At 50.2% G+C, this 67,491-nt stretch overlaps 5 protein-coding genes and 2 long non-coding RNA genes across 19 annotated transcripts; 3 read left to right on the top strand and 4 right to left on the bottom strand.

Annotated features, from left to right (window-relative positions):
* Positions 1-15,988: 15,988 nt before the first annotated feature.
* Mymx (myomixer, myoblast fusion factor) lies at positions 15,989-16,288 on the top strand. Its single transcript, XM_035452392.1, has one exon. The coding sequence runs from the start codon at positions 15,989-15,991 to the stop codon at positions 16,241-16,243; it is 255 nt and encodes an 84-aa protein (XP_035308283.1). The 3' UTR covers positions 16,244-16,288.
* Positions 16,289-21,975: 5,687 nt separating this feature from the next.
* Positions 21,976-32,276, top strand: LOC100754792 (heat shock protein HSP 90-beta). Of its 12 annotated transcripts, none has more exons than XM_027387396.2 (15): positions 21,976-22,099; positions 23,678-23,758; positions 24,139-24,239; positions 25,379-25,461; positions 27,229-27,310; positions 27,437-27,639; positions 27,722-27,861; positions 27,993-28,127; positions 28,224-28,321; positions 28,467-28,545; positions 29,141-29,241; positions 29,610-29,718; positions 29,933-30,021; positions 31,120-31,319; positions 31,694-32,276. In XM_027387396.2, exons 4-15 carry the CDS (start codon positions 25,433-25,435, stop codon positions 31,803-31,805), a joined length of 1,377 nt encoding a protein of 458 aa, XP_027243197.1. In that variant the 5' UTR covers positions 21,976-22,099; positions 23,678-23,758; positions 24,139-24,239; positions 25,379-25,432; the 3' UTR covers positions 31,806-32,276. The 12 variants fall into 12 exon arrangements, with proteins under 12 accessions (XP_027243197.1, XP_035308579.1, XP_035308578.1 ...); XM_035452688.1 differs by having other exon boundaries at positions 23,998-24,239; positions 28,467-28,539; positions 29,144-29,241; XM_035452687.1 differs by having other exon boundaries at positions 23,998-24,239; positions 28,467-28,539.
* A 2,181-nt stretch (positions 32,277-34,457) lies between these two features.
* Positions 34,458-39,949, bottom strand: LOC118239674. The gene is made up of 2 exons (XR_004772444.1): positions 36,337-39,949; positions 34,458-36,144 (listed from the first exon to the last, which is right to left on the bottom strand). It is a non-coding gene; the product is annotated as an uncharacterized LOC118239674 (long non-coding RNA).
* A 478-nt stretch (positions 39,950-40,427) lies between these two features.
* On the bottom strand, positions 40,428-48,254 carry LOC103160429. Its single transcript, XR_003479537.2, has 2 exons — positions 47,534-48,254; positions 40,428-40,563 (listed from the first exon to the last, which is right to left on the bottom strand). It is a non-coding gene; the product is annotated as an uncharacterized LOC103160429 (long non-coding RNA).
* Positions 48,255-48,355: 101 nt separating this feature from the next.
* Positions 48,356-54,084, top strand: LOC100754792 (heat shock protein HSP 90-beta). Its single transcript, XM_027387409.2, has 12 exons — positions 48,356-48,494; positions 49,730-49,876; positions 49,993-50,199; positions 50,425-50,584; positions 50,990-51,123; positions 51,206-51,514; positions 51,842-52,007; positions 52,163-52,353; positions 52,446-52,593; positions 52,711-52,979; positions 53,288-53,621; positions 53,729-54,084. The coding sequence occupies exons 2-12, from the start codon at positions 49,730-49,732 to the stop codon at positions 53,836-53,838; spliced, it is 2,175 nt and encodes a 724-aa protein (XP_027243210.1). The 5' UTR covers positions 48,356-48,494; the 3' UTR covers positions 53,839-54,084.
* Positions 54,085-54,162: 78 nt separating this feature from the next.
* On the bottom strand, positions 54,163-58,068 carry Slc35b2 (solute carrier family 35 member B2). Of its 2 annotated transcripts, none has more exons than XM_027387411.2 (4): positions 57,924-58,068; positions 57,217-57,410; positions 56,884-57,038; positions 54,163-55,583 (listed from the first exon to the last, which is right to left on the bottom strand). In XM_027387411.2, exons 1-4 carry the CDS (start codon positions 57,932-57,934, stop codon positions 54,648-54,650), a joined length of 1,296 nt encoding a protein of 431 aa, XP_027243212.1. In that variant the 5' UTR covers positions 57,935-58,068; the 3' UTR covers positions 54,163-54,647. The 2 variants fall into 2 exon arrangements, with proteins under 2 accessions (XP_027243212.1, XP_027243211.1); XM_027387410.2 differs by having other exon boundaries at positions 57,217-57,413; positions 57,924-58,045.
* A 772-nt stretch (positions 58,069-58,840) lies between these two features.
* Nfkbie (NFKB inhibitor epsilon) lies at positions 58,841-67,149 on the bottom strand. The gene is made up of 6 exons (XM_027387412.2): positions 66,538-67,149; positions 64,149-64,251; positions 63,160-63,382; positions 62,112-62,200; positions 61,496-61,735; positions 58,841-60,176 (listed from the first exon to the last, which is right to left on the bottom strand). The coding sequence occupies exons 1-6, from the start codon at positions 66,903-66,905 to the stop codon at positions 60,111-60,113; spliced, it is 1,089 nt and encodes a 362-aa protein (XP_027243213.1). The 5' UTR covers positions 66,906-67,149; the 3' UTR covers positions 58,841-60,110.
* Positions 67,150-67,491: the final 342 nt, after the last annotated feature.

Here is a 67,491-nt window from a genome sequence, read left to right as displayed (position 1 = left end):
ACCATATACCTGCCAACAGTAATTCAATAAACAGTCTGAGGGACTGTCAAGATCCGCCTGCTTCTGCCTCCCAAGTGCTGGTATTAAGGCACATGCCACCACCTCCCGGCAAATGCATATTTTTAATTTATTTTGATTTTACTATTATGGGGCAGCAGGTATGCTCTATGGCGCTTCTGCCACAGCATCTGTCCAAATGTATTAGTTCCATTATAAGAAGACTCCCTCGGGCTTTGCTTCTGGCCCAGGCCTGGAGTCCATTAGGCACTTTTTGAATTCTGTTTGTTCACTACTTGGCTTCCTGTCTTTGTTATGATCCTAGCTGGGTAAGGTGGTGCGCACCTTTAATGCCAGCACTTGAAAAGTAGAGGCAGGCAGATTTCTGTGAGTTTGAGGCCAGACTGGGTATACAGAGCGAGTTCCAGAAGAACCAGGGCTACACAGAGAAACCCTGTCTTGAAAAACCACACACACACACACACACACACACACACACAAATGTTCCTATCTACCTATTTACTGGATAGTTACATTGTTAGGTCCCCCACACACTTTTTTTTTTAGTGTGTGTTTCTCTGTGGTGCCCTGGCTGTCCCTGGAACTCATTCCATAGACCAAGCTGACCTCAGAGATCTCCCTGCCTCTGCCTCTTGAGTGCTGGGATTAAGGGTGTGCACCACCACTGCCTGGCCCCGTTCAGAATATTCTTGATTAATGATTGACTTGGGAGGGGCCAGCCCATGGCAGGCAGGGTTAATGCCATCCTTGGTCAGGTGGCCATGAGCAAGCCATGGGGAGAGAGCCAGCAGGAAGCATTCTTCCATGGCCTCTGTTTCAGCTACTGCCTCCAGGTTCTGGCCTTGAGTTTTTACCTCGGCTTCCTTCAATGACACACTGTGATGTAGAACCATAAGCTGTGATGACCCTCTCATCCCCAAGTTGCTTTTGGTCATGGTGTTTATCACAATAGAAACCTAGCTAAGACAGGAGGGCAGAGGACAACTTGTGGGGCTTGGTTCTCCTACTCAATTCATCAGGCTTGGTGGTGCCTTCACCTGCTGAGCTATGAAGCCAATGACATTCTCCGCATTCTGGAAACGGGGTTTCCTGTAACTGAGTTGTGTGAGTGAGGACGACCTTGAACTCCTGATGCTCCTGCCTCTACCTCCCAAATTCTGGCATAATAAGCATTCCACCATACCCAGACCTCCATAACCCATTTTTATGACCAGCTTACTCAGATCCGGAAAGAAAACACAAGTCACTGTTTGGTACTTGGCTAGCATTGCATCAACTTTTTTTTTTTTTTTAATGTAGCCATTTTTTTTTCTCTTGTGATTTTAATTTGAAAAAATGCCTTCAATAGCCAGATAAATACAGAGGAGAGCAAACATCTTTATATCATTTGTAAAATGGCACTTTCTTGACCATTCCCGGGCACAGATATCCAGATTTTTTTAAGTCCCCTCTTTTGGTCTTTGTAGTAATGTATTTGCATTTTCCGTTAGAGTCTTGCCCAACCATTCTTAAAATTTTTTTCCCCTAAGGCCTTGTGGTTTATGCTGTTTTCTCTCCCTTCATGGAATATGTCCAGTCTTTCCTCACCTCCTCTCACAGGCTCTGGCCTCTCACCTTCTCCCTCCCACTGTCCTAGAAGCAGCTGTCTAGACCGAGCAGCTGATGTAGGGTGTAAGACCCACACCTCATCCTTAGGCTGTCAGCTGAGTATGAGTGGGTGGCAGCTGGGTCTGCGGGCACAATGGCTACATTCTGTACATGACTCCCTGGCCTCGTCCTTCCTCTGACCAGAGCAACTGTTTCCAATGACAGTCCAGCCCCACCTGTCTGCTCTAGTCATCCTTCTGGCAGTCTCTGCCTCCTTTGGTCCTGTTTACTCATGTCCTACAGCACTTCTAGCATGTCTTGCCCAACTGACTGTTGTGAGCTTGTTATTGTCTGAAATGAACTGGTGCGAGACATCTCTCACCATGGAGGAACTGCAGTTTCCTTAGCATCCACTCAGTTGTCCTATTCAGACACAGGCTCCACTTAGGTGGCAGAAATGTTAGTTTGAACAGAAAACTGCTGTGTTAAGGGACAAGGCCAGTACTCTTGTCTTGTGTCTGTCCACACTTCCTAGACTTGGTCATAGTACCCTTTGACAGCCCAGATCTCGATAAGGCTGCCCTGGCTGGTTTTTGGAGCTTTTTCTGTGAAGGTTGGAGATACTGCTCCGTGGGTAAGGTGTTTGCCTGCCATGCACAAAACCCTGTGTCTGATCCCCGCTGTCACATAAGCAAGTGTGGTGGCACATCCTTGCCATCTAGCACTCAAGTAGAGGCAAGGGGGTTGGAAGTCCAAAGCCATCATTCATCTACATGCCGAGTTTGAGACCCTGTCTCAAAAATTAAAATAAAGCTGGGCAGGAGACCTACATTCTAGTGAAGTCTGACCCTGGACCTCAAGGCAGGAAGGATGTTCAGGGTAAGGCAGAGAAGCAAAGCACATGAGTTTGTTTATTTATTCATTACTTTTGTTTTTTGAGATAGGGCCTCTCTACATAGTCCTGGTTGTTCTGGAACTCGTTCTTTAGATCTGGCTGACCTTGAACTCACAGAGATCCCCCTTCTTCTGCCTCCCAAGTGCTGGGACTAATGATATGCAGCACCACTGGCCCGCAGCACATGAGTTCATTATATAGAGATTTAGGTACAGTCATCTGGAGAAAACGACACAGAAAAAGGAGTCTGTGCCCAAGATATGGGTGCAGGAGTCTCAAGAGGGAGAGTCATACTTAGATCTCTTTACAGAGCCTACATTTATGATTTTCAGGTTTCTGTGTGACATTGCTCAATGAATATAATTACAGCAGGGTTTTTTTTTAAGATTTTATTTATTTATTTATTTATTTATTTATTTATTATGTATACAACATTCTGCTTTCATGTATATCTGCACACCAGAAGAGGGCACAAGATCTCATAACGGATGGTTGTGAGCCACCGTGTGGTTGCTGGGAATTGAACTCGGGACTTCTGGAAGAGCAGTCAGTGCTCTTAACCTCTGAGCCATCTCTCCAGCCCCTACAGCAGGTTTAAATATTATTTTTTTTTATTTTGCTTTGTTTGTTTTTTGAGGCCAAGTCTCTCTGTGCAACCCTGGCTGTCCTGGACCTCATTCTGTAGACCAGGCTGGCCTCGAACCACAGAGATCTGCCTGTCTCTGCCTCCCAAGTGCCAGGAGTAAAGATGAGTGCCTCCATTGTTGGCAAGATTAACCAACGTGGTTTTCTTTTTCGAGACAGGGTTTCTCTATTGTTTTGAAGCCTGTCCTGGAACTCGCTTTGTAGACCAGGCTGGCTTCGAACTCACAGAGATCCATCTGCACAGAGCTACACAGAGTAACTCTGTCTCAAAAAAGAAAAGAAAAGAAAAGAAAATATTAGAGATAAACATCATTTATTTGTAGCCTGGCACTCACTTTGTAGACCAGGCTGGCCTCGAACTCACAGAGATTTGCCTGCCTCTGCCTCCCAAGTGCTGGGATTAAGGGCAAGTTATAACCCCTTTGGAGGTTGAAAGGCCCTTTCACAAGAGTTGCATGTCAGATATTTACATTCATAACAGTAGCAAAATTACAATTATGAAGTATCCATGAAAACAATTTTATGGTTGCGGGTCACCACAACATAAGGAACTGTATTAAAAGGTCCCAGCATTAGGAAGGTTGAGAACCACTGTGCTAGAGGGTCAAACCCAAGGCTTTGAACACTTTGCCAGCAGACCCACAACCCAGCCCAGAGACACATTTTGAATTGCAGATCTTAGTAGAAGCAGTATGGTAGAAGCGTAGTAGAAGCGTACTCTGGAGCCCCTGGGTAGAGAGATACAGACAAACTTGATGATGAAGAGACTCAGTGCTCCTAAGAGACTCTGGCTCTGACCAGAATCCCATTAGCTCTGTTAAACTCTCACCAAGGCGTCCTCACTTTGCCTGCATAGTGCCCTTGACCCTCCGTGACCCTTAGTGAGTCTAGCCCCTCTACTATCTGTAGCAGCAACTTGCATGTAACTGGGATGCAATATGCACACAAATGCTTGTTTGCAACACAGTGGCCTGATTAACTTGATGCTTTGCATATGGAAGGCTGTAAGGGTTTCCAGAGTGCTGAGACAGAACATTTTTAAAATATTGACCTTGAGGAAACAGAAGGTCAGATTGATCTGCTCAAAGTAGCCTGCTCTCCCTGCCCCCATCTCCTCGAGAATATGGGAAACACAGGTCAGGGAGTACAGGCTAGACCCACTTGTAAATGTTGTTAGGGTGAGAGCCTGAGCCCTGGGAGCCCCAACAAGCTAGCCTCAGCCACCAGTCTCCAAGAGGCCAAGTAAAGACATGATTGATAAACAATGAAAGGCCGAGTAAAGAAGGGTTGTATTCAGTGTGGTCACATTGCTATAATAAAGCAAGTGGCAGATTCCATGGCAGGCAAGGGACAAACACACCAGGCAGACAGAGCTTAAGTGAGAACTTTTATTAGAAAGGGGAGGGAGGAGGGAAGGGAAGAGAAGAGGGAGGGAAAAGTCCTGTCTGCCCCAGGGGAACAGTGGGGGTGGGGGGTGACACCAGATGGAAATGGGTGAACTTTTTCTTTTAAAGAGCCAGGGTACATACACCTGCAGGTGGGTGAGAGGTGGGGTCAGGTTTGCCTGGATTACAGCACACATATTGAAGGAGAGGAGAGGGCTGCAGAGATCCAGTTAGTTTCCAAATCCCTGGTCTTGGCATGAATTTAGGTTTAAATAGAAAGAGTCCTAGTTTGCTTTCTATTGCTGTGAGAAACACTAGAACCAAAAGTAACTTGCAGAGGAGTTCATTTCATCTTACAGCTTCTAGTCATCATAGAAGGAAGTCAGGGCAGGACCTGGAGGCAGATGTTGAGACCAGAGAGGGACACTGCTTACTGGCTAGTACTTCAGGCTCAACACCATCCATTTTTCTTGCCTGGGAGTGCTATCACCCACGGTGAGCTGGGCCCTCCCATCAATCATTAATCAAGAAAACGCCCACAGACTTGCCCACAGACAGATCAATGTGACAGAGGCATTTTCTTATTCAGGTTCCCTCTTCTCAGATATGTCTACATACGTGTTATTAACAAAAACCAGTCAGACTAGGCACTGGTGGTGCACGCCTTTAATCCCAGCACTCTAGAGGCAGAGGCAGAGGCAGAGGCAGAGGCAGAGGCAGAGGCAGAGGCAGGAGGATCTCTGTGAGTTCGAGGCCAACATGGTCTACAGAGCTAGTTCCAGGACAGCTAAGACTACACAGAGAAACCCTGTCTCTGAAAAACCAAAACAATCAAGAAACCCAAAACCAACCAACCAAACAAAACCCAAACCAGTTAGCACAGAAGAGCAAGAGGTATACACAAGTAAGCGGCCCTGGTTAAGATGCCCCATTGACCTGTCTTTGTCTCAGCTCCATTCTTTCGTTCTGGGTGGTCTGAGGAACTGTCAGAACTGGGTGAAACTTCTTGTGAGGGAGATAAGGTGTGTCTGAAAGGACCAGATCCCCATTTCAGCAGCCATAACAGCCGAACATTGGTCACTAGGAGGTCAGATGCCTGCCTTGTGGCAAGGAACCAATCAGAAGTTAGCTGGTGGTGCTATGCTTCTCGGCTCTGAGTGTGCTGTACAGACAAGTGCACAGCAATGACGCGCAGAGTATAGCAATCACCCTGGGAGGGCCTATGGGCCATAACAACCAGTTGACCAATCAACACAGGGCAAACCCTCCAAGCCTGGAGACACACCAATCCTGAGCCTGTGCGTACCCCTAGACACTCCCCTTACGCTGCCCTATAAGATCTCTATGCAGATGCTTTGAGCTGTCTTTCTTAGCCATCCGCCATGGTGGATGGATGAAAGACCCGAGCTAACATGGGGTTAGCTCGTTAAACAACTGCAATAAAGCCTTGTGCAGTTTGCATCAAGCTTTTGCCTCCGCATGGTGATTGGGGTGGCCGAGGTCCTGGGCTGAGATCCTGGAGGTCTGAGCCTTCAGGGATCTTTCATTTGGGGGCTCGTTCTGGATTTGCGACCACCCCTCACCTGAGTGGAGTCGATCTTGGAGGTAAGATCGATCGAGCTCGCTATTTCAATGTTATGTCTTGCTATGTCCTTTGATGTTCTGATTTGAATCTGGATGTGTGCCTGTGCAGAACCTGTATTCGGTAATTTGGACTATAGGGGAGGTAGATGTACCTTAGGCCCCTTGGTCCCGCCCTGGACGAAAGTCTGAGGGTCGTCTGATTTGGACCACAGGGAAAGCAGACGTGCCCCAGAGGCAGATGTGCCCTGGACGAAAGTCCGAGGGTTGTCTAGGGAAGGAGACAAAGTGTCGCTTCTCCGAGGGGCAGCTGGCCCCCGGACTCCACTGCCCTCCCTCTCTGTAATTTTGGTTCGCCATGTCTGTAATTTGGTCTGCAGAGCGGGTTTGTCCTGTCTGTACTGTTCATCCTTCTGTTTTTACTGTTTGTGTCTGTTTCCATCCTCTCCATGGGGCTAGCCATCTGAAATTCTGCATAGGACCCTAGTCTGTGTTATTGTGCTGTCTGTCCAAGTTTCACAGTTGTGCTGTGTGTTTGTTAAGCATCTCTCTCTATCCTTACTGACCATGCACGTGGCATGCGTGGGTCAGGGATCTTTTCTTGCTGCCCTGCGGGTTAAAGTGTGCTGCGGCGGAGTCCCCTGTCTCCGAGCACATGGTGAAGCTGGCTGCTGCTCTGAACTCCAGCCACTGCTGCAGCCCTCACAGCTGAGCCTGGCCGGTGCAGGTGAGTCTGTTTTTCCATCCTTGCCTGCCTGTCTGTGAGGCATGCGAAGTGGGGCTCTCTCTGCCCCAACTGCCATCCTGCCGTGGATCCTAGCATGCGGCGGGAATTTCCCTGCCCTGAGCACATGGCACAGGGCGAGTGAGCCAAAACAGAATGGCCTTAAAGTTATTAAAAACTATAAAAAAGACTTTGATAAGAGTTTTTATGTTAACTGAGAAATGAGAAAGAATATAGGAGACTAAAGTAATAAAGAGGAAAAGGGAAAGAGAAATTTGTCTAAGAATGTCTAAGGAAATCAGAGGAATAAACTGAAGGTATATAGAAAGTTACAGAGGGTCAAAGCAAGTCGTAGAAGGTCAGAGAAAAGTTGTCAAAGGTCAGAGAAAAGGTTGCTAAAAGTCAGGGAAAAATGTAAACTGTTTGCTATTTGTTATGGTTTCTCATGTCTACGAATAGCAAATTTTAAAAATTGGTAACATAAGTTAAAATTTTAACCATATTAAGTTAATTCTGTTTAAAAAGTTTATTTCTCAAGTAAATTGTGTATGCTTGTTTTAAAATGTTCTGTTTCCTGGCATAACCTAAGTTCTGTTACAAGCATACAGCTAAAACAAATGGTGCAGGTTACCGCCATTTGGTAGCCAGCCACATGGCAAGCTGGTCACATGGCTGACAGGTAGCCATTTTGCTGAAGTTAAATAAAGATACTTAAACCGCCATCTTGATTAAAGGTTACCACATGGAAATTAGAGGTACTATCTTAGAAACAAGTTTTTCAATTAAGATTTAAATGTTGATGCTTCTATATATTACAGAAAGACATTAAGGGAATTTAAATTTCTTTTTAAAACCAGTTTTTTAAATGTTTATGTTTTTTAAAATGTCTTTTTTTAAATTAATGTTTGTACTTAAAGAGCTTCAATTTAGAATCATTTTTTAAGCAAAGCCTGACAATGTAAAGTTCTTGTTTTATAAAAGCCACTAGTCTATTAGAAGATGTTACAGTTTATGTTTTCAGAAGTTAAGCTTAGCGCATCAGTGGCACACGTCTTTAATCCCAGCACTCGGGAGGCAGAGGCAGTCGGTTCTTTGTGAGTTCAAGGCCAGCCTGCTCTACAGAGCGAGTTCCAGGACAGGCTCCAAAGCCACAGAGAAACCCTGTCTCAGAAAGAAGTTAAGTTTAAGCAAGCAGCTAAAATGTGTACATGTAGCTACTGTTTAAGGAATATAAGGTAACCCTATGCAGTTTTAAATTCAGCTGTGCTAAGTTTCAAATATTTTACTAAGTTAAAACCAGTTACAGTCAGACTGAAAATTAACTACAGAAATAAGACCTCACCTAGCCACCTGTGTGCTTAATGTGTGCTTAAGGCAAGTAACTAAAACAGACAGACAGAACTCTAATGCTTCAGAGATCTGCAGAATATGGCATTTAAAATGTTTTAAAAGTTTATAATATCAGACAGACTGCCAGATCCTGACAGTGACCCAAAGTCTCCAAAGAACATTATGAGGCACCCCAGTTCCTGCACCTGGATGATGAGGACGCTGACCAGTGAGCGAGAGGCTCAGATGTGATGCCTGCTGCCTGCCAGGACCTGGCCAAGACTGTGGACAAAGCTGCTGGACACTGGAAAATTGATTGTACCCCTTTGCCTAGACAAAACAAGGTCAGTCTTTTCCATGTCCCTCTTCCACAGAGAGAAAAAAAAAAAAAACCTCTCACCTTATAGGCCTGGTGAAGATTGCTGTTCTTTGATACTTCTGCCTCCAACGCTAATGGAGAGGCTTGGGTATGGCTAACTGTATATGGACTAGCTTCTAACTGGCTTCTGTTGCTTTTTAGTAGATTCGGAAACTGTATAAAATATACCCTTCTCAGATCTCTGAAATATTAATGGTTGTCAGCTTGACATCCATTGCAGTTGTCAGACTGCATCAGGCAGTCAGATCCACTATAGACTATAGTCAGCATGTTAACTGATAAAGTAGTGACTACCTACTGTTCAGGCACAAGCTCAAGGTTTTTAGGTTTATTCTGGTTGTCATTTAAGTACAAACTTAAAGGGCTTTTCATCAGGCCAAAGGCACCTCTGTCCAATCCATACCTGGCTCTCTGGACAGAAGACAAATGTACATGCTTCTAGCCCAAATCTGTAGCTATTGCTAGGACTCAAAATTATAAATATTTTCCTGCTGTTTGAACAGATCCAGATATCTGCTTTTTTCTGCACTGTGAGCTTCAATAAATAAGTTTTAACTTCTGTTCCTAGTTTAAACATGTCTTAAACAGGTTTCTGCTTCTGGCAGACATCTAAGTATCAGTTGCTGACTACAGGCTGTTCTAAGTAGACTCCGAGCCCTGGACTTGCTGTGGATGTGAACCAGTATAGCATAGTGGACACCCCCTGTCTCTGCAACAGAGTCTGCTAACCAGAAGCTCCTGATGGATTCCCCATTGCCTAAATTCCCTTTTTTTTTTTTTTTTTTTTTTTTTGCTTTTGACTAGCATTTCAGCCTTCTTGGATCCCTAACTTCATCCCGAAGTCAGCAGTAAGTAGCATGGGAAAGAATACATTGCCCATTTTCCCTGGTTGAAATGCTAAGTCAGAAGGAACTCCCTTGCACGGGGATGCCAATATCTCTCACTCCCTGATGGGGATGCTGGAGAGACAGCAATTCCATGATTGGAATCTCCAAAAAAAAGGGGGGGAATAAAAGGACCAGCTCCCCATTTCAGCAGCCATAACAACCTAACACATGCTTGTCTGACTTTGTCTTGGTCACTAGGAGGTCAGATGCCTGCCTCGTGGCAAGGAACCAATCAGAAGTTAGCTGGTGGTGCTATGCTTCACGGCTCTGAGTGTGCTTTGTGGACAAGTGCACAGCAATAATGTGCAGAGCATAGCAACCACCCTGGGAGGGCCTATGGGCCATAACAACCAGTTGACCAATCAACACAGGGCAAACCCTCCAAGCCTGGAGGCACACCAATCCTGAGCCTGTGTGTACCCCTAGACATTCCCCTTACGCTGCCCTATAAGATCTCTTTGCAGTAGCTTTGAAGCTTATTTTCTAGCCATCTGGCATGGTGGATGGATGAAAGACCCGAGCTAACATGGGGTTAGCTGGTTAAACAACTATAATAAAGCCTCGTGCAGTTTGCATCAAGCTTTTGCCTCCGCATGGTGATTGGGGTGGCTGTGGTCCTGGGGGCCTGAGCCTTCAGAGGTCTTTCAGTGTCGTGTGATCATCGTCATGGTGTTCCCCTCCCCCATCCCACCCTCCACCCAGGTTTGGAAAGCATTAGTGATTCCTGGGGAAATTCCAATTGTTTGGGGTCCATTGTCTCAATAGTCTGAGTGTAGAATGCACTCAGGCAGTACCCTGGTCAGCTCAGGGTTCCATGAGTACTAGCCTTCATGCAGGTGCAAAGGACCCCTTTAAAAGATGGACCCTGCCCACTCACGCTCTCTTTCTGCTCTCCTTCTGCTCTATTTTCCAGCTCTTTCCTTCCCTTTCTCTTCCCCGAGGTTCCCCTGGGGCAGACCCGACTTTTCCTGTCTCCCTCTTCTGCTCTGTTCTCTGTGTCTCTCTCTCTCTTTTCTCTTTCCTTCCCCCTCCCTCCCCTTTTTAATAAAACTTCTCACTTAAGCTCTGTCTGCCTGGAGTGTTTGTCCCTCTGCCTCTGTCACCCTCACCTGCCATGGAATCCGCCATGGTCCGCCACACAAGGCCCTCAAGCTTTATTGTAACACTGATGGCTAAAGGGTGGGTCTCTTTAGAATATCTTCTCTCCTGCCAGGAAGATTACACTACTGAATGAGGCTCAGCCAGGAACTGGAAGAAACTGCTCTTTGGCAGCGTTGCTGCCAGCAAGGAAAATACTCGAGGCAGGCAAAGCGGGGTCCAGTGGGTTATTCCAGGACAGCATGGGAAGGAGGTGGACAGAGGATTAATGCCAGGATGGGGTGGAGAGGAACAGAGGATGAAGATTATAGACATTCCTTGGCCACTGCCTTTCCCTCCCAGCTGCTTGATTCCTTCATTGTTAAGACACAATAGCCTGTTTCCTCTCCCAAACTCCCTAGCTCAGGTACTTGAGCTGTGCCCTGGCTGCTTGAGGTGGGAATAGGGAAGGAATCTATCTGAAGCCATCTGGAAAAGATGTAGTGTGACATACTGCGTGTTTGTGGGTAGGTGTGGGTGTAGGGTGGTATCTCAGCATTCATAGATTAAACTAGATTTTTGGTGGGACCTTCAGGGCTCTTCTGCAGTTTGGAGGTTCCCAGAGGGAGCCATCCAAGCCTGCACTCCTTCCCTTGGTGCTGCTGTGGTTATTAACTGACCAGGCAGAAATGAAGGTATTCTAAAGAGACACTTGTGTCTCTCAATCTACCAGACTACTAAAGAAATGAGAATTGATCCCCACAATCTGTGAGCCCCCCCCTGGGGGATCTGAGAGCAGTCCTGGACAAATAACAGCACACACCACAGGATTCACAAAGCTCTCACCAGAGACAATTTGGGAAAAGCACTTTGAGCCTAGCAACCAGAATCTCCTCAACCAATTGTGCCTCCTAGACTTAGAAACTTGCTCACACGGTACTCCAGTTTGGTTTTGGGGGTGGCAGTGGTGTTACTGTTTGGGGACCTTTTTAAATTTTAATTTAAATTTTATTGCCCAGGGTGGTCTTGAACTCATGAACTCACTACATAACCTCAGAAGGCTTTAAGCTCTGTTCCTTCTACCTTCACCTCTGGAATGCAGAAATGACAGGCTTCCATGCCACATCTGGTTCTAGTTTTTCCCATAGACAGAAATGTTTTGTTAATGGGTTACGGCACAATCTCCAGACCCAGTTTCAGGATGTGAAACTTTAAAAAAATTATTTTATAAATTCATACATGTGGGCTGGAGAGATGGCTTGGAGGTTAAGAGCACTAGCTGGTCTTCCAGAGGACCTGAGTTCAATCCCCAGCAACCACATGGTGGCTCACAACCATCTGTAATAAGATCTGGTTCCTTCCTCTGGCCTGGAGATATGTGCAGGCAGAACACTGTCTTACATAATAAATAGATAAATGTAAAATTAAAAAACAAAGCAAATTCATACATGTATACTGTGTATTTTGATCATATATATCTCCAACAATTCTTTCCCACTCTTCCATACACCCTCAATGTACCTGCCTTCATGCCACCCCATTTTTTGTTTTTTTAAATTTTTGGGGTTTTTTTGGTAACCTACAGAAGAGAATAAGTAGTGCTGCCACGCTGCCTGCTGCAGCACTGACGGATCTCATCTGCTTGGATTGGTGCAGGTCTTTCATAACTTATGAGTTCCTGAGTGTAATGCTATCTTATGTCCAGAAGATAGCATCTCATAGCCCTCCTCCACATTCTCAGCTCTAACACTCTTTTGACTCCTCTTCTGTGACAGTCCCTGAGTTTTAAAGGGGGTAAATATAAAAGTCCCATGTAAGGCTGAGCACTGAGCTGTCTCTTATTCTCAACATGTTGATGAGTTATGAGTCTCTGTGTTAACTGTTGGGGGGGGTGTGTGCTTCTTGGACTGATCACTAACCTACGGGTACAAAGATAAGTATTTATAAGGTGGTTTGACAGCATGTCCATTTAGTAAAATAACAGTAGTGAGTTTTCCACTAGGGCCTATGACCTCCAGAACCATGGGCTTTTGACCAAGTTTGAAGTACCAAGCATGAATTCCCCCTTGTGAAGCAATCCTCAAATCCAATGAAAACGTGGTTGGTTGTTCCTGTAATGTTCACACCACTATTGCACCAGCGGGCCGGGCCCAGCCTACCTAGCATGTTAGTATGCAATGTCCACCTCTGAATAAGACCAATGATGACTCCCTTCCTCAGCAGTCCCCATAGTCTTCTATTGCTGTGAAAGCTAGCCAGCAGGGAAGAAGTTGAGGCTCAGGAGACCCAACAACACTACCCCCAAACTTGCCTCTTTGGTATGTTGATTATTTCAACTGGCTGTTCTCAGAAACTAGACACAGAGGTCTCTCTGGAAAGCTGCCATTTTGTGAGGGAAATTTCCACAAAGGAAATGTCTTCCATACCAGGAAGAGAGCTGTTCTAAAATAACTTCTACCACAAAGGTTTCTTTCTTCCCGGTTTTTTTTTTTTTTTTTTGCAGTGAGAGAAGTCCTCCGCAAGGTCAGCAGTCTTCTGCTGAGCTGCATCCCCAGCCTGAGACTTTTATCTGCACAACAAGACAATAAAGCCTTTCTGAGTCTCAGACTCCCTAGTTTGTCACCCCAGAAAGCCTCATGCTGCTATTCCTTTCTGTAACTCGGGATGTACATATGCCTCAGTCCTTGCTTACACACACACACACACACACACACACACACACACACACACACACACACACGGTTTAGAACTCTCATTAGCCCATACATAATTATGTTTATACTGTGGAATATTTGTTTAATGATACAAAGATGTGTTGCATTCTTTTATGTTGCATTTGTTTAACTCTGTGAAGCTGTGTTACTTTGTCTAAAACAACTGAATGGCCAATAGCTAGGCAGGAGAAAGGATAGGCAGGGCGGGCAGGCAGAGAGAATAAATAGAAGGAAAAATCTGAGAGGACAGATCAAGGAACGAGAGAGCAAGGAAAGGAGGACGCCTCCATGGGCATTCCTGTGGTTTACAGACATACTTTCAATATATATATATATCTTTTTGTTGTTGTTGTTTTTAGACAGGGTTTCTCTGTGGCTTTGGAAGCTGTCCTGGAACTAGCTCTTGTAGACCAGGCTAGTTTCGATCTCAGAGATCTGCCTGCCTCTGCCTCCCAAGTCCTGGGTGGTGTGCATCACCACCGCCCGGCAACATAAATTTTTAAAGGAAAAGAAATTATGAACATACTTACAACTCCATAAAATATTTTTTAAAGATTTATTTATGTATAAAGTGTTCTGTCTGCATGTATAGCTCCAGACCAGAAGAGGTGGGCACCACTTCTCATTACGGATGGCTGTGAGCCACCATATGACTGTTCTTCTGGAAGAGCAGTCAGTGCTCTTAACCCCTGAGCCATCTCTCCAGCCCCCTCCATAAAATATTTTTAAAGGGATTTGAAACTAAATCAGGAAGCCAAGGGAGGCTACATTACCCAGCGCCCTTGGGGGTGATAGCTAGACCCTGTGGTGTTTTTTGTTTGTTTGTTTGTTTTTGGTTTTTCAAGACAGGGTTTCTCTGTGTAACAGTTCTAGCTGTCCTGGACCTTGCTTTGTAGACCAGGCTGGTCTTAAACTCACTGAGATCCACTTGCCTCTGCCTCCCAAGTGCTGGGATTAAAGACATGCGCTACAGCCACCACCACACAGGTGGCTTCACTTTGGGTTTTCTGGTGGTATTTGTTTATGTTTCTACTTTGGTTTGCCTGTTTCAGAGCTGGGTGTGAAACATGGGGCCTCAGACTTGCAGGTGAGAGGCTTGTTACTGAACTGCACGCCCTGAAGTCGTGGCCTTAATTGTTAAGGCTTTAACTTGCTTAAAGATGAGGTGGGGGCCATGGGCAGTTGGACAGAAAAAGGGCAAATTCAATTCATGCTTTATAAAGGCTGTTTGGGTCACAAAAGATAAATAGGAAATATCAGTCTAATGGCTACAGCAGTTAGACTTGCTAGAGACAGCCAAGCAGCTCACATGAGAGTAGTTACAGTAGCACCAGGACTGCCACAGGCTAGATAAAGCAATCAGCAAAAGAGGGGTGGAGACACTCACTGTTCATGGTCTGTAGCCATTAAGGAGTTCCCTTAATCCTCTAGGCCCCAGAGTCTAGAGACTTCCCCTCAGGGAAAGCCTTTGACACAGAAGAGTTTCAGGACAAATCAGTATGAAGCAGAGTTGAAGTTTACTAAAGGACATTTTTTAGCAGATTGAAGGACAGAGATTAGTAGAAAGGTATTCAGGGGAAAAGTGAGACATAAGTATGGACATGATTTTCCCAAAGGAGGTCTCTCTCTCTCTCTCTCTCTCTCTCTCTCTCTCACGCACGCACACAGATACACAACACAGAGACACACACACACACTCTCTCACACACAGACACACACACAGACCTGCACACAGATACATACCACACACACACTCACACACAGACATGCACACACCAGATATAGTTGGAAATACATATGGAATCTCGTTTAGTCTAAGGCAGCAGTGGGATGACTGGGGAAGGTCCTTCAGCCACCCAGCTGTACGGAACTGTTGTCAGCTGTGACAGAAGCTGTGCATCCCATCCTTTGCCCCTGAAGATGGCCTACCAGAGAGCCTGCCAACCCTTGCTGGCTTAGCCACTAGAGTAGCATGGACGGGGTTTAGGAAGAGTGTCTGAACAGAGCTTTACTGCATCTGAGGTATCAGCCACATGCTGTCCTCTTCTGTGGTTTCTCCAGTTCTTCCTCCACTAGAGGTGACACATGAAGTGACTGGAGCCCGGAAGAGTCCACCTGCTGACGCTTGTCCTCCCAAGGGGGATTCCTGCATGTGTTCCCTCCTTTATTCTCCTCAGACTAGAAGAGGGAGCAGCTGGACTCACTATGCCAGGTGCTGGAACCCAGCTGTTCCCTCATTGTACCCCTCCACACCCAAGTGAGCTGAGCTGGGTGGAGGCTGAGGGGGGTGGGGCTACCTTGTGCTTTCCAGTGATGCTGTACCCACCGCAGGCGGGCAAATGCATCCTGAAATTGATTCCGACTAGCACTTCTGACTGGTGAGAGCCACCGCGGACCGGTTTAGAGGTGGTGGATGGGAGGGCAAGGAGTGCAGGCCTCGGGTCGGAGTATGCAAGGGGGGTGTGTGTAATGAAAGGAAGTGGGCCCTGGACAAGGAGCAGTGCCAGTGGAGGCCAGAACAGCAAGCTGTAGCTCCCCACCCCCACCCTGGGCTCAGTTCCCATCTGGGCTAACAGGGAGCGAATCCCCTAAGTCAGCTGTCTTGGTAGGAGAAAGGGCTGCCCGAACCAAAGCAAAACTAATTCATGAGTTAAAGGCACAGAGAAATAATCTGAAGGGAGAAGGACCCGTCCACCCCGCGGCCTTTGCCAGGTGAGGCGGGTGTAGTCCAGACCCCCGGGTTCCCTTTGCAGGTCCAGGCTCTGCCATGCCCGCTCCGCTTCTCCCGATGCTGCTTCGGTCGCTGCTATCCCGCCTGCTGCTGCCAGTTGCCCGCCTGGCCCGTCAGCACCTCCTGCCCCTGCTGCGCCAACTCGCCCGTCGACTGAGCTCCCAGGACATGAGAGAGGCTTTGCTGGGCTGTCTGCTGTTTGTCCTCAGCCAGCAACAACCACCGGATGCTGGAGAGGCCTCTAGGGCGGACCACTCCCAGAGGAAGGAGAGATTGGGCCCCCAGAAGTGAGGCCAAGGGTCGTGGAATCAGCAGTGTCCATCGAAGTACTTTCTTTTGGAGTGGGTTAGTCCTGGTGTCTGTGCTACTGAAGAATGCCCAGTGGAAGAAGACTGGGGGCTGAGTCAAGAGAGTTCTGGCCTGACCAACTCCCACTCCCCAGGATCTTGCAGATCACAGATGTATTGTTCTCCCCTCCCCCACCAGCCTGCATCTCCCTCTGCCTCCAGGGCAGACCTGCAAATGAGGGGCTTCAAGGTCAGTTAAGAGACAATGTGTAACTTAGACTCAAGGCAATTTAGCAAAGAGCTGGTATTTAAATCCCAAATGTCCAGTCTTCAGATGTAAAATCTACCTTAAAATACTAGGTTCCCTTTTGAGACAGATGTATTCTCAAAGCTCAGCGTGTGTCGAGTAGTCAATAAACAGCGGTGTTACTATTACATTGTTGTTGTTGTTTGTGAGACCTGATTTTATGTAGACCAGGCTGGCCACAAACTCCTAAGGAGGATCTTTCTGTTTTTTTTTTTTCTGTGTAGCTTTGGAGCCTGTCCTGGAACTCACTTTGTAGACCAGACTGACCTTGAACTCAGAGATCCGCCAGCCTCTGCTGGGATTAAAGGTGTGTGCCACCAGGCCTGGCTCTGAGCATGATCCCGAACTAACTTCTGCCTTTACCTCAGGAGTGCTGGCATTACAGGCATACACCCACATCCAAGCCCAGATTGTGTGACATCGGGATTAAACCTAGAGCTCTGCATGCTGGGTGGGCACTCTACGTGCACTGGATCACTGGGGTGATCTGAAAGCCTCAGCATCCCAGCTCTGGCCTCTCTGCGGGAAGCTGGAGGAGGGGTGGGGGAAGACACTGGCAAGACTTCCTTTGGATAACTTGTTCCATCTGTCTGCAGTCGTGCGACTTCATTCAGAATGTCCCACTGTGGCCCAGGATTCTTAGATGTGTGTTACAGGAAGGCTTGCTGACTGACAGGGGAAGGAAAATCCATCCCTGGCAAGTTTTGGGGGACATCTCAGCTAGAGGTGGTGGGAAAAGGAAGACCGGCCAGCTGGGAGGTGGACAGGGAAGTGGGGACATGCATGCCCATGACGGAGGTCATACTACCCTGGAAGAAACAGGAAGTCACCTAAGATACTCACGTCATAGGGCTGCAGAGATGACTCAGCAGTTAAGAGGACCTGAGTTCAATTCCCAGCGTGGCACGTGGCAGCTCACAACCCTCTAGAAACCCAGTTCCACAATCTCTTCTGGCCTCTAAGGGCAACAGGCACGGACCTGGTGCACAGACACACACTCAGGCCAAACACCCATACACATAAAATAATTTGTGTTTGTTTGGTTGGTTTTTTGAGACAGGGTTTCTCTGTGGCTTTGGAGGCTGTCCTGGAACTAGCTCTTGTAGACCAGGCTGGTCTCGAACTCACAGAGATCCGCCTGCCTCTGCCTTCCAAGTGCTGGGATTAAAGGTGTGCGCCACCAACGCCCGGCTAAAATAATAATTTTTAAAAACTTACTTTATTTCCGACTCCCCAGCAGAGGCCCTGGGAGCCTGTGTGTGTGTGCAGCATGGGCAGGCATTGTGTAGTAAGGTCCTCTAGATAATTTATGATTCCCACACAGGCTGTAGGTTAAGAGGGGTATAGTGAGGAATACAGGCCTCACTGATCAAGTTGATCCCTAATCAAGTTGGGAGTCCCCCTTCAGGTTCCTATAGGCACTTGAGGCTGGGAAAGGAGTGGCATCTAAACTAAGCTGCAACTTCCCCCTCCTCCCTTTTCCCTCCTTCCGGGGCCCTGCTGCTTCCTAGCGTCCTCAGAAACTGAGACCTGTGGGGACAAGTGGATTAAGGGCAGTCCCACCTTCGCTAACCGTCCCTTCTCGGCCCCACGGCCCCGCCCACTGGGCCTCCTCTGGGCCACCTGGTGTCCTCGGATGTCCACACCAAGAGCGGCTGGGGCGGGGCAGGCAGCGGCTGCGGAGCTGAGGGCCTAGCATCGGTGACGCTCTTCTCGCTCCAGAGACCTGCCAGCTGCGGCCCTGGCAGTAGAGCCCACCCCGAGGTGAGGAGGTCGGGAGGAGGCTGGGGTCTCCGCCCGGTCCCCCCACCCCGTCCGGAAGCGGGTGCCCTAGTCTCCGCAGGTGCATAGGGGTGGGGCGAGGGAGGAGGGGCGCTGACCTGGATTGCTGCGTTCTGTCCCAGTCGCGTCCCGCAGGCCCTTTGAGGAGGCTGTGGCTCAGCAGAATCCAAATCTGCCGCCTCTTGAGGAAGGATATCTTTTTTCTGGGAATTTGTAGGCCCACAATTGAATGATTGTTTAAGCTCCGGACCACCTAAACTTGCCCCTGCCTACCTGCCAACCAATTAGATTAGGAGACACCTTTGAAAAATTTGGCTAGAAGCCCAGGCTCAGAACGAATGAACAAAGTCACTTCTTGAACTCTGACCTCGTATCCACCCTGTGTACACCTGTATTTGAAAATTTGATATTGGGCATGGGGAGACTTGCTCAATTGATTCAATCCTCAGAACCTAAGTTTTAAGAAAATGTTTTTTGTTTTCTTGTTTCAAAGCTGTGATGCTACTTGTAACCCCAGCACTGGGGAGGCAAGGGAGAGGAGGACCTATGATTAGAAATGCTATGTCAAAAAACAAGGTGGGGAGCACTCGGGAGGCAGAGGCAGGGGGATCTCTGTGAGTTCGAGGCCAGCCTGGTCTACAGAGTCAGTACGAGGATAGGCTCTAAAGCTACACAGAGAAACCCTGTCTCGAAAAAACAAAAGAACAAGGTGGGCCCTGTTGGCAGTATAGGCCTTTAATCCCAGCACTGCTAAGGCAGAGGCAGGCGGATCTCTGTATGTTCCAGGACAGCCAGAGCTACTTAGTGAGACCCTGTCTAAAACACAAAACTAGGTGGCTAGATAAATGGCTCAGTGGTTAATGAGAGATTACTGTTCCTATAGAGGACCTGGACTTAATTCCCATACCCTTATCAGGTAGCTCACACTGCCTGTGACTCCGTTTCCCAGAGATGCAAAGCCTTCAGGTCTCCACATGCACTTGTACCCACGTGGTAAACACACAAGTGATAATCTTCAAAAAACAAACCAATGTGGATAGTCCCTGAGGGACAGGCAGGCAGGGTGTTCTCTGGCCTCCACACACTGCACAGTTTGCTGTTGTATTCTTTATGCAGTCTTCCCACAAGTAAGGTTTGGTTTTGTCTTAACAGTGACATTAAGGCCGAGGAGCTAGCTCAGTGGCTGAGTGTGTCACTAGCACGTGTTCAGGTCCTGAACTCGACCCCCGCCACCCCCCAGCATTACAAAATAAAGCAACAAAACCCACATTGCCTTAAAATTCCTCTTCATTAGCTAGGAGGTGGCAGCCCACATATAATCCCAGCACTCAGGAGGCAGAGACAGGTGAATCTCTGAGTTCAAGCCCAGCCTGGTCTACAAAATGTGTTCCAGGACAGTTACACAGAGAAATCCTGTCTTGAAAAAGAAAAAACGAACAAACAAAAAATTTCTCTTCATTGTTGAATCTTTTTGGTATCCCCTAAATTTAGCACGTTGGACAAGTGTTTCACTAGGCTTTCCCTAGTTCCTTTTCTGCCACAAGGCCACAGGGATTTAATTACAAACAATAGAGAACTTGAGACATAGCTTGTGACAACCACCGTCCCCGTCCCCCCCAACCCCCCCATCCTCCAGGCTGGTGTAAACACTGTTGCAGCAAACACAGATGGCTGTTGCTAACAGCTGAGAGAACACAGGCCTGGGGAGAGGGCTGTGATGTGGTATGAAGCAAACCGACCTTCTAAAGGGGGGCGGGGGTGGGAGAAGTGCAGAGCAACTAGGGCGGAGAACAGGACGCAAAAGTGAACATCAGGTCAGGTGGAGCAGCCCTCCTGTGAAATGAGAAGGTGAAACAGGCCTGGTAGACCTGCCTAAGAACCTGTCCAGGCCCAGGCCTGTGTGAGCTGGGTTCCTAGGGCTGTCCGGCAGAGGGCCCTGGCACCAGTGACTGGCTGAGGCTGCCTGGGGTGTGGGTGCTGGATAGAACCCAGGCAAGGAGCTTGCCAGATGGGCTGTTCTCCAGCAATAACAGGCCTGGCTGTGGCTATCTGCATAGATGGCCAGGTCCCAGTGGGCGTGAGGGAGTGAGGAAGAGAACCAGCCTTCCTCAGTCTGGCCAAGACCCTCACCACTTCCCTCCTTTCCTGTCACTTCCAGCCCCCTTTGTACACATGAACAGGCCACTGGCCCCCAGCCTGGCCATGCCTAGTGAATCTACTGCTACAGGACCCGAGCTGGGAAAGGATAGCCGGTGGGAGGCGCCAGGGGAGGGGGGAGGCAGGGGAGAGACAGAGACCAGACAAACACAGGGCAGAAATCTGGGTTTGCGGACAGACATGAGGCTACTCTTAAGCCGTGGGATAGTGCCCAGAAAAATACCACCCGAGCTTGACTTCCTGCCTTGTTGGCTTAGTGCTACAGGGGAGATGTGTCATTTTTGGGAGCTGGAAGGCTGGATACACCCCACCAGAGTAGCTTGGGACAGCCTAAGTGGAGTCAGCCACCTCCTCAGGGCCCAGTCTTTCTCTAGGGAGAATGACCGCACCTTTTCCCTGTGATGTTTAGTACTGGTAATTGTTAATTAGTTAATGGTTTCTCTGGGGGACAGGCTCCTTGAGAAGGTAGGGTGAGGCAGGCAGCCTGGATGGTATGATCTCTCCTCAGGACCCTCCCCAGCCTCTGGGTCACCCTACAGTAGGGAGTGCAATTGTAGGGATAGTGAAAAAATCCTTTCCTTTTTGCTGCCATCAGAAAATAAGGAAGGTATCCTTGCTGGGGCCCCTAGAGGCACGTGATGGCCTACCCCACCCCACCCCCAAGCCATCGGAGGATTAGGATGATTTGAGACTCCGCAAGCTTCCAGTCCTAACGGTTATCATCTTGGATTGGGACAGTGAGATACCGGGCTAGGGCAAATGGATGTGCAGGATGTGAGGCTTTTCCTGGCTCCCCCTTCTCCGGTCTCCAGCTGTGTTTCAGTTTTCCTCGTGGCGTCAGGGCTGTCCCCTAAGCAAACAGCCTTCAAGGCAAAGTTGCTGGGGGTCGGGGGAATGCTTGTCTGTGAAGGCTGGAGAGAAAACAAAATACACCCCTGCGTCCAGGTTCCAGAACAATTAAGTCTGAGGTATCCCACCAGGGTAGGGGGCGGAAAGTCTTCTTTTAGGGAGAAGGAGGGGTGGAGAGGAAGAAGGCTGTCTTAGAAGGGCGCGTGTGAGGGGGTGCTAAAAGTAAAACGGTGGAGTGTGAGTGATGGCGTGGGCGGGGTTCGGTGAGGAATAACGGAACACCTGAGGTGGCGTGGGGGCGTCTGGGCCTGTGTGAACAGAGGGCTTGTCTGTGCAAGAGTCCCGCCGTGGAATGTGTAGGAGTTAGGAACACAGGCTCAGCGCAGAAATTAGGGGTGCCCAGTGTGGGACCGAGCCCTCTCCCAGGCTGGCGTGTCCTAGGGGTGCCCAGGGTGGGACCGTGCCCCCTCCCAGGCTCGCATGTATGGGTGACGGTTGGGAAGGGTCCGAAGATGTGCTCGCCACCGAAGCAAGCCGCCCAGGCGGGCCTAGGAGCACGGTCTTTGGGACCGGGAGTCCATAACTGCTGAGGGGGGTGGCGGGGAACCCGGGGGCGGGGCCAGGGCGGCGGCTGTCGCCGGAGGAGGTGGCCCGCACGGCCCGGGGCGGGCCCAGCAGAGGGCGGGTTTGAAAGCGCTCGGGCGGGCGCGGGAAGCGCGGGCCGAGCGCGCAGATTTCGGCGCGGGAGGTGTCCTTCTCCAGCAGGTGCTCGGAGGGCCCGGGTGGGGCGCGCCGGGGGCTCCGGGGCGCAGCGTGGCGTGTCCGGCCTGCCACGAGGGGAAGGGAGGCCTGGCCTGCCAGCTCCTCGGCCGCGACGGGGACTCGGGGTGCGGCCCCCACGCGGCGCAGCACGTGGCGCGCATGGGTCTGGCTCTGGGTTTGGGGGTGGTCCTTCTGTGGGGACCCGGGTGAAGCCTGCCTTCTCGACCTGAAAGCCACTGTCACCAAGCTGACCTCCTCAGAGGGTCGGCAAGTGAGCGCGGTTCAATGTGACCGACCGCTCCTGTTTGAAGCAGAGAGGGGCCGCGTTGCCTTCTGTCCCGAGGCAAGGAGGATAGGGATTCGGGTGTTCGTAGGAAGGCGGGGGTGCTGCTCCTTCACCGGCTAAACGCCTGTCGTTGGCCTCCCTTTCTCGGGCGCGTCCTCATTTACTTAACACGGAGAGTGAATGAGTGACAGGACGAGGACGCGCACACCCAGGCTCCCGGTGGAGGAAGGCTTATTCCACCCCTGCACCCCACCCCACTCCAGCCCTCTTTCCAACCTAGTGCCCCCTCTTCTTGATCACCCCCCTCCCATGTCCTGCCTGTGTGACCTTTGCATGCGATAATGTATGTGTCATGGGATGGCTGTGAGGTGCCTTGAACATGAAACTAATGTTATTTGGGGCCCCGAGAATGACCCGGATCGCCCAACTTGTTTTAACCCTTTAGTTGGAGCAGAATTCCCCTCCTCGAAGTCTACAGGGCTAGCTGGGGAGCCGTTTTAATTTCTCCTTCCCCACCCCAGAAGAAATCTACAATAATATATACATTGAGTATTCATGCTGGTTCCCTCACCCACTGTCTCTGCAGCTTTTGTCAAGTGCTGCAGCCTGTCTGAACCTCAGTTGGCCTTGTCTAGTAGAAGCTGTCTAGTACTAGCTTCTGGGCAGCTGGAAAAGGGTTGTCTGCATACTGCAACTAAAGAAAGACTGATGTAGCACGAGTTTCGTGGAGAAACAGATATGTGCGCGGTGTTGGGACCCTGGGACATGGAAGGGCTCAGATTGGTGGTTGCTTTCAGGGCACCACCTGCACAGGTCAAGGCATGGTTGAAATGACACCAGAATCCCCAAACTGCTTATCAGATCACTGAACAGGCAAAAACAAAGCACCTGAACTGTGAATGGAATTAGCTATGTGGGCAGGACCCAAGGTCTGTCCGTGGCTTTAACTGGTGCCCAGGAGTGGGGTGGGGATCGTGTGTGTGTGTGTGTGTGTGTGTGTGTGTGTGTGTGTGTGTGTGTGTGTGTGTAGGAATAAATACTTCTCCAAGCTCCAAGTCTAGGCCAGTTTTCTGAAGGAAGCGTGTACCCCTGTCCTGTCTGGCTTGAGGCTACACTCATTCTCCTGGTGTATGGGAGGGGTGGAGTGGCTGTGCTGAGGACTGTATGTGACGGGGGTCCCTTTCCAGTCAAATAGAGACCTGAGATCTCAGGCTTTCCTCAGCCCCCCAGCAGAGCCTTCTTGTCCTAGGAGAAAGTAGCAATACTGCTGCTTACCACTCTGTCCCTGTGCCTAGAACGGTGCCTGGCTGACACACAGAGACCTTCAGGAACTACTTCTTGGAACCATTGGAAGGAGCCTTCTGCCTCATCAGGAGGTGTGTGAGTTTGCTGCCTAGGACTGAGAAGACCTTTGGACAGTCTGAGGTTTACCAATAGAAGGGTAAAAGCTGTTGCAAGGCCACGGGTGATCAGCTGTGACTCTTTGTCTGGGTGGGCGGGGCTGCAAGTGCTAGCTGCACCTGAGAGCAGACCTGGCCACCTCATGCTTAGCTCCCCCGCTGAGTCTTCTGCTGTCTTATCTTGAAGCTACAGGGTGACTCTTTATCTCTCCCAGCTTTGCTAGTGCTTCCAGCTTCTGCAGCTACTTAGCTTGTGAGACTACGGAATGGGGCCCCTCGGAATGGGGCCCCTCGAGGCCTGAGGGATTCTCCCCTGACAAGCCTTTGCCACTTTTTCACTCTGGACCCTCACCCAGGACCCAGCTTTCTGCCTGAGCCTGAGCTAGGACTCCCTCCTGGGGACTACCCGGGTTCCTTTGGCTGCAGCCCTACTGCCCACTTTGAGTCTACGAATCCGGTGAGTGATGAGACATGAGACAGGAGCAGCCTGCCCTAGGCAAGAAGTAGCAGTCTGAGCGGGTCCATATGAGGGAGTGCCTTGTATATTCTGGTCCTGCTCCCCTGCTGCAGAACTGCTTAGCCTGCTGGTGCTGGGTGTCTGTTCTTTGTGAGTGGGCCCTGAGAGAGATGCTGAGGGGTGGCCAGAAGCTTGGGAATGAACACCCTGTTAGGGCCTGTATGCCACACTTCCCTTCAAGGCCACTGTCACAAAGGAGAAGAGGATAGTGGCCTGGGACTGGGAAAGGAACTGAGAGGGGATGGGGTGGCCCTGGGGTCAGGACTTGGGTCAAAAAAAGGAACATACATGCTAGGCTGTGGAAAAGGCTTATTCCCTCCCATCATTATGAAATATATTCTTGGAAAACTGGTCGAGGAATTCAGGACGCCCCTAGGCAGTGAGTGGTTGGAACGAAAAGCTTAGATACTGACAGCAGAATCTTGAGTCCTGGTTATTCTAGGGAACTGAATGGGAAGGTCCATCCATTGTGTCTGGTCTGTGTGTGTCCATGTGTCCCTTCCGTCCATCCGTTCCCCCCCTCCCAGCCTTGATTGGGTGGGATTGGGGGCCCTGGAGAGTGAGAAGGCAGACAGACTTACAGCAGGCCCTAGGGGACCTAAGTTCCTGAAGATCTGTTTGCTGTTTCACACTCTCCTTCCTTTCCCCTCTGCTCTGTGTCCTTCCCTTTGCCTCCGGGTCCTCTCTCTCAGTCCACTGTCATCACTGCCCCTGGCCTCCTTCATCTCTCTTCTGTCTTTGGCTCTCTTTCCCCGCCTCTCAATCATGCCTCCTCCTCTCCTGATCCCCACCCTTCGGTTTCCAAGCTTATAAACTGCGTCTGCTGTTGGATAAAAATAGCGGTGGCAGCGGCCAGGCCGGCAGCCAGGTGCAGTCCAATCAGGCAGAGACCACAGATCTGGCTTACTGGGGCCAAAGGCCAGGTGGGGCTGGGTTGAGTGGTCCTGAGCCTACAGAGGTTCATAAGGGGCCTTCCCTTGTCTGTGCTGTGTGCCTGGCCCTACCCCCAAGAGTCTGAGAAGGGCCTGGGGCAGTGTGGAAGCAGAGCCAGACAGGGCCTCAATATTCCTTTACCCCAGAAAAAGCCAGAGGGAGGGAGCTGCCAGCCAGGCACAACCGACAACACTGGAACCATGACAACCAGCCACCAGCCTCAGGACAGGTACTAGGGAGGAGGTGGGGAGGGGAGCTGGTCTGGGAATCTTAGGGAATGGGTGTCTAGGGTAGGGGTTGGGGTAGGTGCAATATTTGGACTTGAAGTTATCTCACTGCTAACTGCTCCCAGGCTGGTGATTCTGAGTCAGGTCTGCATCCGGGTGGGGTGGGGAACTTGCATACCTTGGCCAGGAGCTGGCTAGTGTGCCTGCAGGGCTAGGTGGGCAGCAGTCCCCTGCTGGATTGTGTCAGTGTTTCCACTGAGGCTCTGCAGCTAGACAGCAGCTGCTGGCTCCTCCCACCACCACTGTGGGGAGATACTTGGCTGCCTCCCTCATTCCAAAACACATCTGGAAGGACTGCCCTGTCCCTGGGGGTTGCCCTAGGGCCTCTTCCTCAGCCCACCCACCCTGCTCTTTGGCCTGACCCTTCTAGCCTCCTGTCTCTGGCCCCCTTGAACTTCCTCAAGCTGGTTAGGGCCGGGAATGTGTGTTACGAGGGAAGAGGCTCTTGAGTTCTCTAGAAGGGGCTAAGGCTTGTGAAAGTTGATGAAGCTGTGCTACCACTCCTTCCAAATGCCCACCTTGTCCTTTGGGTCTTTGGCCCCTCCCAGCTCCTCTTCCCACAATTTCCCCCCTATGCCAAAGGCTATGTAACTAGGCCCATTCTGACTGGTTAGCTTCATCTTTCTGAGTCCATTCCCCACCTGAAAAATCTGGTGTCCGCCTTCTGCAACTTTCCCAGGGGGCAGGTGGGGATTTTAAGTGTAGGTCCCAGTTTCCTGCCTCATTTACTTCCCAGGCTTCCTGGTGCCCCGGGCCAGCCCCTTAACATCCTGCCCATTTTATTACACTGCTGCCTGGATCCCTAGTCCCCCCTCTGCCCTCCTGTCCTGCATAGCCTTCCCTTGGAATTTTGCCTTCCTCTGGACCAAGCCTTGAGAATCTTGACCTCAAGGGGAAAGTTTGAAGCCTGTGGTGGTCATGGCTCAGACCTGCCCACTTGGGTTACTTCCTCTGGCATTCCTGCTTAAGGCTTGCAAAGAGCTAAGCTCCTGTTTCCCTGGCCAGACCTGTCTCACTGTGTCAAGCCTCCTCGCCACCATCTCTGAAGTACGAGGGCGTTGGCTAAGGGCAGGGACTGGGGTTGCTAAGCGTATAGGCAAGTACTATCCAGAGTCACTGGCTCTATGCTGTTGCGCTCAGGACCAGATGGCATCCATAGGCCTTAGTCTGCCTGTCCTGCCTTGCCCTGCCCTACCCTGGGTAGTTTGGCCTACAAAACTGGTTCTGTCTGCTGAGGGGGAAAAAGATATTATAGCTCCCTACTTCCCAGCCCCCTCAGGCACCCAGCTCATCTGTCCCACTGGGTCCAGAATGGTCTGGATGTTTCTTAACTTCAGAGTCCTTCAGGAACTCCTGAGTTCCTGCTTAGACTGCCTAATGACTTCCAGCCTATGTGGTGGGATGGGAGAGGCTTGTGTTCATTCTTTTATCTACCCACCAGCCCTTTAGCAAAGTTCCAAAACCATTGCTGAATCTGAGGGTCCCACTGCTTCCCAGCCCAAAGGCCTTCTGTCACCCATGTCATCCAGAACTGTGCTCTTCTCCTTTGACCCATCTAACATCCTGCACTATACCTTAGGAGCACACATCGCCATACGCCTTCATAGAAGGACACGTGTGCACATGGACACACAGAGCTAGGACAGCTGGGAAGACTGGGAGGGAGGAAGGGTGGGCTGGTAGGTTACTTTTGCCTTTTTCCTATCCAGGTATAAGGCAGTATGGCTCATCTTCTTCATGCTGGGCCTGGGGACATTGCTCCCCTGGAATTTTTTCATGACAGCAACTCAGGTGAGGCTGGGACCGGGGGAGGCACTAGGTTCTAGAGGACATGTCCCCTAGGCTTTCAAGGCCTGACTCTGTGCCTCTGGGCACAGGGGAGCAGGTTCCAGCACTCAACCTCTGAAAATCCCACAGTATTTCACAAACCGCCTGGACCTGTACCAGAATGTGTCCTCAGCCACTGACAAACCAAGCAAGGACACCGAGGCCTTGCCTGCCCCCACAGTGACCTTGCCAGAGCGAAGTCCTCTCAGTGCCATCTTCAGCAATGTCATGACTTTGTGTGCCATGTTGCCCCTGCTGCTCTTCACCTGCCTCAACTCTTTTCTGCATCAGAGGTGAGCCTTCCCACCCAGGCTGCCCCAGGCTGCCCCCCCTTCCACTCAGGCCCTTCCTGACCCTCCCCCCACACACACACAGGATCTCTCAGTCTGTTCGGATCCTGGGCAGCCTGGTGGCCATCCTGCTGGTGTTCCTCATCACTGCCATCTTGGTGAAAGTGGAGGTGGATGCCCTGACTTTCTTCATCATCACCATGATCAAGATCGTGCTCATTAACTGTAATTGGGGGACAGGGTGTGGGGAGCTCTGGGCCCGGGTTGGGAGTTGGGGCAGAGATAAGGGCAGTTCGGGTTAAGGCTCCCTGGGAGCTGCTTGTCCTTGCTGACATGCTGTCTACACTGTTCCACAGCATTTGGTGCCGTTTTGCAAGCCAGCCTCTTTGGTCTGGCTGGCGTCCTGCCTGCCAACTACACAGCCCCCATCATGAGTGGCCAGGGCCTGGCTGGCTTCTTCACCTCTGTGGCCATGATCTGTGCCATTGCCAGTGAGTCCTACTGCCCCACTTGCTGGTTGTGGGGAGGCAGGACAGGGTGATTTAGAGTGGTGGAGTATGTCTGATCTTGTCCACTGTCTGCCCCAGGTGGCTCCAAGCTGTCAGAAAGTGCCTTTGGCTATTTTATCACAGCCTGTGTATTTGTCATCTTGGCCATAGTGTGTTACCTGGCTCTGCCTCGGCTGGTGAGCAAATGGAGGAAGTTGGCTTTGGGGATGAGGGAGGGCCCAGGGTTTCAAAGCAGGGGTGTCCTGAAATTGAAACATGGCAAATTGGGGTTCTGGAGATGCCCCTGACACTACTTCTTTCCCCATCTCCCTTGCTGAACAGGAATTCTATCGGTATTACCTACAGCTGAACCTTGAGGGGCCCTCTGACCAGGAGACCAAGTTGGATCTTATCAGTAAAGGTCTTAACTACTAAAGGAAGTCTGGGGGGAGCAGGTGTGGGTACGTTGTATTAACTGGCAGCTATGAGCCAAAGGAGGACAGTGACCACGAGGAAGGTGGGGTAACATAGGACTAAGAGCTGGCAAAGACACATGGAGACCTTAGGGGACTTAGAATTTTGCCGAGTTGGTTAGTTTGCTCAAAGCCCTGAGTTGATTCCTGCTCTGGCCAAGGTGGTACACATGTAACCTCCACATTTGAGAAGTAGAGGCAGGAGAATCAGAAATTCAAGGTCATCCTTGGCTATACAGTGAGTTCAAGGCCAGCTGGAACTACATAAAACCTTGTCTCAATAAGGAATATAGGAGAACTTGGATTACCCTGAATGTCTTGGGCATTTGTACAGAGGTAGCAGTTTCAGAGGGAACAGAGAGTAACAAGAGCTCCTGGGGGAAGGGTAGCTCCCAGGGGCTTGAATCGAGGGCATTTAGGTCCTTGGGTGTCAGGGTATAACCGTGGACCAGCCAGTTAAGGAAGGTGTCCACCTCTAGCTCAATTTTCCAATTGCTTTGTCCTCCTGAAAACTTACAGATCCTTCTCTAACCTCTCACCCAGCAGGAGAGGAACCAAGAGGAGGAAGAGAGGAATCCGGGGTACCAGCTCGCAGCTCTCCACCCAGCAGCAAAAACCACTCTATCAAGGCTATACTTAAGAATGTATGTGGGGCTGGGGTGTGCTGCCCCCTTTCTGACCTAAGATGGAGCTTTCTTCTGTCTTCCTTCCTGTGAATGCTCTGTGTGTGTGTGTGTGTGTGTGTGTGTGTGTGTGTGTGTGTGTGTGTGTGTGTGTGTGTGTAGAATTCTTTGATCTTTTTGGGGGGGATTCAAAACGGTTTCACTGTGTAGCCCTGGCTGTCATGGAACTCACTCTGTAGCAGACTAGGCTGGCCTTGAACTCAGATCCACCTGCCCTTGACTCCCAAGTGCTGGGATTAAAGGCCTCCACTGTCTGGCTTTTTGGTCTTTTGTACCTAGTCACCATGACAACTAGAAACCTGGATGGAATCTCTTTTCTCTCTCTCCAGATCTCAGTCCTGGCTTTGTCCGTCTGCTTCATTTTCACTGTCACCATTGGGTTGTTCCCTGCTGTGACTACTGAGGTTGAATCCAGCATTGCCGGCACCAGTGCCTGGAGTAAGGGCTCCAGCTTCCGGGACAGATTCAGCCAGTGTCTAGAGTGGGACCAGGGGTGGAGCATGGGCAGCCTGGGGACCCTTCTGCCCAGATGGATCTTCATGGGCCTATTTGCCCTGCCATTGGCTGGAAACATCTCTTTGTTGTAGAGTGAGGAGGCCGAGGCCCAGAGAGGGCCAGGTATTGTATCTAAGTCTCTCTTTTCCTCTTCCAGAGAGCTACTACTTCATTCCTGTGGCTTGTTTCTTAAATTTCAATGTCTTTGACTGGCTAGGCCGGAGTCTCACAGCTATTTGCATGTGGGTGAGTAGAATATGGGCTGTGGGGCGTGTAGACTCAAAGTGTCCAACTGAGGCCAGGAGGGACCCCCAGAAAGTATAATGGTGGGTAGTGCTGGGAGTTTGGCTCTCTGGTTTGGCTTGCCTAATGTCCATGACCCCTGGGTTCCATCTGTAACCCTGTAGGAAGGGGAAAAAAATACAGTGGGAAGGGAACTGTCTCTTTCAAATCTATACATAACTTATGTTTAACTATGTATATAGTTCCTGTTTTTATTTTTAAATTTGTATTGTTACTTTTTTTTTTTTTTTTCTGGGACAGGCTCTCACTAGGTAACCCTAGTTGTCCTTGGACTTGCTATTGTAGATCAGGTTGTCCTCAAACATTCATCTGCCTTTGCTTCCCAAGGGCATGTGCCACCACGGTCCAGGTACCCAGTGTATGTGGGGTGTGTGCATGTGAGTGCAGGTGCCCACAGAGGCCAGAGAGGCCAACAGAGCCCCTGGAGCTGGAGTTACAGGAGGTTGTGAGCTGCTTGGTGTGGGTGCTGGGAATTGAACCTGGGTCTTCTGCAAGAGCAGTATTCACTCTTAACTGCTGAGCCATCTCTCCAGCCTACATGTACAGTTCTTAGGTGTGTAACTTGGCAGGGTCATGTATGTGCCTGCACATGTATCTACCCAGACCAAAATATGCATTCCAGTATTTAGGACTGGGGGTGTTGCTTAGTAGATAAGACTGCTTGCCTCGAATACTTCATGAACCCCTGAGTTTGACCCAGAACAGCTCATATGTCAACTATGGTAGTGCATACCTGAAATCCCAGCACTTGGGAGCTAGAAACAGGAGGATCAGAAGTTCCAGGTCAATCTTGGCTACACAGTGAACTTGAGGCCAGCCTGGGATAAGTGAGAATTTGTCTGGAAGGAAGGAAGGAAGGAAGGAAGGAAGGAAGGAAGGAAGGAAGGAAGAAAAAAATCAGTATCCCATAGGCTCCACTGTACCTCTGGCAATTAGCATTCCCCAAAGTTAACCAGGCCTTGAGGTTTTATCCAAGTCCCTGGGGCCCCTGAGTAGACAGTGGGTATTGATATGGGCTGGGCCATTGCCTGTTCCTTGCAGCCTGGTAAGGATAGCCTCTGGTTGCCAGTTTTGGTGGTCTCCAGGATCGTGTTTATTCCCCTGCTTTTGCTATGCAAAGTGAAACATCGCTACTACTTGCGTTCCATCTTTACCCACGACGCCTGGTTCATCATCTTCATGGCTGCCTTTGCCTTCTCCAACGGCTACCTTGCCAGCCTCTGCATGTGCTTCGGGCCCAAGTGAGTGGGGCCAGGAGGGAATTTGGTGGCATCAGGAGGGATTAATTTAATTAAGAGTTCCAGGATGTTCCCCAGTAGAGGGAAATGGCAGTAAGAGAGTCCTTCATCTCAAAGCTGCAAGGAGCTGGTTGTGGCAAAATGCCTGGCTTGGGGTCGTGGTGGGCAGTGATGGGCAGTGTAGGTAACGGCTTCAAGTGTGCTCATGCTGAGTTGTGTTGTGGGAGACAGGGCAGAGGTTGCCCGAGACACGTTTCCACAAGCAGTGTGCCGTTTCCACAAGCAGTGTGCCGGGATTGGGAGTTTAGGATTTTATGCGTGGGGGATGGGGCTGAGCTGGGTTGGGCTCTCCTAAAATCTCCCTGCCTTCCTTTTAGGAAAGTCAAGCCAGCTGAGGCGGAGACAGCGGGAAACATCATGTCTTTCTTTCTTTGTCTGGGCCTGGCTCTGGGAGCTGTATTGTCCTTCCTGTTACGGGCACTTGGGTGACCATGTAGGGACAGACAGACTGCACTGCCTGCCCGCTTCCTGCTCGTTTTCATCCCTGCCTGGGATGAGTGGGGTCCAGAGGTTTGCTCTTCTGGCTGACCTTGGCTTTCTTCTGGCCTGTGCTGGGCCCCAGGGAGGGAGCCTCTTCGGATGGACTTGGGATTGAGGGATCAGAATGGCAAGGAGGCACATTCTCTCATGGAAAGCTCTGACTGTCCCTGCTTAAAGCAAGTACACGGCGCTCCTAGGCTGAGAGAGCTCCAGAAGAGCCATCTATCTGCTTCTCACAAGGATGGGGTGGGGGTGGGGGGCTGACTGGTGTATCATGTGATCTGTTGATGTTCCTTCTCCTTCCTTCTATGCCTGTTCTCCTTGTCCCCGTTCCTTGTCATTTTACTGCCTTTTTATACTGACAGAAACCAGGTGCCTTCAGAGGCTCTCGGATTAAATAAACTTTTGGCTTTTTTGTTTTGTTTTGCTTTGCTTTCCTCCACAGTTCCCTGTGTCCTCCCGAGGCTTAACCCCTTGGAGAGGAAGACTGGCAGCCTGAGTCTAGGACTTGAACATGACGCAAGGTTGGACCTGGGTATAGGGGAGGTGGAGTCTCTTTAGCCTCAGAGACTCCAGTGCCCCCAGACTGTGGCCCAGATCTAAAAAGTCCAAGTTTTTCTTCTCTTTTTTTTTTTTTTTTTTTTGACAAGAGGGTGACCTTGAACTGTTCCTCCTGCCTTACCTCAAGTGCTGGTACTGCAGGTGTGTACCATCATGTCCTGGATCTAGGGACTGAATCCAGGGCTCTGTGCACGCTAGGCACGCACTCTAACTGAGCTACACGCCAGCCCCTCCTTCTTACTTTCTTATCAGTGGAAGCAGCTTCAGGTCTCTGTCTTCACTGCTACCCTCCCCTCCTCCACAATGCTGTCCTCAGCCCCTGGAATGAACTCTGCCAAACCGGCCAATACCACCCCCAGCTTCTGGCTGTTCTCCCGCATCCCTGGGCAGGAAAAGGCTGAGGCCTGAGTTCTCCCTTACCTTGGCTCCAGGCCCTGACACCAAAGCCCAGGCTGCCAGACTTCCTGGAGAACAAGGGTCCTATGTGTCCTCATGTTGGGGTTGGACCTTCCCTTTTTCCAACCACACTGTGGTAGGAAGAAGGGTGGGTTTATGTGGGATGTGAGTGAGATCGTCTCAGTGGAGGGGACATTACCACGGCTACTCCAGCTCAGGATTGGCTGTGTGAGTGGAGATGAGAGACGAGTGCCCCAGCCCTGGGAGGTGTCTCTGGCTTTTCCCAGAAATGCAGGAGCTTTGGCCTCCTGGTCCAGAGTGTTTGCTGGTCTTTGACTACTGATGACTACAGGGTTGGCCCTACTTTTAGGACTTCCTTTTTCACAGAAACTTCATTTAAACCAGTGGTTCTCAACCTTCCTAATGCTAAGACCCTTTAATACAGTTCCTCATGTGGTGACCCCTAACCATAAAATTATTTTCATTGCTATTTCATAACTATCATTTTGCTGCTGTTAGGAATCATAATGTAAATGTGTGTGTTTTTCAGTGGTCTTAAGCAATCCCTGTAAAAGGGTTGTTTGATCTCTAAAGGGGTCTCAACCCACAGGCTGAGAACGGTTGATTTAAGTGAAGGCTTCAGGCCTCATTGGTAGTGGCTTTTCTTCTCCTTTGTTCGTCTTGGTTTGGTTTTTGAGACAGGGTATCTCTGTATAACTGGCTGCCCTGAAACTTTGTAGACCAAGCTGGCCTCAAATACAGATACCCACCTGCCTCTGCTGGCATTAAAGGCATGCGCTCCAGGCAGGGTTTCTCTATGTAGCCCTGACTGTCTTGGAACTTGTCCTGTAGACCAGGCTGGCCTCTAACAGAGATCTGCCTGCCTCCGCCTCCCTAGTGCTGTGATTAAAGGTTTGCGCCACCAACGCCCGGCTGTTTTCAGTTCTTAATAAGGTCAAGTTTGATAGTGTGTTGGGAGTTAAATGTATCGTTGTACTGGGCACTGAAGTCTATGATTATTTTGTCAAACTATGCCTGAGCCTCTCTTTGCTGTCTGGTTCAAACTGCCTATTCCCTGACTGTGACAAGCTGGTCTCTTCTGCTTTCCCTGAGCTCCACTGACTTCCTCTTGCCCGGAACTCGGAGAGGCCTATCAGCTTTCTTCAGCACTGGCAGTGCCCAGAGAACCTGTATTTCTTCCTACACCCTCTTCACCTGCTCCTGCAGGCTATCTCCTGAGTTTTCCTCCAACCCATCCCAGTGTGGCTTCGGGAAACTGGCCTAGGAGTGGAGGTCCCTGCTTTTCAGAAGAGTGTTCAGAATTCACCAAGATGGTTCTTGCTATGCATTCCTAGCTGGCCTGGTATGTTCCCATGGCTAGTCTCAAAATCATGGCAGTCCTGCTCTAGCCTCCCCAAGGGCTATGATTGTAGTCATAGCCTCACCACAGGGGACTTCTGTACAGCAGTTACAATGGGCTTCTCTCTGGAACATGCACCAACTTCTCCAAAGTATCCTGAAGAGAGAACCAGATTTCATTATGGATGGTTTTGAGCCACCGTGTGGGTGCTGGGAATTGAACTAAGGACCTCTGGAAGAACAGCCAGTGCTCTTAACCTCTGAACCATCTCTCCAGCCCTGTTGTTTGTTTTTTAGAGACAGGGTTGTTTATTTTGGAGACTTCGTAGACCAGGCTCACAGAGATTCTGTCTCTGCCTCCTGAGTGCTGGGACTCAAGGCAAGGGCCACCATTGCTCCCCAGGCTGTTTGTAATGTGACTTATCTCCTGTCATACTCTTCTTGAGGTTAGGGTTTGCATTTTTCTCGGGTTTGACTCTTTGAGCTGAGAGTGCTGCGCCTGGCTCCTACAGGCTCTCTGAAGATGTCCACTTCATTAACTCACGACCATGTGACATCTGTCACTTCTCACCATCTCATGCCCTGCCCAGCTATGTGGTGGCATTCATGTCCTTGCCCCCAGTACTGACCTGAAAGGACAGGGAGACATTTGTGATTCAGCGACTTTACTATTTTCTGTACCTGAATCAGTGTTGAGGAAAATAGCTGGCATATAATCTGATCCCCCAGTCTTCTGCTTGAGGAACTACAGTAATGGCGGCTGACCACATGCAGGCTGGGGGAGGGGGGTTAAGATCATCCTGAAACACTACTGCTAACTTCTGCTTTCTATGAGGGAGGGAGGGCTGAGCAAAGGACTGCCAGGTATCCTTCCTGCCACTGTGCTGGACACCACTTCCTGACATTTCTGTTCAAAGAAGTCTATTAAGCTTCTGTCCTTTCTTGGGTGGCTGCCGCTAACACAAATAATTTCTCTTTACTGTGTGGGCCAAGATGGTGTTGACTTCGGTGCGCCCCCTTGTGGTCATAGTCTACTGCCGTTGAGCCGGCCAGCCCGAGACTGCAGGGATCTGTTTGGTTTTTGCTGTTTATATGAGAAGACTGGTAAATTCTACCTTTTTTTTCAAAAACTAATTTAGCCAGTGGGGAGTGGCACACACCTTTAATCGCAGCACTCGGGAGGTGGAGGCAGGTGGGTCTCAGGGTTCGAGGCCAGCATGGTCTACAGAGAGCCAGAGCTACACAGAGAAACCTTGCATCAAAATCAACAACACAAAGCTGATTTAGGTACAGAAAGGAGGAAATGTGGAAACAGGGATAAAAGGGAGGTGGAGTAACAGGAGAACCCCAATTCTCACAAAAACTAAATTATTCTTAGGATTAAGTTGATAGCAATTCAAAATGGATGTGAGCTGAGAAGTGCAGTCACTAAAGAGAGCTTCGCTGTCTGGTCAGTGCAGACACAGGAACAGTGACTTCAGGAGGCTGGCCAGAAGATCTGGTGCCAAGGCCAGGCTGGCAGAGTCTGCAGGTCCCTAGGGACCATCTGGTTCCTAGGGTGAGGGTGGGCAGAGTCCTGGTCCCCTTTAACCCATCAGAGGCTCTGTCCTAGCCAGGCTCTGAGAGCCTAGCAGTCCACTGGGGCTCCCTGTATTTTCAAGGTGTGTCTATGCAGCCTCTACAGCTGTGGCAGTCCAAATAACCAGCCGCTTTCTGGATTCAGGCTGTGGGGAGTGCTAAGTGTAGGTCAGCAGGGCGCTGTGAAGGCCTTTTTCTGCCCAAGACAGCAGCAACCTCTTCCTTGGCTTTTTCTGAGGATGGGGCGGCCACGGCTTGAATTCAGATCCGTAGAGTGTCTGTCTGGGGCCCCAGGTGTTCAAACCTGAACAAGCTTCTCCTCCTCCGTGGTTCTGGTTCCCCTCACCAGGACATAACTGTATCAGTAAGGACTTGCCAAGGGAATTACAGCCATCTGTCCAGAGATGGTGCAGGGTAAGAAGGTAAGAGCCTTAGTAACCAGATGAGTCTACGCAACCTGGAGTGGTCTATCTAGGCTACTTGCTCCCCTCCCCCACACCTCCAGGCTCTGGAAAGCCTGAGAACCAAGCCTTACCTAGTTACTGGACTTCAAGTGTGTATTACTACGCAGTGTGTATAATATTACCTCTTGCTGTAGTCAGTCAGCGGCTAGGAATCAAGTCCGTGGAGGGCAGGATGTATGCTGGGGTCGGGGGAGGGGCTGCTGACGCTGAGAAAGGTAGGTGATGTCACAGGTCACTTAGTGGGAGCACCTTCCCCACTTGCTTGTGAACTCAGGCATTTGGGAAAGTCAGACTGTGGGACCTCCACTGCACCTTGTGTCAAGGTCACCTTGAACCAGGTACTTAGTGTCTCAGAGTCTCTGTAAACCAGGGAGGGTAACACCTGGAAAATCACTGAGCTGAGTGACAGCAATAGTTTGTCCCTCTGCCCAACACTTAGGTACACTCACTGTCTAACAGTCCTCCCAATAGCTACAGATTGGGACTATTTCCTGCTCTGCCTGTTTTACTGTAGAAAATGAAAGCAGACAGGTCAAAGAACAAGAAAAGATTCTGTAAACTGCAGCTTACTAAATCCTCTAAGCCCCTATCATCTACTCACCCTACACGCAGGCATGGCAGTTCTCAGAGAAAGGGACAAGAAGACAAGGCTCGTCCACTTTCTGGAACACTAGAAGCACCCATCCACATGCCCAAGGATCCCAAGCCTGGCACACTGAACTCAGTCAGCACACCAGGCGAGAGTTCAAGTGTCTCTGCCACCCAGGATCACTGTGGCAGCCCTCCCAGTCCCATATCTGAGTAGAGGCAGGCACAGAGCAGAGCGGATGGCTCAGAAATCCAGTCAGCTGTGACCTGTGTACTGAAAGGGGGTTAAGTGCCTGGGGCGGGACAGGTGGCAGGCAGAACCTTAAATAGGTCATGCATGTGGTGCCAGCTGGTCCCTACCCTGACCGGTCAGCTCCAGCATAAACTTCATTCATGGTACTGTTCACTGTCCCTTGAAGGGGTTGGGAGCACTGGAGGAGGTCAAGCTTGGGAGGACTTCTCAGTAGGAGAGGGGGCAGGTCTATGACTATTTTGGGCTGGCTAGTCACATACCTTAGGGACTTGGGTCCCTGGAATAGAGATGGGCGGTCATGGTGTGGTAATAGGTCAGGTTAATGAGGTTTCCATTTATATTTTGAGAATGGGCTAGGTTGCAAATGTCCCTTTTGTCACCATACCACCCTTAGCAATTCTGTTCTTGCCCATAACTGTCAGCTTGACGAGGCCTGGGTCTTCAAGCCAGACCGGATCTCTCCCACATAGTCCTCTGCCTGCTGGACAGCGGCTCTTGGTGCCCACAGTTGCCTCCCTCCAACCCAGGAGTTCCCACTCCACAAGCCCACAGGCTTTCACTATGTAGTTTAGTCTAGCTTGGAACTCACTACTGTAGCTTAGGGTATGACTTCACTGTTGTAGCTTAAGCTGGCCTGCAACTCACTATGTAGCCCAGGCTGGTTTGGAACTCTGATCTTCCAGCTTCCACTTCCTGGGTGCTGGGATTACAAGCATGTACCACCCCCAGCCTTCAGCCCTACCCTTTTGTCTCTTAGAAAGGTCTCAGCCTCTCTCTCTCTTGCTGGTGGACCTTCCTGCCTGTAACCTTGACCTCCAGGCTGGGTTTTGTGTGATCACTACCTCTCCTCCCTCTTTCCCCTTTTGTCCTCTGGTTCCTCCTTTTGCTATCTCTAGTTGAGACGGTGTCTTAGGAAGCCCAAACTTCCTTTGTAGGTAAGGCAGGCTTAACTAGCCTCAAGTTTACAAAGATCTGCCTGCTTCTGCCTCCCAGGTGCTGGTATTACAGATTTGTGCCAGCATACCTGGATTCATAGTCACTAATTTTAAAAAGTCTTCTAAATGTGTTGTTAGTTTTCTTGATTATGCCAGCAATCAAGTTTTTTTTTAAGTTTTTTGAGAAAGGATTTCTCTGTGTAGCCCTGGCTATCCTGGAAACTCACTCCATAGACCACACTCAAAAGATCTGCCTGTCTCAATCTCTCAAGTGCTGGGATTTAAGGTGTGCACCACTACTGCCTGGCTCAAGACACCCTCTCCCCCAAGACAGCCTTTCTGTAGCTTTGGAGCCTATCCTGGCACTCACTATGTAGACCAGGCTGGCCTCGAACTCACAGAGATCTGCCTGCCTCTGCCTCCCAAGTGCTGGGATTAAAGGTGTGTGCCACCATCCTCGACAACCGTGTTTTCTTTTTAATGAGCATATGTGTATACATGTATGTGTTCATGTAGGGGTGGTACACCTGTGTGGCCATGCATGCAGAGGCCAAAGGACAACCTGGGATGCGTCCTCAGGAAAATTGTCCACCTCCCATGACATAGCATCTCCCCATGGCCAGTAGCTCACCATTTAGGCTGGACTGACTAGCCAGAAAGCCCACAGGTCCTTTGTCTCTCCTTCACTGACTAAGCAGACCCCAGTTCTGCAGATTTCCTACACACTGCCTTTCTTGTTTTGTTTTTACTTTTTTGAGACAGTGTCACATAGCCCACACTGTCCTTAAAGTCACTATGTAGCTGACGGTGATCTTGAATTTTCGCCTGAGTGCTGACATTACAGGCTCTGTGCGACCATGCCAGCTTATGCAGTGCTGGGGTAGAACCCTAGGATATTGTGCATGCACTTGGCCTCCCTGACACACACACACACACACACACACACACACACACACACACACACACACACACACAAGATAGGGGCTTACGTAGCTAAGGTTAGCTTCAAACACTCTATATAGCTGAGGCTGACCTTGAAGATCTCATCCTCCTGCCTACCTGCTGGGATCACAAGCATGCATCCCCGTAACTAGCTATGTTGCATTTTAAAGACATACACATACATAGTATGTGTGGTGTTTTGCCTACATGTATGTAAGTTCACCAGGTACTAACCTGATGCCCACAGAGGCCAGAGACGTTGTCATCAGATACCCTGGAACTGGATTACAAACGGTTCTGAGCCCCATGTGAGTGGTAGGAATTGAACCCATGTCCTCTGAAAGAGCAGCTGGTGTTCTTAACCAGTGAGCTATTTCTCCAGCCCCATAGTATTATTTTTACTTTTCTTAATTATGTGTATGTGTTATGTGAGTATGTGTATGTGATATCAAAGGTGTCAGATTCCCTTGGAGCTGGAGTTATAGGGTTAGCATTAGTTATAGTTGTTAGTTACCTGATGTGGGTGCTGGGACTAAACTTTGAGTCCTTTGCAAGAGCAGTGTATGGTTTTAACCCCTGAGCCATCTCTCCACCTTCCTATTTGCTGTCTTGATTTAATAGACTTAACCAAATGACTAGTTCATTTTCTCAAGCTTATCTGAGAAATTTACAAATATTAAGACTCTCATTTGTTCACCTCATTCTATACGAGGTTAATTCCGGCTGGAGAGATGGCTCAGAGGTTAAGAGCACTGGCTGCTCTTCCATAAGTCCTGAGTTCGATTCCCAGCAACCACATGGTGGCTCACAACCATCTGCAATGAGATCTGGTGCCTTCTTCTGGCCTGTAGGCAAACATGCAGGCAGAACACTGTAAAGAGTCTCATTTGGGCCAGTCGGTGGTGGTGCATGCCTTTAATCCCAGTGCCTGGGAGGCAGAGGCAGGTGGATCTCTGTGAGTTCCAGGCCGGCCTGATCTACAGAGGGAGTTACAGGACAGGCTCCAAAACATACAGAGAAAACCTGTCTCGAAAACAAACAAACAACAACAACAAAAAAACAGACTCCAAAACTACACAAGAAACCATGTCTGGAAAAACAAACACACGGGGGCTGGAGAGATGGCTCAGAGGTTAAGAGCACTGACTGCTCTTCCAGGGGTGCCCGAGTTCAATTCCCAGCAATCACATGGTGGCTCACAACCATCTGTAATGAGATCTGGTGCCCTCTTCTGGCCAGCAGGCATACATGCAGACAGAACACTGTATACATAATAAATAAATCTTAAAAAAAAAACAGAGAGAGAGCAAATAAATACAGAGAAAGGATATGATTTGATTTTCTGGGTGTCAGATCCCCTGATGTGTGAGTGACAGGAATCTGTGAGCTCCAAACTGAGTTCCTCGGGAAGACTGGAGAGATGACACAGCAGGTAAAAGTGCTTGCTTGCTCCTGTGTTCGGTTCCCAGGACCGACCGTGGGTGATTGATACTACTTGTAACTCCAGCTTCATTGAGTCCAGTGATGCCAGTGGAGGGCACCAAGTGTCTCTGGAGCTGGACTTTTAAGTGGTTAGGAGCCACCCAACATGGTTCTGGAACTGAACTCACTTGGTTCTTTGCCTTTTGATTCTGTGGAAGAGCAGCAAGTAGTCTTGAGTGCCAAGTCATTTCCACATCCTGTGTCCTCCTGCCTCAGCTTCTGGAGTGCTGGGATAATGTCCAGTTTTTACACTCAATTGAGCGTTTATTTTATTTCTGAATTTTCAAGACAGACAGGGTTTCCCTGTCTAGCTCTGGCTGTCCTGGAACTTGTTCTATAAACCAGGCTGACCTTGAACTCAGAGATCTGCCTGTTTTTGCCTTCTGAGTCCTGGGGCTAAAGGTATGTGCCACCACCAGCTGGCTGAAACTTTATCTATAACCTAAAGTATGATTAATATTTATAAATGTTCCAACTATTTGGGGGGGGCGGTGGTGAACAGGATCTCACCACATAATCTTATAGACCTGGCTAGCTTGGAACTTGCTATGTAGACCAGACCGGCCTCAAATTCACAAAGATCATCCTACTTCTGCCTCCTGAGTGTTGGGATTAAAGGTGTATGCCAGCATTCCCAGGCAAAGATGGCTCAACCATTAAGATGGGTTGCTACACAATCATCAGGACCACACTGGATGCCAGCACCCACGTAACCACCTGTGTAACTCCAGCTCCGAGGGATCCACTGCCTTTGTGCAGGGATAGATTTGAGTAGCTGCACGCACAGGTGTACATACAAGTACAAAACTTTCAGAAGGGCTGGGGCTTAAGCCCAGTGGTAGCCCTCTGGTTTAGCATTTGAGAGATACTCTGCTTTAGTCCCCAGGCCAGCAAATAAATACAGAGAAAGGATATGATTTGATTTTCTGGGTGTCAGATCCCCTGATGTGTGAGTGACAGGAATCTGTGAGCTCCAAACTGAGTTCCTCGGGAAGACTAACAAGCTCTATTAACTGCTGAATCATCTCTCCAGCCTGAGACTCCTTTGTACACACACACACACACACACACACACACACACACACACACACACACACGCCCTCCTTCTCCCCCCCCCTTTCACACACATACCAGACAGGCTACCTACTATGCAGTACAAGGATGACCATAGACTTTGATTTTTCTGAGTCTATCTAGCAAGTGCTGAGATTATAAGAATGAGCCACCATGACTGGTTCAGTCAGTGCTGGGAATCCAGCCTAGGTCTTCCTGCATGCCAGCCAAACACTCTCTACCAGCTGAGCTACATTCCAACCTTAAAATATTTCCATTTGGGGAGTTAGAGAGATGGCTCTGCAGTTAAGAGCACTTGCTCTTGCAGAAGATGGGGGTTTAATTCCCAGAGCCCAGGGTGTGGCTCACAAGTATCTGTAACTTCAGGTCTAGGGAAACAGTGCCCTCTTCTGGCCCCAAGGGGTACTGTGTAACATAGTGCACATAGGCAGGCAAAGCACCTATACACAAAAGAAGTAAAAAATAAATGAAAAAAATTAAAAAGCCACTCAAAACTTTATAGAAACTAAAATTCAGATCTCACATATCAAAATACCATCTTTAACTCAGACATGGTGGCATTTGCTTGTTCCAGCATTCTGGAAGCTGAAGTAGCCTAGACAACACTGAGAAACCAATCAGAGTGAAAGAAAAAGACAGGCAGCGAGAGTGAGGGCAAAGAGGAGTGGGAGGGGGATTGATTTTATATTTCTGATTTTTTTTATCTTGGCTCACTAACAATTGCAAAAATAAGTCTTTGCCTACAAGTCATAGGAAAACAAGCATGGGCCCGGCTGCAGCAGGTAGTGACCTGTTAATACCTGTTTTAGTTGGCCGCCTTCCAACAGCTTCTGAGGCCTGATCAAGAATAAACGCCATCATGGGAACAGTGGCAGTGGCAGCTGCTGCTTGGACCAACGGTCCTGGAGGCTTAGGGGGTTTAAGGATGTCTCTGATGGCCTTCCTCACTCAGGTTAGGATTCAGTAGGTACCTGCAGCTTTTATAACCTAGCCACTGCCTCAGGGCCACTTTGAGTTCTAACCAAACGGGCTCCTGAGCTATGGTTCCTTTCTAGGTCACTGGGAGTCTCCTGGCCTTTTCTCTTCTGGAAGCAGACCTCTGCACTAACCTGACTCCACAGGCCCTAAACCTGTCCCTCTCCCCAGGCCACCCTGGTTCATCCCAGGCCTGCTATGGGCCAGAGCCCCGCCCCTACCACATATACCACTTTGTATCCTCAGGCTAGGCTTTTAATGGGAATCTGGGACTGTCAGTTAGTGGAGGGAGGGTGGAGCTTCCCGACACAGACAAGTCTCCCAGGCTGCTTCCTCAGAGGGAAATGGAATTTTTAATTGTATTTGTGTTACATGCCAGGCAAGCATCCTACTACTGAGCTCTCTCTCCAGCCCTTCTTCCCTTCTTTTAAATTAGAAGTATTATTTTCTAGACAGGGTCTTACTATAATATCTGGCCTGTAGCCCAAGCTGGTCTCATGCTCACCTCCTAAGTGCTGGATTTAAGGCAGTCACCACCTCTGTTTTTCTTTTTTATTATTTTAGGGGGCTAGAGAAATGACTCAGCAGTTAAGAGTGCTTACCAATCCTCCATAGGCCCTGAGTTTGACTTCCAGCACCCAAATCTGGCTCCAGCTCCAAAGGCCTTTGGCTTCTCAGCATACCCACAACACTGTTTTTTTGTTTTTGTTTTTTTTTTTTTTTTGAAATTGGGTTTCTCTGTGTAGCCCTGACCATCCTGGAACTTGCTCTGTAGACCAAGCTGGCCTCCAACTCATAGATCCACCTGCTTCTGCCTCCCAAGGGCTGGGATTAAAAGCATGCACCACCACCATCCAGCACATTCTTTTTTTTTCCCAGACAGGGTTCTCTGTGTAGCCCTGGCTGTTCTGGAACTCACTCTGTACACCAGGCTGGCCTCAAACTCACAGAGATCCACCTGCCTCTGCTGGGATTAAAGGTGTGCATCACCACCATGGTCCAGCCTTTTTTTGAGACAGGGTTTCTCTGTATAGCTTTGAGCCTGTCCTGGAACTCGCTTTGTAGACCAGGCTGGCCTTGAACTCATAGACCTGCCTACCTCTGCCTTTCAGAGCGCTGGGATTAAAGGTGTGCAACACCACTACCCGGAACAATTTGGTTTTTTCCCAGAACAATTTTTTAAAGTGAATTTTTTCATCATTTTAAAACTTATTTTACGTTCAAATCAGTTTCCCTTCCCTTCTACTGCTCTCCGAGCCCCCCCCCAACACACACTGGTCTCACCTTGAGACAGGACCAACCTCCTCCCCCTGCATCAAGGCTGAACAAGGCATCCCACCATAGGGAGTAGGTTTCAAAGAGCCAGCTCATGCATCAGGGACAGGTCCTGGTCCCAACTGCTAGGGGCCTTTTCAAAGAAAATTTTAAAAATTAATTTTATTATTATGTGTGTGGGTGGGTGCATGCCATGGCACACTGAAGGCCAGATGACAACTTTGTGAAGTCAATTCTCTCCTTATGTGGGTTCTGGGACTCAGATCATCCCATTTACACCGCAAACACCTTTACTTACTGAGAGATCTCACCTTAAAAAAAATAATTTATTGGGAGCCAGGCAGTGGTGGTGCACACCTTTAAATGCAGCACTTGGGAGGCAGAGGCAGGCAGATCTCTGTGAGTTCGAGGCCAGCCTGTGCTACAGAGTGAGTGCCAGGTCAGGCTCCAAAGCTACACAGAGAAACCCTGTCTCAAAAAAAAACAAACGATAATAATAATAACAATAATAATAATTTGTTAGGGGTGGGAGAAATGGCTCAGTGGTTAAGGAGCACTGGCTGCTTTTTCAGAGGTTCTGGGCTCAATTCTCAGCACCCACATGGCAGCTCATAAATGTCTTATAACTCCTTTCTAGGGGATCTGGATCCCTCACATGAACATACCTGCAAGGAAAACACCAGTGCACATAAAATTAAAATAAATTATTAAAAAATAACATTTTTAAATTGTGTATGTGTGGTGTGTGTGTGTGTGTGTGAGTAGTATGTGGTATATGTGTGTGTGTGTATGAGTGGTATGTGGTGTGTATGTGTGTGTGTGTGTGTGTGTGTGTGTGTGGCAGGGTGTGTGTGCAGTTGAGTTCAGGTACCTGTGGAGTCAGATGCTTTGGATCCCCTGGAGCTGGAGTTACAGGTGGTCAAGCGCTGGGATGCTAGGAATGGAACTTGGGTTCTATGGAAGAGCAGCCAGTGCTCTTAACTGCTGAGCCATCTCTCCAGCCCACAGGCCACTTTTTTTTTTTTTTTTTTTTTTTTTTTTGGTTTTTCGAGACAGGGTTTCTCTGTGTAGCCCTGGCTATCCTGGAAACTCACTCCATAGACGACAAGATCCGCCTGTCTCAACCATTCAAGTGCTGGGATTTAAGGTGTGTACCACTACTGCCTGGCTCAAGACCCCCCCCCACACACACATACAGCCTTTCTGTAGCTTTGGAGCCTATCTCGCTCTGTAGACCAAGCAGGCCTCGAACTCACAGAGACCCTCCTGCCTCTGCCTCTCCAGTGCTGGGACTGAAGGTGTGCGTCACCTTCATAGGCCACTTTTTACTTTTATTTTTTTATAATTTATTTTTATTTCATTTGCATTGGTATTTTGCCTGTGAAAGGGTGTCAGATCTTGGACTTACAGACAGGTGTGAGCTGCCATGTGGATGCTGGGAATTGAACCCTGGTACTCTGGAAGAACAGCCAGTGCTTACTTAACTGCTGAGCCATTTCTCTAGCCCCTCCAGGGCATTTAAAAGAGGCCAGCCAGGTCTACAAATTGAGTTCCTGCAAGGCTACATAGAAAGATACTATTTTGTTTGTTTGTTTGTTTTTGTAGACATGGTTTATCTGTGTGGCTTTGGAGCCTGGCCTGGAACTCAATCTGTAGACCAGACTGTGGCCTATGAACTCACAGAGATCTGCCTGCCTCTGCCTCTTTAGTGCTGGGATTAAAGCTGTGCACTACAACTACCGGGCAATAGAGATGTTATTTTCTGACATCCCCTGCCCCAAGGAAAAAAAAGAGTATTTATCATGTATATAAGATACTTGAGCCGGGCGTTGGTGATGGTGATGCACGTCTTTAATCCCAGCACTCGGGAGGCAGAGGCAGGCTGATCTCTGTGAGTTCGAGGTCAGCCTGGTCTCCAGAGCAAGTGCCAGGACAGGCTCCAAAGCTACACAGAGAAACCCTGTCTCGAAAAACAAAAAAAAAAAAAAAAAAAAAAAAAAAAAAAAAAACTTGAGCCAGGTGGTGGTGTGGTGCACACCTTTGATCTAAGCACTCAAGAGGCAGAAGCAGGTGAATCTCTGAGTTCAAGGCCAGCCTGGTCTACAGAGCAAGTTCCAGGATGCCAGGACTACAGAGAAAAACCCAGCCTCAAAAAACCCCCCAAATAAAAAAAGCACGTGTGTGTGTGGGGGGGGGGTACACTGGCACCTCTGTGCACACACAGAGGTCAGAGGACAATTTCAGGAGCAAGTTCTCTCCTTTCACCATGGGATCTGAGGATCAAATTCAGGTCTAGGCTATGAAGCCTGCAGGACAAGGACAAATGTTTTTAGCCACTGAGTCATCTTGTTCCCTAAGCAGCCCTCCTCCCCCTCGGTTTTTTGAGACAGAATCTGCTACATAACCCTTAACTGTTCTGTTACTGAGCAGCTCAGACTGACCTTGTAATTAAAGGCATCCTCCTGACTCTACCACCCTAATGCTGAGACAGACACGTGCCACCAGACCCAGCAAAGTAAAAGGAATCTTTAAGTTGGTGCAAAATGACTCCCCCCCTCTTTTTTTTTTTATTTAACTATTAATGCACCAGGTCTCACTCTTGGCCTATAACTTGAAATCCTCTTGCCTCGGCTGCCTCTGTGCTGGAATTACAGGTGTGTATCAACATGCCCAGTATACTTTTCCCGACTAAGAAAGTCCCAGGAAGCTGCTCAGGAGCTGACATTGCTGGGGACCAGCCAAAGGAAAGCTCATGCATAGGAGTGACTCTTGGTCTGCTTCAGACTTGGTCTGCTTCAGAGGCCATGCCTCTGTCCCCATTCCTCTTCCAACCTGAAAGGAGCCTGGGTTTAGGGACCCTGCTATTCATGGAACCCTTCGTTTTCCTGTTCATGAAATGTGTAGACTAGATTTTGCCCGTTTAGAGGTCAGGAAAGCTGTCGCTTAAGAGCTAGGGAACGCAGGGCCTGGTATGTGTTTACTCTGGAGCTGCATGTCCAGCTTCGAGAACACCTAGGCCCCTTTTATTGAGAGAGGGTATGGTGAGTCTTAAGTTCATAGTTTTAGATTTTGATTCAATGCAGCACACTGGGGTCTTTTTAGCAATCTCTATATTCACTGATTTTTCTACAGGCTTCTCTCCCGATACAATTGAGAGGATAAAGACAGCAGGGTCAGGTGAACTGAAGCGGACAGAGGCAAAGGAAAATGGGAAGGCAACCACTGCTAAACAATGAAAGCACATTGGGGAAGATGGGCTGCATGCACGCACTAGGAAGGAAGGTGTGGGCGGTGGCGTCGGAGACCTTGGCCAGAGCCGGCAAAGAAAGGAGAGGAACATTTACAGAGCACGGAGTGGCCATTCTCTCCTGGTGGGCTCATCAGCCCAACTCGCTTCCAGAGGCGGCCTTGGAAAATGGCAAGGCTAGACGGACAGGCGAGGCCTGGACAGACAGCCCAGTGGGAAGGCAGGGCGGAGGTACTAGCGCAATTTGGTTCTGGCACCTGGAACTGGGCCAACCCGTGACTAGCATCTTCACGCAGCTGCCTAGAGCTCCCGCTAATCTGATAAGATGGAGATCTCCCTCTCCCTAGGTCCAAAGAGCTGCAGGAGGCAAGAGTGCTAGAAAAAGGGAAACCAGCTTGAGAAGCAGCTTGCAGTGCTCGCAAAGGGAGGGCGCACGGCCCCGTGCGCCTTGTCCGTGGGCCACCTCGGAGGCTGGGGGGTGGGGAGTGTCCCACCCATCAGTGTGGGGTCCCCGGTCTGTTCACAGAAAGGTGTCCGCAGTCACTCACCCCCGCAGATCACGTGCCCTGCGACCGATCCAGGTCAGCCATCCCTCTCTCTGGGCGCCATCCCGCGTTCCACCCCCGCCCCCCCCCGCAGCAATGTGGGGCTCCCAGGGCCGGGGTCGTCTAACCATAGCGCACAGTAGGAGCATTGGGGGGGGGGACACAGTTCGGCATTAAGAGCCGGGCAGTAGGTAGCGCCTAGCCGAGCGGCTGCCCCCGCCGCAGCGGGGGGAGGTGGAGCCTCGGGGGGAGGGGTTGAGACCGCCGAGACAGCCCTAGAAACTGCTGGAAGAAATCGCAGTACCGCCGGCGTTGCTCCTTCCGCCGCGCGCCGCCAAAGAGTCCCTGGCAGCCCAGGCCCGCGCCCCTCCCGCCCGAGCAGCTGCTCGCCGCCTGCAGCTGCGGCCCCGTTCCGGAGGGTGGGCATCGGGACCCCCTCCAGCTGGACAGCGAATGTCCCACTGTCCTGCTCTCTCCATGTAGGGAACACTCTGGGAGGTGGGCTCAGAGAACGGCAGCCGAGTTAGCCATCTCGGTGCTCTTGCGAGTCGGGGGTGGAGGCGCCTGCCTCGAGGTTTCTGGGGGAGTCGGCGGGATATCCGCGCGTGGACACATCCCTAGCAGCATAAGCGCACCCCGTGGCCCTCATCTTGCCATGGCCTTGTCCTGGTCGTGCAGGAGAGGCCTCGGCTCGCCGCACAGGCCCCGGGTCGCCCCCCCTCCCGCCCCCAGTTGCTACCATGACGTCAAGGTGGGCGGGCGGCGGCAGGTGCGGGCGGCGGCCCCGCCCCCTGAGGCGGAGGGATCCAAGGGCGGGGCCGAGCTGTGCTTCGCCTTATATAGGGCGGTCGGGGGCGTCTGGGAGCTCTCTTGAGTCACCCCCGCGCACACTAACCTCCGCGTGCGAGTCGGTCGCGCTCCGAGCCCACCCGGCCCTGTACTACTACTCGGCTTTCCTGTCAAGGTAAGGCCGCGGCCTCCGGCCCTGCGGCTTCCCGGGGCTCGTTCCCCGGGCTCTCCCCCCCCATTCGCATCCGTCCTAGAAGGTCCCCGCCCAGCCGGGCGGCCTGTGGGCTGGTGTACCCCGAGCTGCTTGCGTCTGGCCCCGCGGGGTGGCTCGGCGAGGCTCCTTGGGGCCCCGGGTTGGGGCCCCGGCGCGTGAGGTGGGGGCGCGGCCCAGCTGTGTGCAAGGCAGCCGCACGTGGTAGGCGCCGACCTGGGACGCTGCCATGTTTGCCCTCCACTTCCGGGCGCAGCTGCAGGGTCCGAAGGGGCCGCGCGGTGGCGGGCTCCGCGGCGTGACTCAGCACGGCCCTGTGAGGCTGGCCTGGCCGCCTCCTTTGGACGCCTTTCCCAACGTGGTTGGGGTTCTTGGGCGTGGGGGTCGTCCACGGGGTGGCAGGGACGCTTGAGCGCACTGCCATTTGCCTTTCCAGATCTTTCCTGCGCTCCGGGGAAGGAGGAGGAGGAACCCGGAGGGGGCTGGCACGGGAAGATCCATTGGTCCCTCCCCTACCCCTCCCCTACTCCTCCCCGCCCTGGAGCTCAGATTGTTCTGGAAGCTCCTGGTGCCCCGCCCCAGTGCCCGGATGCTGGGGCAGTGGGAGGGTTGCGGTGGCGCCCCCTCCCCGATGGCTGCCGCCGACGCGTGTCCGGCAGTGACGAGGGTCGCTGGAAGGCTCGGGCCACCATTTTACTTGTGTTCAGGGCTATGCAAGTCTGCGCAGTGAGAGAGGTCATGGTGGAGCTTTTACCTCTTTGTCCTGGTTTAATTGCTCCTTGAGTGCCTCCATGACTGCAGCCTCGGGTTCCCTGCTCCTGCTAGGATGGAGCGGCACATAGAAATGGCTGCTGTTTCTGTTAGTTTCTTTTTTGCCCAAATAAAGTTGTAAAGGGTTTCCTGTATATGTTCACCGGGTAGCTAACGAATTATCATTTCTTGAATTTTAACAAGGTATGTTGTCGGGTTGAGCCTGTTTGAGCTGTAGTATACCGTTTTGGCTGCGTTTGTTTGAAGAACCATCCATCCTTTGAGTTTTTTCCGTTTTCGGTTTACCAGCTTACTGTAGCTTTTCAAGGTCTTTTTAAAAATGGCGGTTCTCATCCCTTGGGAATGGATACTACTCAGCTTAAAGCATTTTGAATTGGAGTTTAAAGTGCATCCATCGTTTTAGTAATTAATGTGTAATGCTTTCTTAGATGCCTGAGGAGGTGCACCATGGCGAGGAAGAGGTGGAGACCTTTGCCTTCCAGGCAGAAATCGCCCAGCTCATGTCCTTGATCATAAATACTTTCTACTCAAACAAGGAGATTTTCCTTCGAGAATTGATCTCCAATGCTTCTGATGTGAGTATCACAGCTTCATAGAAGCCCAGTGAGGGATTGAGAGGAGTCTGCCGTGGGTTGAGAGCCAAGACAATGTTTGCAGAAATGGAATAATGTGGCTGTGTGTTTATTTACAGGCCTTGGACAAGATTCGCTATGAGAGCCTGACAGACCCTTCCAAATTGGACAGCGGCAAAGAGCTGAAGATTGACATCATCCCCAACCCTCAGGAGCGCACGCTGACTTTGGTGGACACGGGCATTGGCATGACCAAAGCTGATCTCATAAATAACTTGGGAACCATTGCTAAGTCTGGCACAAAGGCTTTCATGGAGGCTCTCCAGGTGTGTGGCCCTATATCCACAACATTCTCAATACTGCTTTTGACTTGTTAATTTTTCAGTACTTGTTTTCACTAGTGATATGGTAGGCTTTTAACCTATGGAGATCAGAGGATTACTGGCCAGTAGGTCCCAGGGATTGAACTACTTGATAGTTACACTTGAGTTCAGCAAGCACTTGTGCAGAACCATTTTACTTACCTCTTAACTTTTAAAATCCTTTGGCAGGCTGGTGCAGACATATCCATGATTGGGCAGTTTGGTGTTGGATTCTACTCTGCCTATCTCGTGGCAGAGAAAGTGGTTGTGATCACAAAGCACAATGATGACGAGCAGTATGCTTGGGAGTCCTCTGCTGGTGGATCCTTCACAGTGCGTGCAGACCATGGTAAGCTGCCTGTCCTCGTTTGGATGCTTGGTAGAATTCTCTGGAGGATAGAAAGTCCAAAGTCTTGATCATGCACTGTTTAATCTCAGCACTTTGGAGGCAGAGGCAGATGGATCTCTTGTTTTAGGACAGCCTGGGCTACATAGAAGCCCTGTGTCAAAATGGGGAGCAGGGGGTTGAGTATTTTGGTTGTAGTTTTTTTGTTTGTTTTTTTTTTCTTCATTGTGGTTTTTTGAGACAGGGTTTTTCCTGTGGCTTTGGAGGCTGTCCTGGAACTAGCTCTTGTAGACCAGGCTGGTCTTGAACTCAGAGATCCTCCTGCCAGGATTAAAGGCGTGCACCACCCCACCGCCCAGCTTAGTTGTAGTTTTCTATGTCTTGATTCTATCATTCACTTTTTTATAGGTGAGCCCATTGGCCGGGGTACCAAAGTCATCCTTCATCTCAAAGAAGACCAGACAGAGTACTTAGAGGAGAGGAGGGTCAAGGAAGTGGTGAAGAAACACTCGCAGTTCATAGGCTATCCCATCACCCTCTATGTGAGTATGGACTTGGCAGTATTTGAGCAGTCTTTGCTGGTGATAAGTTCTCCACAACTCATTATCCAATTTGGTAATTTAGTTGGAGAAGGAACGAGAGAAGGAGATCAGTGATGATGAGGCAGAAGAAGAGAAGGGTGAGAAAGAGGAAGAAGATAAGGATGATGAGGAAAAGCCAAAGATTGAAGATGTGGGATCAGATGAGGAAGATGACAGTGGCAAAGATAAGAAAAAGAAAACAAAGAAGATTAAGGAAAAATACATTGATCAGGAAGAGTTGAATAAGACTAAGCCCATTTGGACCAGAAACCCTGATGACATCACTCAAGAAGAATATGGTGAATTCTATAAGAGCCTCACCAATGATTGGGAGGACCACTTGGCAGTCAAGGTGAGAAACCTTACATGGTATGTTAATTGGAGGGGTACATAGAATGTGCTGGAGGTGGTACCAAGCAGCTTGTTCAACTGGACATCATGACTGTCTCTGGGAACTACTCAGGCCTTGCTTGGCAGTGGTTTAATTCACTTTTTTACCTTCTGGTGGTGGCCATGACTGCCATGGAGGGATACTTTTTGCTACTAGTATTCTAGGTTTACTTAGTATTTGAGCTAGTTTCTCATCGTAGGGTTTTTGGGGTGTGGCATTTCAGTGATAGATCTCTGATACTGGGACTTGAGGTGATGTTGTCCTGAAATGTACTACTGGGTTTTTCAGCACTTCTCTGTAGAGGGTCAGTTGGAATTCAGAGCATTGCTCTTCATTCCTCGGCGAGCTCCCTTTGACCTTTTTGAGAACAAGAAGAAGAAGAACAATATCAAACTGTACGTCCGTCGTGTGTTCATCATGGACAGCTGTGATGAGCTGATCCCCGAGTACCTCAGTGAGTATACCTTCAGCATACAGCTGAGACTATCTTTAACCCAGATAATTACAGTCCTTGGCTTCCCAAACCTTCACTTGGCTGGGTGACTTAAATCTGATAACCAGACCAGGTCTGACCCACCTCACCTGTTCCTTGGCTCTGGTTGATTGTAGACTTTATCCGTGGCGTGGTGGACTCTGAGGACCTGCCCCTGAACATCTCTCGAGAAATGCTCCAACAGAGCAAGATCCTGAAAGTTATCCGTAAAAACATTGTGAAGAAGTGCCTTGAGCTCTTCTCTGAGCTGGCTGAAGACAAAGAGAACTATAAGAAATTCTACGAGGCCTTCTCCAAGAACTTAAAGGTATAGTGAGCAAGTGATTTTTCTTCTGATGACTTTGTGTTGAAAGTATTTTTTTCAGCTCATATTTGGACTTTTCTTTCCTACCCTTAAAGCTTGGAATCCATGAAGATTCCACTAACCGTCGGCGTCTCTCTGAGCTGCTGCGCTATCATACCTCTCAGTCTGGAGATGAGATGACTTCCCTGTCAGAATATGTGTCCCGCATGAAGGAGACACAGAAGTCCATCTATTACATCACTGGTATGTTGGAGGGAGCTTGGGTCTGAGCACAAAGCTGCCTTGAAGGTGTGGGATTGGGGAAGACAGGACATGTTGCAGTTATAAAGGCCTTTGGTCACTGAGTCTTTAATCCTATAGGTGAGAGCAAAGAGCAGGTAGCCAACTCTGCCTTTGTGGAGCGTGTGCGGAAGCGAGGCTTTGAAGTGGTGTACATGACTGAGCCTATTGATGAGTACTGCGTGCAACAGCTCAAGGAGTTTGATGGAAAGAGTCTGGTCTCAGTGACTAAGGAAGGCCTGGAGCTGCCAGAAGATGAGGAAGAGAAGAAGAAAATGGAGGAGAGCAAGGCAAAATTTGAGAATCTCTGCAAGCTCATGAAGGAGATCTTGGATAAGAAGGTTGAGAAGGTAAGTTTGTTGGAAGTTTGTCCTCTAGAAATGTTATGCTGTTGTACAGTTAGTGTGGGGCCCTTCCCCCAGCAATACTGTATCTGTTGGTGAAGTAAGAACTTTTTTTCATATAACAGTGATTACACCATCTAAATCATACATGCAAGAAAAGGCCTTGTTGTGTGTTTCCCTGACCCTAACCCAGCATCCAGAGTAGCAGCTGAAGTTTTGTCATTCCACAAAGAACTTTTTATGTGGCTCCACATGGAGTGTGTGTCAGGACAGCCAAGGCTACATCTTGTGACTGACCATTTGGTTGTCCACAGGTGACCATCTCCAATAGGCTAGTGTCTTCACCCTGCTGCATTGTGACAAGCACCTATGGCTGGACAGCCAACATGGAGCGGATCATGAAGGCCCAGGCACTCAGAGACAACTCTACCATGGGCTACATGATGGCCAAAAAGCACCTAGAGATCAACCCTGACCACCCCATCGTGGAGACTCTGAGGCAGAAGGCTGAGGCAGATAAAAACGACAAAGCTGTCAAGGATCTGGTGGTGCTGCTGTTTGAGACTGCTCTGCTCTCCTCTGGTTTCTCACTTGAGGATCCCCAAACCCACTCCAACCGCATCTACCGCATGATCAAACTAGGCCTGGGTGAGTCAGCCTTGTGAGCCACATAGGTGGCAAGTTGTTGGACTGGCTGGATCCCCGCACAGACTTAGTACTACCATTTTGCTCAAGATTTATTTTTCTTTTTCTAGGTATCGATGAAGATGAGGTGACAGCAGAGGAGCCCAGTGCTGCTGTTCCTGATGAGATCCCCCCACTCGAGGGTGATGAGGATGCCTCCCGCATGGAAGAAGTAGATTAGAGATCCCCTGGGAAGACCATGTCCTCTGTATAGTTTCCCTGAGCCCCACCCCCCATGCCTTGGCTGGCCCCAACCTACCTGGCTCTCTGTTCAAGCTAGAGGATCTCTTTATCCTGTCCTTGTGCCTTAAGGCAGGAAAGTCCCCTCCCACAGAATAGCAGGGTTGGGTATTGTGTATTGTGGTTTTGTTTGTTTTATTTTGTTCTGAAATTAAAAGTATGTGAAAATAAAGAAAATGCAGTTTCATATAGTACTATTCTCCTTGTAAAGTACCACTCAGGATGGGAGGTAGTTCCCCTTTCAACCAACCAACACACGGCCAAGTCACTGCTGCAGTTTTAATCAAATAAGAGCAAAAGGTGACATTCCCAAGTAGCAAAACTTGAGCAAGGAACACAAAGGCCCCAAAGGGGCTGGGCAGGGCTTTGTTTGGCACAGCACCATTTTCACTAGTGTGCCCCCCTACCCCCCAACCACATTAGGACCTGTAAACTTTGTGCTGCTCTTGACCAGCTATGTCTGGCAGTCTTGCGGGTTGGGTGTTAAAGGAAAAACAAGCAAAGGCTAGGTGCTGGTTTACAGTTCTACCAGCTAAACCAAGGTCTCAGGTTGTGGGGAGGAGCTCTATCTGGATTATCTCCATAACTCAGACCCACAACTACCAAGTAAGTAGGTGGGGCTCTTAAGGCAAAAGAGGCTGCCTCCAGGGCTCCAATCCTCTGCTGTACACTGAGATGTTGAAAATAATTTTGCCCTTGAGTCAGCGCCTCTGATAAGCTACAGAAAACCAGAGTGAGGGTCCTTAGTCCTCATACCTTCTGCACTGGGGGCTCAGTTGGTACAACCTTCTTTCCCCGCTGCTTACGGCCCCGGGCATAGACTCTGAGTAGGAGGGCAGTGAAGACCACAGCCACTCCCAGTCCCCCCACCACAGTGACAGTGTGGCCATAGAGGAGGCAGGAGAGAAGGATGGCAATAGCCTGGCGGAGAGTCATGATGATGGTGAAGACAGCAGCTCCAAATTGTCCAATGGTATAGAAGATGAAGAGCTGGCCAAAGGCAGAGCAGATGGAGAGGAGGAGGGCATGAAGTGCAAACTCACTGTGCCGTCCCATAAAGCGGGCTCCCTCCAGGAGGGCCCCCTGCTCCAGTAGTGAGCCTACTGTGAAAAGACAGGAGAATAAATTGACCCCAAACATCATCTGCACTGATGACATCTTATAGGCAAACAGGGCATCCTGCCAGTTTGAGGTGAAGCTGTCAAAAGCAATGTAGCCTGCCAGTAGAATCAAGCCTGAGAGTGTGGTGGCTGGAGAGCTTCGGGGCTCTGGTCCACTAGACAGCAGAAACATGCTAACTCCAATGGAGATGAGGCCGGCAGTCAGGTATTCCCAGTGTTCATAGCTTCGTCTAGACACCAGCTTTCCCATCATCATGACAGGAATCACCTTGGAGGCCTTGGCCAGCACTTGGGTAGGGAAGCTGACAAATTTAAGCGCTTCGTATTGGCACCAGCTGCTAAGCACGTTAGACAGACTGGCAAAAGAGTACCGGTACATGGGTGCCCCATGACGGGGTTGTTTGCGTAGGACACAGTAGAGACCTGCCACGATCAGTGCCAGCACACGGTTCATTAGCACCAGGAACTGTGAGTCCATGAAGTGCTCGCCTGGTGATGTGGCGGTGGCCCCATAGCTGCCGGTCATCACTCTTTCCTGCAGTACACCCCAAGTCAGATAGGACACCTGGGAGGAGGAAGGGGGAAGAATGGTAATGGTAAACAAGAAAAGAAGGTGGAAGTCTCACTTTTCTCTCCTCCTTGGGATGATTGTATACGATGTAACAACACCATCCTTTCTGGTTCCTCTCTAGTAGAGGCTTCTTTCCTAAGATTTAATTCATCTTGTAGAGAATCACATGGAGTTGCAAACACAGTGACACCTGTTTTAGGATCACACCCTGTCCATCTTCTTAGCACAAGTTCATTAGAGCTGGCTCCATATACCATATAGTCTTATTTATTTTGAACCAATTCAAAATAAACTGGAATGTTTGGAAGCCTCAGAGAAGGCTGGCCACTTTCCCTTTGACATATATCTAAGTAGGTTGGCATCCACTCCAAACCATGGCCTGTGACAGCACCCTACTCACAAAGGCGGAATGGCTGCCTCAAGTTTTGTGTGTGTGTGGTCCTGGGGAATCGACTGTACTTGGTAGGCAACTACTCTACTAATGGGTTATATCCCTAGAGCCCCTCCCACAGTATTTTATTATTTTGAGACAGGGTCTTGCTATGCAGCTCTAGTTATACTAGAACTTGACATGTAAACCAAGATGATCTCCAACTCCAGAGATCCACCCACTCTGCCTCCTACATGCTGGGACAGACATACCTCAACACTTGGTTTATTTTATGTTTTAACAGAATCTCACACTAAATTGCTCAGGCAGGCCTTGGATTTTTTTCTTCTATTTTATTTTAGTTTTTATTTTTTGGCTTTTCAAGATAGGGTGTGTCTGTGTAGCTCTGGCTGTCCTGGGACTTGCTCTGGAGACCAGGCTGACCTCGAACTCAGAGAGATTCTCCAGCCTCCAGAGTGCTGGATTAAAGGCATGTGCCACCACTACCAGGCGCAGGCCTTGAATTTTCAATTCTTTTGCTTTAGTTTCCAAACAGGTGGGTTGACAGCTTGCGCCACCTTGCTTGGCTTTCCCAAAAATTTTGTAAGTGAGCTCATACATTAGACACAGTACACAGAGCAGTAAAAGAGCACAGAACAAAAATACAGAAAAGACAGGCCCTCTTCCACACTAGACATCATTACAGATTGTATGGTGAACTTTTGGGAAGGTGTTGAAGGAGGAAAGGATAAGAGGAAGAGAGTAGCATTTCCTTCAACACTTTCAGGGAGGGACTGTCCTCCAGGGACATAAACCATACCTAAATCAACAAACCTTTGGTATGGGCAGGACAACTTTGGCTTCCATTAAGTCCCTGGCTGTCTGTACCCAACCTGGGAAGAGAAGGGGAGCCTGTCTACTTACCTGGAGCCCCGAGGCACAGAAGATCAGCTTCAGGACCTGCCAAGAGGGACTACTGTCTGCTGTCTCTGTCCGGGGAGCCAGTGGAACCTCATCAGAGGCCTTGGGCTCATTGCCAAACACACAGGCCTTCACCAGGGGAAAGCAGAGACCCCTGCCTTTAGAAGACACACAAGGTCAAGCTCCACAACTTCTCTAGAGCAGCCAGCCCACACCCCCTCACCACCCCGTCTGACCCACTGGCTTCCCTCCCTTCCCAAGTAACGTTCAGCTTTGAGTATCTACCAACACCTGCAACCGTACCTCGCTCACGTCCCCACCCTTTGACCACATTACCTGTCTCCAGGTAGTTCTTCCGTCTTAAGTATTGCACCAGGAGGTAGCCAGGTACCATAAAACTGGCATAGCCAGCAACATTCAAGAAAAAGCGGAAGAACCACAGCTGTGTCCAGGACTGCGGAGGGGCTTCGGGGGACTCTCCACCTGCTCCCGAAGACGGGAGCGCGGCGAACACCACCACTGCCCACCACCTGCTGGGACAGCCAAAGCAGCGATTAGGGTTGCAGCTCTCCAGCCCTTTGCTGTCCGGAGGGGACTGTCCCAAGGAAGTACCCAGTGGCGTCCCCGCCCCCTCCGCCGCAGTCCAGCGGGACGGACAAAGAGCCTCTCTCTCTCCCTCTCTCTCTCTCTCGGGGGGTCCGATGCAGGCCAGGCAGAGCCTCCTCCCTGCCCGGGGGCGGCGCCGCCTGCCAGCCACATAGGTCGCCTCTGTTCCCTCCAGCGCGCGCGGGCAGCTCAGGCCACAGGCGCGTCCCCTCCCACTCCAGAGCGCCCGCCACAGCCCCGCAGCCCCTCCCGGAGACACTCCCGAAGCCCCCCGGGAACACAGGCCGCACGCTGCGCCCCCAATCCGCGCCGGCTCCTGACAGCGCCGCGCGGGTCTGCAGCGGGAAGACCCCACCCCGCCTCCCGAGCCCGGGGGTCTCGGTCACGTGGCCCCGGGGTCTCGGTCACGTGGGCCGTGGCTGCCCAAGCCCCCCCACCTGGCATCCATGGCCCAGCCGCGTGGGGCGGAGGGGGGACCGGGGCTTGCGAGTCCCCGGGCCGCACGCTCCCTCCGCTCCCTCCGCCGCCCGCTCCAGCAGCCAGCTAGCCAGCCTGCCAGCGGAAGTGCGCGCTCTTCCCGCCTCCTCCCGGCCTGAGCCCCTCCTCGGCGCCCCAACCACAGCGCCCCCGCGCGGCCCGGAGGCAGACCATCCCCGGTTCTCGCGGGGCACCCCAGTTGGGGCTCCCTCCCAATTCATGAGCCAGCTTGGTCACAGTCATCAACGCTTGCCTTTCCAGACACAGTGACGACTATTGCCACCTAGTGGACCGGACTTTTGAGTACCTGAGACCCAAGCACTTCCTAGTTTTCCCATTTTTTTTCTTTTTCTTGGTTTTTCCATTTCTAACTATGATGTCTCCTTCCTTTTTTGGCTGGGTCAGGGATCATCCCCCTAGTATCTGTGACCGTGACCTTCGAGACTCTGTATGACTTCGTGCATCCTCATTGTCCACTACTCACCGAACCCTGTAGAATCCTGCTGACCTGTTTTCAGTTCCTTTAACTTATGGAAGGCCTTCTTCCCCCAACGCTCTGCCCCTTTCTTTGCTCATCCTATATCACAACTTTCCTTTTTTCTTTTTCTCAAGACAGGATTTCTCTGTGTAGCCTTGGCTGTCCTGGAACTTGCTCTGTAGACCAGGCTGTCCTCAAACCACAGAGATCCGTGTGCCTCTGCCTCCTGAGCACTGGGATTAAAAGTGTGCACCACCACCAAGCTCTATGTCTCATTTTCTATGACACCCACCTGAAGCTTCCTTTGGCCACCCAGAGAATGATTCTCCACCTACTCCATTATCTTCCTTCCTGCTAGTTTTCCTCTTTCCAGCACCCATTGCAACTTATGACCATGTATTTAGTTGTTTATAATTTTAATAGCTGTCTCACTCACAGGATGCACTTGCTTAGAGTTTATAAATGCTAAGCATCAGAAACTATGTTGGTTTATTTCTTCTCGTTCTTCACGCCAGTCATGGGCCTGACCTAGCAGGGCCCTCAGTGTGTGGAATCTAAGGGGGAAAAAAAGTAGAGTTGCAGTTTTCTTGTGCTCAACGTCCCCAGGCTTCTTCAGGGGCATGCGTCTCCATATTCCTCCTCACTTTCCATCCCTGGGCATTTCCACATGAAGGAGATGTGTCTGTGCTGGCAGGAAATAGGCCTGAGAACTCATCCTCTTACCCTACCCAGCAAAGCCCTACCTACTCCCCTTGCTCAGGGGCCAGTTTCCTTCTCTCTCTGTTTACCTTGGGATCACAGGTCATGCCTGCCTATGCATACAACTGTAGAAGGGAAACTTTTGTTGTTGTTTTTGAAGACAGGGCTTCTCTGTAGCTTTGGAGCCTGACCTGGCACTCACTTTGTAGCCCAGGCTGGCCTCGAATTCACAGAGATCCACCTGCCTCTGCCTCCTGAGTGCTGGGATTAAAAGCATGGAGCCACCACCGACCTGCGGGGGAACATTTTTTTAAGTCTCTCTCTTCCATTTTAGTGTCATGTTACAAAATTATCCCTTCCCAAAGGCTCAGTTTGGAGCCTTATGTATGAAGTCTTTAGAAAAGTGTGTTTTCCCAGGCCCACAGACATCAGATTCATAATCCCAGCTACTCAGGAGGCTGAGACAGACGGATCCTAGTTCAAGGACTGTTTGGGCTACAGAATGAGTTCCAGGCTATCTCAGGCAACTCAGTGAGACCCTGTCACAAAATTAAAAGTAAAAAGAGGCTACATGATAGTAAGCTTGCCTGCCATTGGGAGGCTCTAGGTTCAACCCCCAGTCACAAGCACACTCAGGAGGGATTTTAGGTAAGACCCCTCAAGGTCCTGTTTGCTCATCCCTCTTTTTCCTGATGTTTGGCAATTTCTGCCCATGTCATCTTCAACAGAAGCAATCAGGCTTCACTCAGGATACCTGGGGCTTTGAGTGTCTTTCAAGACTCTCCATCCTGTCCACTTGGGAAGTTCTTCCTTCCGGACTGTCTCTTCCTCATTTGTAATCCTTCCTCTCATTTAGGACTACACTAGCCCCAGGCTCTGGCCTCAGCAGAGGGGCATGTTGCTTGGGCCCCAACTGCAGCAGCTGTGGCTCCAGCTTCCAGGTAGGAGAAGTAGGACCCCTGTTCTGGCTTCAGTCAGTACACAGCAGTGGCTTCCCAGAGATTTTCAGGTCATCAAAGGGCAAATAAGACAGGAGCTGAGAAAGACAAATGGAGAGAAACAGAGTTAAGGTCATGAGAAAGGACAGTAGGGACCTGGGAGGAACTCTTGTCAATACTGTCTTCCCAGATAGTGACTGTGACCTGGGCATGGCAGAGCCCCCAAAGTTTTAGGCAAGTGCTAAAATAAATCAAGCAGGATATCTGAGCTAGGAGTGGCTTAGAGCTAATCCAGTCCATAGGACTCTTCTTTGTTGATGGTGTGTGGGGGGGGATAAAGCATGAATTTTTTTTTAATTGGTTTTTCGAGACAGGGTTTCTCTGTGTAGCTTTGGAGTCTATCCTGGCACTCGCTCTGGAGACCAGGCTGGCCTCGAACTCACAGAGATCCGCCTGCCTCTGCCTCCCGAGTGCTGGGATTAAAGGCATGCACCACCAACGCCCGGCTGCATGAAATGTTTTGAACATTTTTATTTGTTTGTTTTTGAGACAGGGTTTCTCTGTAACAACCCTGGCTGTCCTGGAACTCACTTTGTACACCAGGCTGGCCTTGAACTCTTAGAGATCTGCCTGCCTTTGCCTCTCAAGTGCTGGGACTAAAGGCATGTGCCAGCTAACCTGGCTGAATATATTTTTATGTATATAAAATGTGAGTTTTGCCCGGTGGTGGAGGTAGAGGCAGGAGGATCTCTGAGTTTGAGGCCAGCCTGGTCTATACAGCGAGTTCCAGGACAGGCTCCAAAACTACAGAGAAACACTGTCTCAAAAACTAAACAAGGGCTGGAGAGATGGCTCAGAGGTTAAGAGCACTGGCTGCTCTTCCAGAGGTCCTGAATTCAATTCCCAGCAACCATATGGTGGCCCACAACCATTTGCAATGAGATCTGGTGCCCTCTTCTGGTGTGCAGATATATATGGAAGCAGAATGTTGTATACATAATAAATAAATAAAATCTTTAAAAAAAAAAAACTAAACAAAACCACAACAACAACAAAAAAAACCCAACAAAACCTGAGGAAAATAAAAAAAAAGAAGCAGTCCTGTTCGGCCCTAGCAGTTTGGGAGGGAAGAGGGGTTGAGCTTAGGCTGGCCCTGAAGTTGCTATACAGAAGACCTTCAGCATGTGATCCTCCTGTCCCCATTTCCCAAGTGCTGGCATTATAGATATATGTCACTTTATGTGGTGCTGGGGATTGAACCCAGAGCCTCTTCCATGCTAAGCAAGCACTCTGTCAACTGAGTTACATCTCCGACAGGACCCCAGCACTGTTAATTGGTAGTGGTCCTTTGCCTAATGAAAGAGCCTAACCCTGTTATGGGTGGGAGGCCCTGCAAGATAGAGCATATGTCTCTTACATCCTCGGCCAGGTCCTGGGGTGTCTCATCTTCCACATTCAGCAGCAGGGAGTCGGCACCAGCTTCACACAGAGTGGATGAAATGCTGCTAAGGCCCCGGCCAGCTGCCAGATGCAAAGGTGTGCAACCATTGAGCATTCGAGCATCTACCTGGGCCCCAGCCCGGAGCAAAAACTGCACCAGGCTATGTTCCTGGGTTTCCACAGCCAGGTGCAGTGCAGTCTTTCCACTGGTCGCCTCCTGGAGAAGAATAAGGGGTATGAATGTCAAGAGGTACTATGCCGGGGGCTGGAGAGATGGCTCAGAGATTAAGAGCACTGGCTGCTCTTCCAGAGGTCTTGAGTTCAATTCCCAGCAACCACATGATGGCTCACAACTATCTGTAATGAAATCTGGTGCCCCCCTCTGGCCTGCAGGGACACATGCAGACAGAATACTGTATACAAAATAAATATTTAAAAAAAAAAAGAGGTAATATGCTGAGTCTGAGCTCTGGAGATGGGGTGTCAACAGTTTAGCACTAGCAGAGGACCTGCAGCTAGACCAGATGCTGGCAGGTGGTGGACCAGGTGGTGGCAGGTGGAGGACTAGGTGGTGCCCTGATTGGTAGCTTCACCTGTGCATTGATGTCCGCGCCATTCTGAAGCAGCAATTCTATGAGTGGCTGGTTCCTCTGCAGCGTGGCGATGTGGAGACAGGCCAGACCTGGGGTGGGGTAGGGTGGAGACTGCTGTTTGCTATCTACTGATCCTTTTCTTCAGGGACTACCCAACCCTTCAGCCTCATGGGACTCTGCCTACTCAAAGCCTCTAATCACAGGACTGTTAAAATACAACCTCCCAAAAACCCCCTCAGAAGTCTGAGAGGAAAGGAACTCAGAGTTTCCATTTTTTCAGTCATATTACTGAAACTTTCATGCTTCAAGGGTCAGGTTTCTGAGTGGCAGCCCCAAATGCACACACTCTCCCAATATACACTCCTGGCTCTGCTAACACGTCTACCTACCTGGGGATCTTCCGAGCCCCAGTCTCTACCCAGGGGTGGTTCATTCCTATGTGCCTTATGGCTTTTATTTTACTTAATTTCACTGTTTCCTTCTGGTCTAGAACCGCCTTCCTCTCTCTAAGCCTGCCTGTAATAGAGAACCAGGTTGAATCTTACATTCTTTATCACTTTGCAGTCCCTTCTGTTCAAAGGTCCCTGACTCTGAGGACTTCCCTGACCACCCTACAAAAATCACCCCCGACCCTGCCACATCCCAGCTCTCCCCGTCGGCTCTCTACAACACTCACTTCCTTTAAACACACACATATTTCACTCTGTACATTTATCATCTGTCTCCCTCTTTCTTGGCTTTGCTCAAAGATGTAAGCTCTGCTCCTAGGACAATATGTGACACAACCGAAAGTGAGTTCATTTGTTCATCGAGTTGCTAAGAAGTTAAAAATCTTTAGGGCAAGATTTAGATTTCTGCTCATCACACTGCAGGCACTGGGTAAATCCTGAAACAGGTCATTCACTTGGCCCTTTAGTAAGGATGTACTGAGTGCTTGCGTACTTAGGCTGGAGGGATAGCTACAGGCAGGGTAGCAATCTTTCCTTCTCTGTCATTTGGGCCCCTGCCCAGCCCTTATTTACCCCTCAGGCCCTGGGGCTACTTGCACCTTGCCAGTTCTTCAGTTGGAGGTCCAGGGGGTGAGATGGCTCTCTGCCTGGCTCTGGCTGCTCCTCCAGCAGGCAGCAGGCACAGGCCAGATTCTGGCGCTGGCAAGCTACATGCAGAGCTGTGTCACCATGTTGGTCCTGCAGTACCTGGCTGGCTCCCTTCAGCACCAGTGCTCGAACTATATCTGGCTGGTCCAGATGAACAGCAAGATGAAGTGCTGTCTGTAGACAGAGAAGGTCACATGGTCACAGGGCCGCTGCAGTGGGCTCCTACCTCTGAGCACATGTTTGGGGACAGGGTACAACCATCTTTAAGTCCAGGAATCTTCTCTGAAAGTATCTGTAAAAGCCAGAGGTGGATCTTCCATGACATGACTCCCAAGCCTCTACCCCAGATGCTTGGGACTCCAATTCTGGTAGCAGGGTGAGGGAAACAGAGCCCCTTGCTCTTAGTCCTTCATCCTCTGGAGACATCTGTGTTATCAAGGGTTGGTCTGCAGGGGCTGGAGGGGAGGAAAGACAGCAGCCAGGGCAGTCTCTCTGACCACCCCCTCCTTAAGGCTCGGTTAAGATGTCCTCTCTTATAATCCCAGCATCCGGGAGGCAGAGGCAGGCGAATCTCTGTGAGTTTGAGACCAGCCTGGTCTATAAGAGCTACAAAGCCTCCAAAGGACAGCCTCCAAAGCCATAGAGAAACCCTGTCTCGAACTCCACCCACCAAAAAAAAGATGTCCTCTCTTTTGTTTGGCCTTCTTTGCCTGTCCCTCAAAGACTCCAGCCCCTACTCAAGCGGGGATAATCGACAATACAATGTCATCATGCTGTATAATTAGGAGGTGGTGATGAGTCTGTGGGCACCATCTGACTCATCTTTGTGTTGCAGCTGCTCTGTCTGGCAGGTAGCTTCCTATGGCCTCTGGTTTGGCTGCTGGATTTGGTGACCAGGTTACAGATAGGTATCTGCACATAGCCTTCTCTCTCTACTTACCTGGTAAAGGTTGTTCTGAATATCCAGAACTTCCTGGGGCAGGAAAGCCAAGCAACACAACAGCACCGATGGGGCTTCATGAATCACTGCCAGGTGGAGGAGCCTGGAACAGGAGAGGGCTAGGGTCAGGGCCCAGGTCGGGGGGGGGGGGGGCTTGAGGTTAGAATGAATGCATCAACCTCTAACTAGCTACCCACAACCAAGTCAGTGCAGGAAGTGAGAGTTTGGGCCAGGAAGTAAGAGGTTGGTACAGGAAGCCAGGATTCTGGAGGTAGGAGCTCCACGATCTGATGGCTAGACCTGTAGAGGACCTTGGCTGGGTGGGCACGTGGGCAGGGTGCTGACAGGACAAAAGCCTTCCTGTACAACTTGCCCACACCCAGCTCCCTTATGCCTCCAGGGCCTTGCCAGGCCAGCTGCAGCTCAAAGCTAAACTGAAAGCGGCTGGAGGAACACACAGGGGGTTTCCAGGGCTGAGTTACCCACCTCCCCACAACCGGGAGGACAGGAGGAGGAAGATGTGGGGCTCCCCCCAGAAACTCAGTGTCACACATTCCAAGGAGGGAAGAGGGCAAGCAAGGCATCTTGAACTGCTGCTCTATCCATTAGTCAAGAGGGCCATTCCTCAGCCTGCACAGGCCAGAGGGGGGCTTGTCAGAAACCCTCTCCTAAGTACAGCTTCAAGGGGAGTTTGGTGCTGTGCAGAAAATGTGTTTGACGGGGAGGGGGTGACAAGACTTGTAACTTAGGGGCAACTGAGTTATTTGGGATGGGAAGTTCCAGTCTTGGGGTTTCCCCACATCAGGTGGGGAAAACGAAAGCCAGGGCAAAAAAAAAAAAAAAAAAAAAAAAAAAGGTCTAGACCTGGATAGCTGCCTTGGGGCAGTTTGGCTAAAGGCCTCTCTGGGCTAGAGAGGGGTGGGGGGATACTTAGGCAGGAGGGGGGCAAGCTTTTGTTGAAGGGAGGTAGTAAAGAAGGCCAGAGAGAGTGACGGAGGGAGGGAGGAACCACTCTGGAAATCCCCTCGGCCAGGGCCTGCTCTCTGGGTCACATTCCTGCAGCCATCTCTCTCCCTCTCTCTCTCTCTCTCTCAGCCTCCCCTCCTCCCACTTCCTTTCCCACTTCCACACTTGCCACAGTGCAAGCACCTCCAAAGGAGGAAAGAGCTCCCTGGGGAGTCCTGACACTTCTACACACACACACACACACACACACACACACACACACACACACACAGAGAGAGAGAGAGAGAGAGAGAGAGAGAGAGAGAGAGAGCATCTGTCCCTAACCAGTTCTGGTCAAGGCTGGAGCTCAGAGGCTCACAAAGGAGGGCAGTGGGAGAAGGTGAGCATGGAGCTCCCAAAATTGAGGTTCTGGGCTAAGGTTTTGTGATCCAGGCACCAAGTACAAAAGGCTTTACTTCCTCTCTCCCACTCACAGGGTGGAAACTATCTTTGCCAAGTAACCACCCAAGACCCCCATATCTCCAACAAGCAGGTCAGGCCGGGTACCCCCTGCATTCCAGCATCTCTCATCTGGGACTCCAACAGCCCCTATTCTGTCTGTCATCTCCTTCTACCTAAAGCCAATTCTTACTGGCTACTCAATCCTACACACTTGATTGCCTCCCAGTCCAGCTGTACCTGACTCCAACTGGGACTCAGGGAGAAAAAGGGAAATGAAGAAATAAGACAGGAGAGTGACGGGAATTTGGGGAGCTGAGGAGGTGCAGGGTGTTGGGGAGGCTGACACCAAGCCATCACTTCCCTTTTCTAAGCAGAGGAGGAAGTAAGCTGGGGCAACCAGCTGCCTGTCCTGTTTGTTGGGGCAAGAATTCTCAGTCTAAGTCACCCTTCTTTTGGAACCAATTCCAAACAGGCATCCTGGTAGCACCCTTAACTCGACTTCCCGGGCTCAAACGGTAACCTGTAACTTGGTGTTGTCTTTTGTTCCTTCGGACAGGGCATTCTGAAGCCAGACCCTGGGATCTCAAATAGCAAACAGGAACATCCTCTCTCCCAACAAGAAAACCCAAAAACTGAATCAGTTGTGGGGAATTTCTCTTCCCAGGGGCGGGTCACTGGTAGATTTTCAAGATTCTGGCTGGCATTCCAGGTTCCAAGGGCCCTGCTAGCTCTGCCAGTCACAAAAGAGGGAGATGATGTCTGTTCTTTTAGTCTGAACCTGGCTACAGCTTAAAAGTAGGCTACGAGTTAAGTTTGGAGTTTGGAGAGGGGGGGCTGGCCCTTCCAGGGAGGTGCTTTGAGGGTCTATCTTCTTAGATGATGGCAGTGGTGGTGGTGGTGGTGGTGGTGGATGCCCAGCCAGTTGCAGCTCCCAGGGAGGCTCTGAATGATCATCCTATCTCAGCCTAGCCAGTTTACTCACGTGTCTCCATCCTCAGAGATGTATGTGAGCGCTTCGAGTTGCTGAGGGCTCAGCACCTCTGTGTGGGGCAGCGGTGAGTCTGGGGCCGGGTCCTCTACTTCGGGTCTCCCCAGCAAGGGCAAGGACTCGGTGAGAGAGGAGGAGGCATAGGTGGAGTCCGCCCGCTCTCCATCTGCATCTTCTTTCTCCCCTGGTTCCTTGTTGGTATCTGGAGGATGGCTCCAGGGCTGTGGGCAGCCTCTGTGCGAGGGTTCGGAGACTGGGGCCGCAGTAGGCTCGGGCAGGGAGCGCAGAGAGCGCAGCGACTCTATGCCGGAGTCGCACTGGCTGTCGTCCGCCTCGTCCGGCCCCTTCTGCGCATCCGACATGCCGGCCGCGCCAGCCCGGGGTCCGGGGTCCAGCGGGATCTAACTCTGAGATGTGCTGCGCGCTTTTCCGGGTTTATGGGTCCGCCTAGCAGAACCAGAGTCCCTCTCCGAGAGGCCTCATTACCCGGCTGTGCAGGCGCGAGGAGCGGACAAGAACCGAGAGAAGTCCAGGGCTCCCACCAGGTCCACCGCAGCGGACGCTTTGAGCAGCTGAACGGTCCCTGGTCCAGTCTCCTCTCTTGCCCCGCCCCCGGGCCCAAGAAGCGGCGGCCAGTCACTGCCACGCCCACGGCCCCGCCCCTCAAAGGCGCTTCCGGGTAGAGCCCCGCCCCTCCGGAATCCCCCTGGTCTGTTGCCTGGGTAGGCTGGGAGTCTCTGGTTACCAGTCTTGACTCATCTTGCGTTGATTGTTTCGCCCATTCATTCCTTCCTTCATTCATTCGTTCATCATTCATTTCACTCTTCCCCTTCCTTTTTGTTTCATTCATTAATCCCATGCATTCGTTCGTTCCTTCCTGTATTTCTGTGTCCTCATTATTTATTCGTTCATTGTTTAAAAAGTGTATTTCTTGGTTTCCTGCACAAA

Source organism: Cricetulus griseus, assembly GCF_003668045.3.
Source record: "Cricetulus griseus strain 17A/GY chromosome 1 unlocalized genomic scaffold, alternate assembly CriGri-PICRH-1.0 chr1_1, whole genome shotgun sequence".
Classification (NCBI taxonomy): Eukaryota; Metazoa; Chordata; class Mammalia; order Rodentia; family Cricetidae; genus Cricetulus; species Cricetulus griseus.
Note: the sequence above shows the minus strand (reverse complement) of the source record. Positions and strands in the feature narration are given on the sequence as shown.

Bases quoted from the DNA above. Each gene is read 5' to 3' on its own strand.
- Mymx (XM_035452392.1), top strand. From the start codon at position 15,989: ATGCCCGCTCCGCTTCTCCCGATGCTGCTTCGGTCGCTGCTATCCCGC.
- LOC100754792 (XM_027387397.2), top strand. From the start codon at position 25,433: ATGACAACCAGCCACCAGCCTCAGGACAG. The intron at 28,128-28,223 runs GTGAGTCCTACT...TGTCTGCCCCAG, and splicing joins CATGATCTGTGCCATTGCCA to GTGGCTCCAAGCTGTCAGAA. The intron at 30,022-31,119 runs GTGAGTAGAATA...TGTTCCTTGCAG, and splicing joins TCACAGCTATTTGCATGTGG to CCTGGTAAGGATAGCCTCTG.
- Slc35b2 (XM_027387410.2), bottom strand. The intron at 57,039-57,216 runs GTAATGTGGTCA...TGTCTTCTAAAG, and splicing joins GAAGAACTACCTGGAGACAG to GCAGGGGTCTCTGCTTTCCC. The intron at 55,584-56,883 runs GTAAGTAGACAG...TCCTCCTCCCAG, and splicing joins TCTGTGCCTCGGGGCTCCAG to GTGTCCTATCTGACTTGGGG.
- Nfkbie (XM_027387412.2), bottom strand. From the start codon at position 66,905: ATGTCGGATGCGCAGAAGGGGCCGGACGAGGCGGACGACAGCCAGTGC. The intron at 62,201-63,159 runs GTGCAAGTAGCC...ACCCCACCCCAG, and splicing joins CCAACTGAAGAACTGGCAAG to GTCTGGCCTGTCTCCACATC. The intron at 61,736-62,111 runs GTGAAGCTACCA...ATTCTTCTCCAG, and splicing joins GCGCGGACATCAATGCACAG to GAGGCGACCAGTGGAAAGAC.
- LOC100754792 (XM_027387409.2), top strand. From the start codon at position 49,730: ATGCCTGAGGAGGTGCACCATGGCGAGGAAGAGGTGGAGACCTTTGCC. The intron at 51,515-51,841 runs GTGAGAAACCTT...TGGGTTTTTCAG, and splicing joins AGGACCACTTGGCAGTCAAG to CACTTCTCTGTAGAGGGTCA. The intron at 53,622-53,728 runs GTGAGTCAGCCT...TTCTTTTTCTAG, and splicing joins CATGATCAAACTAGGCCTGG to GTATCGATGAAGATGAGGTG.